Source organism: Bombyx mori, chromosome 1 (genome assembly GCF_030269925.1).
Source record: "Bombyx mori chromosome 1, ASM3026992v2".
NCBI classification, from domain to species: Eukaryota; Metazoa; Arthropoda; class Insecta; order Lepidoptera; family Bombycidae; genus Bombyx; species Bombyx mori.
The window spans coordinates 15,055,511-15,127,599 of record NC_085107.1 but is presented as its reverse complement, the minus strand read 5'-3'; the positions used below and the strand labels follow the sequence as shown (position 1 = coordinate 15,127,599).

At 38.0% G+C, this 72,089-nt stretch overlaps 1 protein-coding gene and 2 long non-coding RNA genes across 3 annotated transcripts; 2 read left to right on the top strand and 1 right to left on the bottom strand.

Moving 5' to 3' along the window:
- Window positions 1–2,371: 2,371 nt before the first annotated feature.
- Window positions 2,372–10,158, top strand: LOC101745113 (uncharacterized). Its single transcript, XR_210078.5, has 2 exons — window positions 2,372–2,636; window positions 10,014–10,158. It is a non-coding gene; the product is annotated as an uncharacterized LOC101745113 (long non-coding RNA).
- A 26,971-nt stretch (window positions 10,159–37,129) lies between these two features.
- LOC119629049 (uncharacterized) lies at window positions 37,130–46,809 on the bottom strand. The gene is made up of 5 exons (XM_062671241.1): window positions 46,804–46,809; window positions 45,336–46,755; window positions 43,569–45,075; window positions 42,901–43,037; window positions 37,130–37,269 (listed from the first exon to the last, which is right to left on the bottom strand). Exons 1-5 carry the CDS (start codon window positions 46,807–46,809, stop codon window positions 37,130–37,132), a joined length of 3,210 nt encoding a protein of 1,069 aa, XP_062527225.1.
- A 3,674-nt stretch (window positions 46,810–50,483) lies between these two features.
- On the top strand, window positions 50,484–71,116 carry LOC110386412 (uncharacterized). The gene is made up of 3 exons (XR_002431612.3): window positions 50,484–50,623; window positions 69,719–69,790; window positions 70,964–71,116. It is a non-coding gene; the product is annotated as an uncharacterized LOC110386412 (long non-coding RNA).
- Window positions 71,117–72,089: the final 973 nt, after the last annotated feature.

Sequence of the window (72,089 nt, the reverse complement as noted above, 5' to 3'; positions counted from 1 at the left end):
TACCGTTCATATGGCATTAGATTTATTTTAACAACATTTTAAAACACAATAAATAAATAAGGAAGCAGATTTTATTTAAGAAAAAATTTAATAACATTTCATTAAAGTCTTCGTTATGTAAGTTTTTCGAGATTAACATGGAACAAACGTGGTACGACTGCGGTTATTCCATTTATTTAGATTAGTTTACCAATGCAGTTTTATCAAGAATAAAATCATCAACAATATTATAAATAAGCGTAAACTGAATATTATGTAAGGCCCCCACCTGACGCTAATCCTATTAGAAACTCAGGTAGGGGAGCTTGAACCCCAATATGCAAATATGTGACCCAAATGCGTTTAGAGACACTTTAGAATTAAGTGCAGAGCATTAACAAACTAAACATCCATTTCACACCAAAACGTATTTTTATTTATAAAAATAATAACCAATTGATGATGTATTCATGATTATTCAGAGAGTGTATCGAAGAAAGCAGGCTATCAAGATCAACAAAACGAACAAAAATTTATTTGATTAATAGCTCTCGAAATTATTATTGATTCTATTTTGAAATATGTTTCCTTTTTTATTAATTATAGATTATTCAGAGAATAATTACGTAAGTAATTTATGTATTCAAGTCAATTATATCACTGTTCTAATTCTTTGTAAAGTAGAAAAATATATTTAAAAAAAAACAAGTATCTTATTATTTAAATAGGTTTTATTTTTATTAAATAAACTAGAATGAATTTAAGTCACTAATTTACGGTACGCCAATTCTGAATTCTTTTTTTTTAATTTAGGACATTTGGAGAATGTTGCTACTACATATAAACACGGATTACGATACGGATTTTGTATTTTTGATGTTGTACTAGTGTGCAGGAGACACAATAATTTGAAAAAAAAACACTGATCAACAAATTCAGTTGTAGTCCTAAAATTAATACTTAGTGCACTCACAATCTGAATGTTATTTGTTTAGTTCCAATTAAAATATAACGGTTAACCCTAATGTAAGAGATATAATAATAGGGGTTAAAGTATGAAAAATGCCTTTTTATTGTAATAGGTACTTCGAATTGACATAGAACCTTCGTGATTTTAGATCTTTGAGTCAAACTTTTTTCAATTGGTACCTATAACGTTCTTCTTTTAAAAAATGTGCAACATTCGATTATCGACTTTCAGTTGTTTTTTTTATTCAGCTCAGGCAAGAAAGATGGATACTTTGAAAATTCGAGTGATTTTTAAATACTAGTTCCTACGCGGAACTAACGCTGCAGAAACAGCTCGCAGTGTCAATGTTGCGTTTGGAGAGGGGACTGCTAATGAACGCACCGTGCGATTTTGGTTTAAACGCTTTCGTAATGGAAATTTTGATTTGAAGTACGAACTACGTGAAAGACGTTCAACAATAGCCCACACATGTGAATAACAATGAATTGAAAGAGATGGCGTAAGCCGACCCGAGCCAAACTACCCAGAAATTAGCGGAATGGTTTAATGTTATCTTACCAACAATATTGACCCAATTGCGTCAAATCAATAAAATAAAAAAATACGAAAAATGGGAGCCTCATGATTTGACTGATGCGCTGAAAAAAACGCGTGTTGGAACTTGTGTTGCATTGTTGAATCGATACAGAAATGAAGGAATATTGGATCGAATTGTGACATGTGATAAAAAGTGGATTCTTTATGATAACCGTGAGCGAAGAATGCAATGGGTCCAACGCGAGACCTCATACAGCACGAGAAACCGTTTTAACTCTACAGGAACTGCAATTAGAAACCGTTCGTCACCCTCCGTATTCGCCAAGCCTTGCTTCAACGAACTACCATTTTTTTTGTGATTTGAACAATTTTCTACGTGATAAAAAATTTCTTCCCAGGAGGCAGTACAAAAAGGTTTCACCCAGTTTGTAGAATCTAGATCACCAGATTTCTATGGCAAAGGCATAAATGACCTTCCTATTAGATGGCAGCATTTAATGGCAGCATTTTGATTAAATAAATATTATAAATGAAAATAAAAAAAAACATTTTTCATTACAAATCGGCAATTTCATACGTTAACCCTTAATATATAATATAATATCGAGTTTATTATCAATCAGTTAGTATTATTATCACAGGATGTTCGTGCACATTGAAATTACTTAATACTTATTATCAATTATATTTATTAGTTTTATTTATTACTAATTATTTTGATGATCACCTGCGGATCAACTTTATATTTTGTAGCACCGTACAAAATAAGAAACCTAGGTATCTGTTTTACTTTGTATCAGAATTATATCATTATTTAGTTTATCCATGTATTGAACTGGCAACATCGTTACCACCCGGAACGCGATATACAGTACTAATAAAATACACGCTGTCTACGAATGTAAGCCAGTTTCCAATAACGAGATGATCTTCATTAAATGAAAATGTTACTGTACTAGAATCTTGACGTTTTCAATTTCCTGCTTGCAAATTGAAATAAATGACTGGCAACATCGACTCTGAATTTACTGCACAGCCGGGTTTTCTTATTGGAATCTTTTTATTCGTTTACTACAGGCGACGGAACTCCTGGAAGTTGTCGTTAACATTATTATTGGATTTTTAATTAACAAACCGTGAACTTTGTACGGTGAGTTATTTATATATTTTATTGAGGCTTCCAAGTCGTGACTCAAGTAACATCGGGTGTGGCTAAGCTGATTGTCTACTGGAAAAATAAAGAATCTTGTCTCTGTCACAAATCTCACACTCGAGGGTTTTATTCTTGGCTCTCGCTTTAAGTCATTATTCATAACGTTCTTAAGATTTGTATGACACACACGAGTAAAACATAAGTTTCCCGCTTTTTAAGTGGGACGATCAATGTTCCTTTTTACTTCACATAACACATAACACATCAATGTATGTTCATTTATTATTGGGCGCAATAGAGAAATTAATGAATAAATAATAGTGATGGTGGTCTTTGTGTGTGCTTGGTTGATTGGTCAGCAGTAGCTCGACTGTGTGGGCGCAACAAAAACAGCCAGTGACGCGATTTTTTGTACATCGAATGGAGAAAAAAAAACAGTTTAGTAAACGCTTGGGACTTTGGTTTTTTATACGCAAACTTTAAGACAGGTTCTTTAAGTATTTTTAATTTTAACAGATTCTTTTGTACTTTAACAGTAAATAACCAAACACTTTCTTCAATATTTCAATACTTCTTCAATAACTTGAAATGTTTATTTGTTTTAATTTATTCGTATGATTTTTCTTCGCTAATTTGTAAACTCCGAGCCTTCGATGATAAAAATATAATACCAATATAAATAATCATCTTTGTTAATATCACTGTTGAGCTGTTGATAAAAAATTATCGTTATGATGATTATATGCCCGAAATCGGAAAATCTTTATAAAAAATCAAAAGCATTTTAGATATATGACATCACTACATAGTATAAAACAAAGTCGCTTTCTCTGTCTCTATATCCTTATGTATGCTTAAATCTTTAAAACTACGCAACGGATTTTGATGCGGTTTTTTTTAATAGATAGAGTGATCGAAGAGGAAGGTTTATATGTATAATAAAATTCATTAAATAGTGGAGAAATCAATAATTAATTGACGAAGCGAGGGCGGGTCGCGAGTATATTATAATTTTGTAAATAGTTTAGGTTTGTCTTCTCTTATCCGGGGGAGAATTCGACGCATCAGAACATTTCGCAATCAGCCTACCTATCTATTCTGAGTGGTATCGCAACTGCGGTCTAAATTCAAATTGGACGAACGAGCCCGTTTTCATCGTAACGACACGTAAATTCTGTACAGATGCGTGTCTCGTAGCTCGATGAAGATTTCGTTTTAATATTGAGAACAAATCGCACTGTGTTCATAGCTGGAAGCCGTGTCGCTGATTTTAGGAAAGTTCCCTAACATTTCATATTAATAAATTCCTCCTGGTAACCCGTAGCGCAATTGTGGATCGTATTCGTTCGTAATAAAGTTCGGATTAGTATAACATTTCGTACCTGTATTCTATCCTTTGCGGGACGTTGAACTTCGAGCTAGAATACAAAATGGATGCGATATATCTAGAAACTAGATTTGCTGATTGAAATGTATTATGCAAAATTTTGAATATAGGTTATTGCTGTGCTCATTTTCAGTGAGACCAACTGAATTTCTTCCCGAGTTGAAATAACCAAAGGAGTCCATATTAAAACCTCAACAACACATTGACACAAATCCCCCAAACTGAAATTCAAACAGACAATGTGAAAAGGGATTTTCGTATTTTCTGTACACTAAATAGATACGGACTTTTTGGCGGGAACGCGAGGAGTGAAGTTGTGTGATTTGTTTTATTTTGTTTATTTAGTATTTCTTCAGGCTTAAATGCGTAATAATGGTGGTTTATTAACTGTTTAGTATCTGTGAAAGTGCACAAATGTGGGAAAATAAAACAAAGCGGCTGGATGTAACTTCTCGGGATCCTACAAAAAGTCCACTGCACTTTACTGGTGGTAGGATCTCTTGTGAGTCCGTTCGGGTAGGTACCACCACCCCGCCTATTTCTGTCGTGAAGCAATAATGCGTTTCGGCTTGAAAGGTGGGGCAGCCGTTGTAACTATACTGGCGCATTTACGTTGTAGATGTCTATGAACTCCAGTAACCATTTAACACCATGTGGGCTGTGAGCTCGTCCACCTAACTAAGCAATAAAAAAAACTCAGCAAATGACCACCATTTCACTAAGATTATATTTCATCCCATATCATCTCATTTCATTTCATTTCATTTCATGCCATGTTTCATGTTAATCAACATCATTTCATGTTATCATTTTTTATATAAATATAGACGAGTGTATACAAAATATTAGGCAGCATGGTATGACATCTTTGCCTTTCCAGTTGGAAAAATACAACTACTACAACTACTACAACTCTACACTTGATCAGATATTTAGATCTGAGACCAAGGAGCTGCCTATCCTAAGTTTAAGACATAAGATCTCAATTGTATTGTATTAATTTTCTCACACCCTCCGAACCCGAAACATGATTACGTCCTAACTGAAATAATACATTAAACTGAAAGAAAATTATAGTTGTAAAATTATAAGCCCAAGAATTTTTACTCAGATAGACGTCGCTGATGTGCACAGACGTGGATATGTTAGCTAAAATGTTAGCAAAAATAATTGACGATTCACTGCTACATCACTGAATAAATAATCAATCAACAACCAGACTCACGCATATATTCTCGATAACAAAGAAATGAACGCGTTACTTTTAAAAATATGTTGTTGTTTTGAATTTATTGTAAAGACGGTTGGTCACGTTGTGAATTGGCTTTGTCGAAGACTAATAACTTCCCTCTATTTAAAGTTATTTTTCTAAAATAAAATATATTAGTAAATATAATATTGTCTGCCAGTTAAAGTATGTCCAAATTGGTCCAGCCGCTTCGAATATTAACCAGAATAAACAGGCACCCAGGTATAAACAGTATAAAACATTTTCATGTTAAAATATATATAATATAACTATACTTTAATACAAATATTGTAAAAACCCGTTATTTTGATTCTACAAGTAAACATTTTGCCTTTGTTTTTCGAGTAAATGGAATTATATTTACTTTGTGTCATTAAGTGGAAAAGTCCTTATTACGTTGAATATAGCTGTAGATAGATCTATAAAAGTAGGATATCCGTTTCCGTTCTACGAAACAATGTTTGAACTAAGAAAACAGGATGATAGTCTAAGTAATTATAACTGACTTATTTGCGACAATTATACTTGTACTGTGAAACTTTAAAGTAATCTACATTTACAGAGGATATTGTAGTCAGATTTTTTTATTGGTCGTGTATTATTTTAGAAAAATGTTTACTTAATCAATCGATGAAAGTACTATGTCTTAGTGAAACTTCTATCGTTTGATGAAACCCAGAATAAAGCGATATTCGTTAAAACTTCAAGATTTTAGAAGTCGACGTGGTCTGAAGGGTAAGTGCAATCGTAGCTAGCGATGCAAAGGTGATCGAATCACGCAGGCGGGTACCTATTTTTCTAATGAAATACGTCCTTAACAGATGTTCACGATTGACTGATTCTTATATGGTTGGACGAGCTCACAGCCCACCTGGTGTTAAGTGGTTATTGGAGGCCATAGACATCTACAACGTAAATGCGCGACCCACCTTTAGAAATGAGTTCTAAGGTCTCAGTATAGTTACAACGGCTGCCACACCCTTCAAACCGAAATGCATTATTGCTTCACGGCAGAAATAGGCAGGGCGGTGGTACCTACCCGTGTGGACTCACAAGAGGTCCTACCACCAGTAATTAAGCAAATTATAATTTTGGGGGTTTGATTTTTGTTACACGATGTTATTCCTTCACCGTGGAAGTCAATCGTGAACATTTGTTAAGTACGTATTTCATTAGAAAAATTGGTACTCGCCTGCGGGATTCGAACACCTTTGCATCGCTAGATACGAATGCACCGGATGTCTTATCCTTTAGGCCACGACGACTTGAACGTTTTCAACGACTTCGACATCTTGTAAGTCCACACGGGTAGGTACCACCATCACCCCGGTTATTTCAGCTATGAAGCAGTAATGCTTTTCGGTTTGAAGGGTGGGGCAGCCGTTGTACTGTAAAAACAGATTTTAGGACTCATGTCTGAAGGAGGGTGACGGCATTTACGCTATTGATATCTATGGACTCCAGTAACCACTTAATGCCAGGTGAGTTGCGAGCTCGTCCAAAAATTGAAGCAAAAAAAATTGGATTTATTTATTTATTTATTGGCACATTGGTTTTGCTTTTATTGCCATTAAAAAAATAACAATTTAAAAAAACACATCGACAATACTCAAGCTCATTATTAGTTACAAAAGAAAATCGGTAACAAATAGGTAATAGGTTTGTTTTTGCCTATCTTACCTCTATATAAAAACTATAAACTTATTGATATAATTTCAAATAAGACTTAAATATATTATTCTGTAAAAACAAAGTATTTTGTTTTATTTGTTTTTTGTTTCAATTACCATCTAAACTACTATTATTACTATTACTATATTAAACTGTAAAAACAAAGAAACAATATTTAAAGTATATTTTTATAGCAAATTAGTTCACAATACTAAATAGAAATGAATTTCATAACTTTTTTTTCATTTCTGTCACCGCTGTTTTATTGACACTTCACATTGATTCGAACTATTTTTCTAAAAGCGCAGGAGCGGAAATTTTCACGTTAAAGGAAGTCCACTTTCTTTACATCTCGCTCCTGAAAAAGAAAATTCTTACCGAATTTCTCACCATACATATCTTTATTAATTTATTTAATAAAATTAACTTAATAAATATTGAAAGTAAACATAAATATTGATTGTAATAACCACATCACTTTAAATATTTCGATAACTTCAAAGCAATACATTTCATTCATTATTTCATTTCAAATTTCATGGAGCCTTAATTCGAATCTCGGGAATAATCCAGCGGTCTACCAAGCGGTCCCACTCTATGTAGAATGAGCCTCTATATAGAGTCAGACCAACTAAACCGATACGATGATGACTTTAAGCTCTATCAAAGGGATCGGAGCTTGACCTTTTTCTAATTTTCCCGAATGTTAATGTGATCGCCGGATTTTCTCAGTGGGTCGCGTTTCCGATCCGGTGGTAGATTCTGCGAAGCACTGCTCTTGCTAGGGCTCGTGTTAGCAACGTCGTCAGGTTTGAGCCCCGTGAGCTCACCTACTAATTCGGCGAATCTAGAATCTACTTGAATAGGTAGGAAACAAAAGTCCTTCATGAGACAGGATATCAAAGTTCCAATTTCATTAAGACAACGGTTATTCCATATTACGCGGTTGAAATCGATAGAACCTCCGAAGGATATCGTTTCGCTTGACGGCCAGATTTTTTTTATTTTTATTGTTAGATGGTTGAACGAACTCACAGCCCACCTGGTTTTAAGTGGTTACTGGAGCCCAAAGACATCTGCAACGTAAATGCGCCACCCACCTTGAGATATAAGTTCTAAGGTCTCAAGTATAGTTACAACGGTTACCCCACCCTTCAAATCGAAACGCATTTCTGCTTCACGGCAGAAATAGGCAGGGCGGTGGGACCTACTCGCGCGGACTCACAAGTGGTCCTACCACCAGTAAAAGAAAATAGTTTAAGTACCGCTTGTCTAAGAGGGAAGCTGTTTATTTTTAAACCATAATACAGTTGGCTCGATTGGGCGCAAATACTTATTTGTCTGCGCATTTAATTGAGTCCTATTTTAATAGTTATCAATTAATAAAATTTAATCAACATCTATGACTTAGATATGTGAAGTCTTCAAATTCGGTTTTGTATTAAGGACGTATTTATACATAGTACCAAGCAGATTAGAAATGATTATATTTGTTTGTGTAGTGCAACTCGAGATCATTAGGTTATTAGTCTATTGTTAGCTACACAATAGTTGAGGTGTTGTAAGTGTTCAACGTTTTATTCCTTCCTTTGTATGATAACGATCTCGAATAAGGAAAATGGTAATGTTTTCTTGTGTTTATAAATTGAGTGAAGACTGAAATGTTTCTTTTAGGACAGATGACCACCGTCGCTATGTTTTTGAGTGGATGCCCGCACTGGAGTACGCAGTTTGAAGTCTTAGGAAGCCGATTTACCTCAGAGCTGGCCGTTGTGGCGAACTATTGTTATCTAGATTACAATTTTTATTTTTTTATTGCTTTTATGGGTGGACGAGCTCACAGCCCACCTGGTGTTAAGTGGTTACTGGAGCCCATAGACATCTACAACGTAAATGCGCCACCCACCTTGAGATATAAGTTCTAAGGTCTCAGTATAGTTACAACGGATATCCCACCCTTCAAACCGAAACGCATTACTGCTTCACGGCAGAAATGGCAGGGCGGTGGTACCTACCCGTGCGGACTCACAATAGGTCCTACCACCAGTACTACCTACTATTATACCTCCCACCGCCAGAGCAGGGTTCGTTCGTACTATCTGGAACCTATGCGTTCATCGACAGTGCGATTTCTGAGATCTGTTTAGCCACATACCATCCTTCACTGGAATGAAGTTATCCACGTTGTTACCCGAACGCTATGACATGTCCTTCTTCAAATGAGATTCAGCGTTAGATAGTGACTTGACTGTTCCCTGATATTGGTGACGTCCACTTACCGCCAGGTCAGTCGTATGCTCATGTGCTTATAATGGAAGCTAAAACAAAAAAATAGAAATAAATACAGGTGCCGTATTCCTCGTTATCATGGACCTGATAAATGCACTATCCAAGCTGGAACAGTATGTGCTGAAATAATATTTCGAAACTTTCATGCAATCACGAATATTGTTCCCGACGTCTCTTTGCTTGTGACATTCGAATAACATAACTCCTTTTCTCTCTGTAAAATACCGGGATTCTCAATAGAACTCACTACTATACCTACCAAGTATCAAGATTTTAAGTATTGTAGTTATGTTCCAGAAAACTCTTCGTTTCGATGGATCGTGTATTATCAGAGGTGTGCCACACTAAAGAGGCGTTAGGTGTGTGCTTGGCTCCTTGTGTGGTCTACAAATTTTATAGTTAACTAACGACTCGCCCTCGCTTCGCTTCGGAAACATTAAATTTTATTATTGATAGGCGAGTCCCGCCATGCTGCGCGCGGTACGACATTAACTGCGGGTGACGCCGCGGGGCGAAGCTAGTCTAAAAAGTAGCCTAAGTTACTCTGTTTATCATCAGCTACCGGTAATCGGTCCAGCCGTTCCAGAGATTCGCCGGAACAAACAGACAGACAGACAGACACAAAAATAGTAAAAAATGTTATTTTGGTGTATGTACCGTATATGTATTCATATGCATGTAATAAGAAGCAGTTATTTCAATATTACAAACGGACACTCCAATTTTATTTATATGTATAGATAATACTTAAAATGTATTCCATTGTGGCTGGTTTCAGTTTGAGGTGAATACACAACAAGAACGATGTCTTCTAAGATGTCTACAATAAGAACTATTCAAATGTCGACGAATGGAGACAAAAACTGTAAGCTATTCAAAATAATGGAATAATAAATTGATTAAAATAAAGGCGACAACAGTAAGAATTGTTTTATTACATTTGCGATTTGATAAAACAGATATATCTGGTATCCTAGTTTTTGGTTATATAGATATATTAAAAGATAACGGATTTATCTGAACATACGTTTTTCGGAAATTTTATTAGAAACTAAACAAAATTTTCTTCAATATTCGTCAGTTAATGTACTATTTATTTAATTACCTACTCTTAAATGTAACCACATATGCGATTAGCAAAATAAATTTTAAAAGTAGACTGTAATACTCGTATTCCTGAAGTATCGTTGAATACTAAACCGAAATTCGGTTCTGTTCTGATATTTTAACGGACGTGAATCGGAAAATTTGGGAAATAAATGAAATTCGGTATCGACGCGGCAACGTTGAAACGTTCTCCACGCTCGGGCCTTTGTAAGCGGATTTTCGTGTTCATATTTCAACAAATATTCTCATAATTAAAACGGGAGCTCCATTTGCATTGGTAAATTTAATGAAAGGTAGTTTTTATAGTTATACGTAGACCAAATAATTGAAATTTGTTATTCTAGGAATTCGTTCGCTTTAGTGTAATTTTTTTTTCTTTCTTTTAACTCGTTACAAAAAATTACGAAAATACTTTATTTTTAAAAACGAGTCAAAACAAAACAATGATTGGAGTCTCCTTTTAAGCGTGCAAGCCTGTACCAGGAGACTTGCTGTTAAGATGTCTACGTCAAAGCTATAACGTGACCGTAACAACAATATTGTTCTATATTATACGCCACTATTCCCGTAAATATTTTATTATTAATACAGATCCACGCTCGGTACTAAAACGTATCGAATAACTTCGAGATCGTAAAGTCGTAGCAGACCGACCGTGAAGGCAACATGGCGGACTACGAAATGTGCCCAGAGGTGAAATAAATAAATGAACATCACAACTGTAAAATAAAAAGTATGTATGAAAAAATAAAATTTGGCTTCATTGAATTATTTACTTTTAGATTTGTATTCACTAGCAAATGAATGTCCCGTTAAATGAACACGATAGTTTTAATTGTCATTTACTTTATGTAAACATCATCGAAACAAAGAAGTTATTAAAACCAAAGAAGCCATTCGATTTAATTAATCATATAGAAAAAGTATATCGCTATTTAAGATACTCGTAATTAAAGACCATCATTCGTACACACCATTTTAGCTATCTTTAATATTTTATGAAAAAAAAAACCCAAGTATTCCAGTGACGAATATCCACACGGCAATGAACCGAAAGGTGAATAAGTTAGAATTTGATAACGGAAGTTTTTTTTTTATTATGAGCAGAATCCGTAAACATAAAATACTGTATTAATGTTTAAAGCTGTTGTTACGTGTCAAAACCGAGGCAATTAAAATGTTTGTGATGGAAGAGTAGCATAAAATTCACTTCTTTTTCAGCAAATACGGTTTAGTAACTGGTAACTGTAGTAACTAGTAACTAATAGCAACTGGTTTACTTCTGATCTATGATGAAATTGAATTATTTTATCGTATAATTGTAACTCATTAAATATAATATAATTAATTTAATTATTCCAATATTTATTCAATGCATTGGGGGGGAGTCCTGCAGAGAACCGTGGTAATCGACATTGCCCGAACGAGATTAAAGTAGCAGTGGGTAGACCATGTTCCTTGTAGAACAGATGGCCGCTGGGACAAAAAAAGTCTCAGTTGGCAACGGTACACCGGAAGACGTAGCGTGGGTAGGCTTCCCACAACAAGGTCTGATGAAATTCGCCAAAACCCACTGGAGGCCCGCAGCGCGGGACTTGTCACTATGGCGAACATTGGGGGAAGCCCGTGTCTAGTACTAGATATATCTAGAACGATGACATCTACATTACAAGTTTTATTTAGTAATTAATTTTAACCAATGAAAAACCATATTTTTATGAAGTCGGTACACATACCTATCGATTTCTAACATTTCTATATTTTCGTTGTATTTTTAAATATCTATTGGTTTGTAGCCCGTAATTTACATTTATAATTGAAAGTGGCACTTAATATGTGACCGACAAATTTTTATCCCTTTTTTTGTGTGTTGGTAGTTGCTTTATTAGAACTAAATTTTAAAACTGAAAAGATACATTTTGCCAGATTCTTCATGTCGCTTTTCCTGCAGATTGAATTTTACGGTCGCTTGGTGGAAAACGCGATGATTAGCACCGGCTTGACCAGTAATCAACTCCGCTTTAAAACAATTCCACTTCAATAAAATAATAATATTATAGTATAGATCTTTTCTATTATTGCTGTTGGAAAAACAATCCTTAGGTACTTTAAACGCGATGCGGTTTTCGGCATTGACTTTACTTTCTGTATAGTAAATTTATTGAAAAAACGCATGTTATATTTTCATAGCTCTAGTGTTATAACAATGTAAACTTTATTTTGTCTCAAGACGTTAGGCAGAGAGAGAGTATTAACAAATTTATTGACCGTGCACTTGTCTTCAAAGTGCAGTCGGCTTCGTTTAATGGATAACAATTCTTACTTTATTGCTTAGTACGTTAGGATACAAAGACGAATGTACCGTACAAATTTTAATGCAACTACTACATTCTGCAGCATTTGCATCAGAGGGTTCCTCTGAGAATTCGTGTGTGTAAAACTTTTCTTGTACATACATATGAAATGAAGTAGTGCAAAATGCAATAAATTCTTGTTAATTTCTTATCGTCGCTTCTTCGGCTGTACGACCTTATCTTGTAGTCGTAGACATAATTCTAAATAGGCACTTAAATTTTTTTAGAAAGAATAACTGAGTTCGCAATCCTGCAGTATGTTAAGATGCTCTGGAAAGTAGTGTCATTCATTGATAAAAGATATATTAGATTTGAGAAAGTATTCTGGCTAAAGAAAATAACCTAATTCTGAAAACAGTCCGCGTCCTAATTATATTTAAAAAAAATATTCTTCCTAGATTTCCTAGCTTAAGACGAAACTCGAAGTCAAACAACATCAAAATACAGCTATTGCTTGCTGTGTGCGAAGTAATATTATATAAAAAAATTGATAAGTATTTTGTTTTTTATTTATTGAACATATTTTTTTTTTATTCATTGATTCTTATTCTATTGAGCCTGGTGTGCTAAATGCAAACAATTAAAATGCTAAAAATAATTCTATTAGTACGTTTTCACGTTCATTTATTTTTTATATCCAAATTTCCGTTTTTTCCTTATGTTCGACCAACCCAAAAAGTATTATTAATGATAAGTTATTTTCTTTCATTTGCGTATGTTGTTCTTTATGCATTTAGACCGTGTCATTAATTGTGCTTACCAACACTCCACTACACCGCTACAAAGTGATTTGGCACTAACATGGACCACTCAAGAGGGATGTCTGTCCAATATCCGGTCTAAGGCATCGGATGTCCACTTTCTACGAAGAACAGTGCAGTCTAAATTACTTTATTTATTTCGACCCAAGGCGATAATCTTACGCAATAAATTCCTGTGTAAATTTTTGTTTTATTTTGGAGTAACTTATATATTGTTATAGACTATAATCACTTTCAAATTAATTCAAAGAGTTTTCCTAATTTTATCACATAATATTAAGTGAATGTATTAAATATTCATCATGGCCATATGACAGCTTGCCCTTAGCTTTGGAATTGTACTATTTAGATTTTATTTAACAAACTAAGCATTCCGAATACAAAGCTATTAATATTGAATTTTACGTTTTGCATCTAAAACGGTAGTTGAAATTTTTTTATAAATAGGTACATTTAAGCGCATTTACAGAATTACGGCCGTCCGTAAAGTGAGTAAGTGAATTTCGCACGATGCTCAAAGACAATTTAGAATTTTCAGTAGCCTCATATAAAAATCAAATTTCCATTTAAAATTCGCTTTAAGTCTTGGTCATCATCATCATCATCAGCCTATAGCAGTCCACTGCTGGACATAGGCCTCTCCAATTGTTCGCCACTGATCACGATCCTCGACTTCCTTCATCCAGTTCCTGCCAGCCACCCTGCACAGATCATCATTCCACCGAGCCTGAGGGCGTCCTGCACCAGTCCAGGGCGTCCAGTTCTCGAACTGGAAAACGCAGTTCCAGCTCAAGAACGCGTTTACCCGTTTTTAATCTTGGTCCATAGTAAGTATAATATTTTAGATTTAGCAAATCCGACCACTCTTGGCTGGAGCTTCTGAACAATCCCTCCTTAAAATAAATATATACATAAAATACGAAACGACAAAAAAAATTATAATAATCTAAGTATTGATTTGATTCCATTTTGGCTTCGACAATCAGACAAGCGTATAAAAAATCATAAAATTTTAATAGCACAACAAGCACGGAATTTTCTCCATGAATAAATTGTAGATAAATATGTATTATAAATAAGCAATTAGATGAAATTCTGTTTCAAGCAAATGAACTATATTATGCTTGTATGCCGTTTTGCAAAAAAAAAAACACTTTTTCTAACGTTGAAACATAGTAAGTAAGCCAAAGCCAAGTGTCAGTCAACAGTTCAAAAATTCAGGACGTGCCTTTTTAAATAACTTTTGTGTGAAACATTTTTCATTTTTTTGTTCAGCATTATCATGCTACCAACCCATTTACAGGCCACTAGCAAAAAAGATTTCACTAGAAACATAAGTAATAAAATGCATTCACATCTTTTATATATATTTTTTTCTTACTTTGTCATGTGTTCAGGTGACAAAGCAACATTGGCTTTTTCAATGAAATCGTCTAACCTATGGTTTACTATAACTCTGCATTAGTCATAACATATTATGTTAGAGTTATTTGAGATTTTCGCAACTTGGACACATAAATAATTACCTTAATACGATTTGATCTGACATTTAAATTCAATAGTGTGATCGAATTTCAACCATAATAATTAAATACATACAGATTGTATACATTGAATTTTTTCCTTTATTCTATTATTGAAATTTAGAAAAGATACCATCTTTTTGCAATTCGAATGATGATTTTGTTCATTCACACTAAATCTTCTCAAAACCAACTAAACAAAAAAAAGGAAATCGGTTGATAAGCACAAAGGAAAATGGCCCTTGTATATACATACATAGTAGATTACGTTACTTTTTCAGATCACTTCCATGGAATGTCAAATTTTAAGACTAATTAATAATTACCTATAAAATACAATAAAGAAAAACAACAGTTAAATGTTGAAACGAACAGTACAGTTGTATCACTGGTGGTAGGACCTCTTGGGAGTCCGCAAGGGTAGGTACCACCACCCCGCCTATTTCCGCCGTCAAGCAGCAATGCGTTTCGGTTCGAAGGGTGGGGTAGCCGTTGTAACTATACTTGAGACCTTAGAACTTGTATTTCGCGGTGGGCGGCGCATTTACGTTGTAGATGTCTATGGGCTCCAGTAACCACTTAACACCAGGTGGGCTGTGAGCTCGGCCATCCATCAAAGTAATAAAAAAAAAAACGTTTCTGCCTCAATTTTAATAGTGCATAAAAAACAGCAGTCTATCCTATAGAGAGACTCGATGGTTGTGTAATAATATGTATACATATATAATCATTGCGAGGTGATTCTAAGCAGCTGATAAAAAGTGAGTGGTACTTTCTAATCTGTAAGTATTGTGATTTGAAAGTGAGTAACTAATAGACCTAATTCATCGAAGATTCTGTGATTTCTATAGGGTTGCCATATTTTTCGTTAAATTCATAGTTAATCAAAAATAAATCATTATTATATATATGTCTTAGCTGGAATTTAGTATATAGTCCAGTCGACAAGTTAAAAATGGTACAAAATAGAGAAACTGCTCTTAAAATTATGGGCGATAGCTCATTGGATCCGGAATGGCGCCTAGAAAAATGTGCCAAAAGCGTGTATTAGCACATAAAAAATTGCAAAAGTTATAAACAATTAAAGATGAAAAAAAAAATGGCAATTCATTTTTTGCCAATATTTCATAAACTATTAATATTTAAGAAATTTAAAAAAGATTCTAAAAGAGGAGGAAATTTCCAATAAAAAAACTCCTAACTCCCGGAACTCTATCTCCATTTTTTTATAATTTTAATTTAACGCTTGAAATAGGTCTGCGCGCGACATTTTTAGGTTGTGTGCGTGGCGTCAAAAGCGAGTACGGCACATTAATTAATTTATTTAAGGTATTGAATTTTCTTTTTAAATTTGAAAAAATTATGAACACATCATAAAAAATCACTATAAAAAAATAATTCCCGTTGGAAATTTTCTCGAATTTTTCTGTACTCGTAGAACAATAGTGCGTAATTAATTTCACATTTAATTACAAAGCAGGAATAATACCTAGGATACAAACACGAAATGGGCAGTCTCATCGCAAAAACGCATGTTTTAGACTGGTTGTCCCTTATTCACGAGTCTATCCCTTTGGTTCGAAAGTAATTAACTGGCTTTCCTAGTAGCGTTGTCCAGAGACCCCCCGAAACCGCATGCCGTCGACAGCATTCTAATTAACTGGAATATATACATAAATGTGTATATGTGTGAAAATATTCACATCCCACCGAGGTCCATTTTGTAATATTCGCTCTTTGAGTGAATCCTTTGATGCGTTTGTTCACGAAACTGGAATTTGCGGTTTTCTAATCTGCTCAACATGACTATAAAACTCGTGGTTTCGCTTGGATTCAAATATATTTATGAGAATTTCGTATATTATTTTGTTCGTATTTAGTAGTAGATTATCCGCTCAAATACCTATGGATAAAGCACCTTACCCTGACTTGAATGATTAGGTTATTCAATATGATTAGGAAATACGGATTAGTAGTCCCGGCTACTTCCTCTTGATGCTACCTTGAACTTATTCGTAGAAGAAGAATCCTCTCTTTATTTATTTGCTAAACCACATATTTATCTACCCTGGTCCTAACTTCCACCTTCAGGTTGGAGGTCCTATTACTATTTCCAATCAGTGTCGAGTCTTCCACTCCATGTCTAAGCGTATGCGACGGTATTCACTTTGTAATGTTTATTTTTAATTTTATTTAATGTTTATTTATGGACTACGGTAACTACCTCATACTAAGTTGATCTAGAAACTGTCAGCCGATAAGAAAAACTCACTGATTGCTTTGTTAGTACAATTACGCACAGAAAGGCAAACCTTTGAAAATTTACTTGGTCACGGAAATTTACCCTCGCCATGGGGTCACGAATTAATCGACTTTCATTACCATATCAACAAATACTGTCACAATACAATGTCTGTTGCAGACACAAATGAAGAGTTCCGTATCCATTAGAACATCGAGTTTTTGTGTTTTGTTTAAAACTGATCATTATTTTACGTAACCGTAACAGTAATACTACACGAACAAAGGGGACGAAAGATCAAAACTGACATTTTGTTCGATTCTCACGAAAAATATCTTTCGATTTAAAAATCTAGTAAATATAGTACAAAATAGTAGGTTCATGTTGTGTTTTTTTATTTCTATTTTGTCTTGAACAATTTCAGATATGGTAACAATGAAGACTGGCGGATTGACGTTATATTCAAAACATTTTTTACAAAAAGTGCGACCGACCATCTGGTATAATAATAAAAGAAAATCAGCGCATATAAAAAGAGCACTGTATACTTATTTTCATTACCGAATCTAGTAAATATTATAATGATTAGACAGAAGATTAGCATCTCATCCAGGGAGCTAAGCGTTGGAATGCCTTGCACGTCAATGCATTATTAATTGATGGCTATTGAGAGACCAGCATCTATATGCAGGTCGATACTATAGGTACATCTTATTCCCTTTGTGTGTGGAGGATCGAACTAGACGAGGATCTTTGTTTGGGCCTAGCACACAATCATCTCACCGCAACACTTTGACACTTTCACCATAGGTACACATTATTAAACTTCAGGGAACATAACTAGTACAAAAATAGATTTAGTCCATTAGATAGAATAAAAACATGTCTAAGGATGTATTACAAACTCAATTCACTAATTCCTTATAATAACGAGCATACAGCTATTTTCTCTAATCGAATTTTAATTAGCTTTCCGTATTTCGTACTTGTAAATACACGCAAAGTAAATTTATCTTTGGGCTCAATATCTTTTGACTTGTGAAAGCCACAGGCAAATAAATATTAAATTAATCAAAACAAAAGCAAATATTGCTAGAAGTTTGATTATCTTAATCCACGGTCATCTCTAGTTTCCTTCGGCAAGTGTGTTTGTAGTTTGACGTCTCCTAAACGGCTGGTTTCATTTTAAGTTTTTTTTAATTGTATCTGAATGGATTCCTGGATAGTTTTGATTTACAATTGAACCCGGTAGGTGACGATCCATGAGGATTCTATTTTTATCTAAGCTTTTTTAGGACAGGAAAACTCCTTGTACCCTTTAGTGTGTTTAATTATCTACTATTTTTAGTAGTCACATACACATCTTAATTACACAATGTTTCATCTATGTCGAAATCATACATTCATTGCCAAATAAGAAAAAAAAAAAAATTATCTTAAATAAATAAAAAAATATCAATATTACGTAATCACAATCACACAATGGCTTTATGAATCATTTAAAGATTTGTGAATTATTATTGATGGTGATTACAGAAGTGATTATTGAAGTCAATACAGAAAAGTCCACAAGTTGAACAATTTAAGGTGAAAGTCGACGGACATTTTGAATCGCGTGATTGAAGTACCAAGTAGAGTATTAAATTCTCTAGCCCGGAGTCGTGATGCAGACGACCGCAGGCTCGGCGTTTCGTGGGTGAAGGGTGGCGAGGAGGGATGCGCTTCGTGTGAAATGCGTCATCTCACCCCGCGCCTGTCTGGACTGAGTTCTGTCTCATGCAAGGCTTGGCAGCGTTTTATTCAACGACACTGGTCTTTGGTTGGTTCAATTCCGATATGTCCCACCAACCACTCTCGAAGTTTAGGTGGGAACGCCGCAATTTCCTAATGACCAAAAAAAATGTACATGTAATTTATTATCGTAACATGTAACCTCCGCTGCTACACTTGAAAATAATTGAGACGCTGCTTTGAAGTATTGTGTACTTATTGCCAAATACCACGTACTTTATACGTATGTGGACTCATCTATCATCAACGCGGTGTTAAGTAGTTTCCAGAACGAATCAATCCCGATGTAGACGCAACCGCCAATCTTGTTCTAAATAGCGGCTATCTGATTCTTTGGAAATGATCACATAAATGCATCTTAGTAGAAAATGGCACCAGGAATAGGCAGAAATAGGCACCTACCCGTTCGAAGTTACAATTCTCCTTACGTTGAATTTTATTTTAAACGGGTCTGATTGTCGTTATACGATTTTATTTATTCATCACAGAAGTCGACCATTTCAGGAAAACCTACATAATTTATTTTAAAATTATTGAATAATACACGAATAGTTCCACTTCATTACAAAATATCAAATATTTCTTAAATTATACCGGCTGTGATATCCTCGCTGCTTTTAGAAGTTTTTATTTTATTTGTCGATTTATTAAAAGTATTATTATTATTATTTAAACAATAAGTGAAAAAAGATAATATAAGTTTAATTAACTAAACCTAACCCTAGACTAGGAACCATGATTAGCCCAGTGGACCGCGGCAGACACCCTGTGACCGCCGATAAGTCGGATCTAGGGGACCGCGACGGACATCGCGTGTCTGCCATTTGACGTTTCTCAGAAAATAATGTGTAGTCACTGTTCCCGTAAATCGCTCATTATTTTTGAGTTATTTCTTGACAATGTTTGCGAAAAAACATCTCGACGATTGATTTTTGGAAGATTCTTGTTATACTGATGCGGCCCTAGGGGAAAGTATGCCGTGGACACGTGGTGTCCGTCATGGCGTTCAACGTGTTAATACTGTTTTAATAAAGATATTAATAATTCGTATGGACTCAAATTGGTTGTTGAGCCATTAAAATATCGATTAAATTTTGTATTTTCTTCACGAATTACAATAGTATGTCTACTTACTGTTTTATTGTTCTAAAATTTCAACCACAAACATCTATTCAAAGATGCATAATTTCAAATAGGTTTTCCTGGACTGTGTTTTATAAATAAAACGAAAAATATAATTATCAAAGTTAACAACTTAATTTTTTCAACATGACAATTTAATTTTCTAAAGGGGTAGAGCATTGATCCCTATTACTACATTAAATGTAAATTTTTCGTTATCTCGAGAACAATTATAAGTTTATATCACTTTCGAACGTTTGTATGTCGCCTGTTGATTATCATTTCAAATTTGAACTATAAATTCAATTATAAAGTCAATTAATGTATACAATCGTAGAGAAATTAAAGTGTTCATTAAGTCAAGATGTTAAATGCACATGTTTGATGTTGTTTAGTGTTATAAATTTTATGTCTTCTTTAAGTGTCTTACCGTGGAATAACGTATCAACATAAGTATTTCTACATTGTTTTGTGTAATTTAAAATAATTGTAAAAACGTTATATTTTCCTGTCGCTCACTGCTCTTTGCCACATATCGAAACACGCATACTTATACAGTTGTACAAACGCTCATATGATTCACCGTTATCAACGCCAAATGCTCAGAAAAAAAATAATTCACAAGAACGCCATCGAACGAACCTAATATGCCATGAACTTACCTTAGGCTATTCTCAAAAAAACAGACAGTTTCAGCTATTTTTAGAAACCAGTTTAACAAGTGCGGCCCTGTCTGGAACCATACAGAGGTGAGGCGAGACGAAATGAGACAACTAGAACATTCCCAACGGATGAAAAAGGATGGAATATTCGCGAAATTCTCTTTCGCAATGAGCGCGGCCCGGCCTGTGTCGGTATCCGTGTCCAAAATTTTGAATGCCGTTCACAGTTATAATAACGATTGATGTTACACTATTCGAAGTTAATTGGCGAGCGCGAACGTTGTTTCGTCTTATTACGTTTTTAAGTTTACTTGGCAATTTATTTATTCATAATTTAGGCAAAAAACGAGAACGTGTACTGTAGAAAATACCACCAATTATTTTTAATATGCTTTGCTAAATAATTGGTAATGGTTATTTGTATTTATAACAACAGTAACATCTTATGGGGTAGGTATATGATATGTTGTACGCTTTGATGGTATCTGTGAAGCCAGTATTCGTTTATATATTTTTGTTATAAGATAAGCTGGGAGCTTTGTGTTCCATAGTAAAGAAGATTAATAATAACTAGTGGTCCCGCAGTAGTCGAGATTCGACTATAATTAATTGGAATTGTAAGCTTGTACACTATTATGATTGTATTTTATACTTCTATAATCACAAATTTCGCCAAGACTACACTATAAAAAATATTAACAAACATATTTAATCTATTCTCAATTTGACAACAGACGCCAAGAACAAAAGTTTGACAATAAATAGTAAGCATGCGTGTGTGCGTCAAATACATGGTATGTAGTGTGTGTAATGTTTTCTTTATTGATTTAATGTATCATTTATGCATTATTTAAAAAAAAATTAGCATTGTGCACTTCTTCTCTATATTCTCTATAAGTGTGTAAAATTGCATTCTCCTCCGTCCGCGCAATTTTCATAAAAAGGGATACAAAGTTTTTGCTTCACGTATTAATATATAGATAAAATTTAATCTTTATTAGATCCGATCTATGTAATAGAACTATGCTCTATAATAAACCAGACATTATCTTACAAGATTATTAAATAGTAGAATTGTATGTAGTGAAATATAACTAATAAATATAAATAATACTATGTTTAATAATATAGAAAATAAAAGTAGGACATCATAGAACAGCCATTGTTCGGGTAGGCTAATTATGACCGTGTGAAATCCAATTCGGTACTGTTGCCAAGGCCCGTTAGAAGCATTTATTTTGGTAATGCGAAAAAAGGCCCGCTCTCCGTTCGCGATGACTTTCACTTTGAAAGAGACCAGTCAGAAAAATGTACCAACAACTAACCTTTCTATTGATATACATAAACTATCTTACAATTAGAAGAATTCAACTTAGACTGTATCAAAGTGAGTTGTAAACGTGTCTTATTAATCAGAATCGCACGTGGTTGTGTACAAGCGCGATATTTTTTGTTCTTTTTAAAAATAAATATATACGCAATTAGCAATGAATGCCTGTATGTTTGTTTCAATCAAATTATGATGACACTTGGTACAGTTGTTGTTAGCACTCTGTTAGTTTTGTCGTATACATAGATCATGTATAGTAAAACAAAACGTCTCATTTACTTTCATCGTATATCCTGCCCGGTCACCGCCCTCGTCGAACCCATCGCTTGCGACGAAGGGCTCGACGAGTAAATTAACCCACAGACACAGCCCCACTGAGTTTCCGAGATCCGGTGGTAGATTCTCGATTCGAAGCACGGCTCTTGCTAGGGTTCGTGTTAGCGACGTCGTCAGGTTTGAGCCCCGTGAGCTCACTTACTAGTTAAGGTGACGCTGATATGGTCTCTCTAGACCATCAGCTTAGGTGGGAAAAAAATGCTCGTTCAGCGAATCAAGTACGAGTATAACCCCTCGAAACTACTAGAATAAGAACGAAAAAAAAAGTTCATCATGTTCTCGTCAAATTCACACATGAGATTAGTCTCTTAATATTAAAACACGTCATGTTTACAATGATCCTTCAACTTTATTTGTGTGTTGAATATATATAATATAGTAGAGCACCGGTCAAATTATTCCGCGCGTCGATGACGTACCTATAACTAGACGTTTTCATTTTATCTTGTTACACTACAATATTTTGACTGCCGATCAAATAAAGTAAAGCGTGGATTCAATGTTTCTTTGGATTTAAAATTAATACACGTCTCGCGATAACAGATGAGATAACCCGAAATGTAAATTCTTAATGAGATTTTAATTAAGCGTCTGCAGGAACAATCATTTTCTGTCTCAATGCGTTGATAATTTCGTGTGATAAAGGTCATTAGCTTCGTAAATTATTTAGCGTTCAATGTCTAGGTTGGACGCAAATTTTTAATATTCATTCGACGTTTTAATAAGGATGATGATGAATCAGAAACAAATCGTTTCTTTTTTGTTTGTAATAGCCATAAACATAACATTAGCATTGGTGCTTTATATAATCTCCTAAGCTCGCTGGTTTAGCGACTGTTTTTTAGTTTGCTTTTAGTCCAAGCTACTTTCTCTAGTCTTTGTGCAAGTGTTGGTTAATCGATACTCTTCATGACACTATTTGCTTAGCTTGATTGATAAACGTAACATTTCTGTGGCAATTTAATGATTTCCAATACTGCCTTCTCGACGTCACGGGTTCCAGTAATGTATTTTAATTTTGTCTCTTAAATACCCGAGCATTAACTTTACCAATATACCTATGCGGTTATTAATCTTTATGACTTCCTCGTCCGTCCGTCGGTCCATAGTAGTGATTTGCCTATCTATACTAATATTATAAAGCTGAAAAGTTTGTTCTTTTGTTTGAACGCGCTAATCTCAGGAACTACTGGTCCGATTTACTGAGGAAGGCTACGTGCTATATAACATCACGCTAAAACCAATACAGGTGGAGCATCACGCTAAGATAAGAGCACCAATAAAGAATGTTTCAAAATCGGGTTGTTTTCCCTTTTGAGAGCTTCCACTGCGTGCGCTGCAGAAACGGTTAAAGTTTCGCTAAAATAATGTATGACAGTACTCCCCTTAGAAGATCCGCGGCAGCATATGTGTATATGTTAAGGTTGGCTCACTATAACGTTTTTTATGCTAACCAAATTTATTCTAAAATAAAGCATTATTTGTGAACTATTCCACGCGAACGAAGTCGCGGGCAAAAGCTAATCTAATTATAAGCTTAACACCAAAGTCCTCATCGTTCCTCATCTCCACAGTAACAAAAAATACTACACAATGCCTAAAAGTCCTTAAGTCATTCAATTTACGATTGGGAGGCATATTGGAATCGAATGTCAAAGACAAGCATTGAAATCTAATCATTATTTTGGCAGTCTTCAAATTGAACTTCCGTTTTGTTTGTCCTTCAAGGCGTTCTATATCGATTTATGTCGCGCGCTTCCCATAGACACAGCCCACTGAGTTTCTCGCCGGATCTTCTCAGTTGGTCGCGATTAAGATCTAAAGGGTAGATTCTGAGACGCACTGCTCTTGTTAGTGCTAATGTTTTTTTTTGTTTTTTTTTTAGATTGGTGGACGAGCTCACAGCCCACCTGGTGTTAAGTGGTTACTGGAGCCATCTACATCTACAACGTAAATGCGCCACCCACCTTGAGATGTAAGTTCTAAGGTATCAGTATAGTTAGAACGGCTGCCCTACCCTTCAAACCCAAACGCATTAATGTTAGCAAATTTTCTCAGGTTGAGCCCTTAAGCCTACCTACCCGTTCGGACGTTAGCCGGAATAGCCCCTTAGAACTACCAGGGAATAGGTAGAGGGGAAAAGTCGCGCGCTTGGTGCTGCGATCGAGCGGATATCTCTCGCAACGCTGCAACGTTGTTACACAAATCAGGTCCCGCGAGCAATAACAAACACATCTGTAAATACGCTTGAATCATCAGCGAAAACAACGCGAGATTTATCTATATATGTATACGTAAAAATGAATTGCTGTTCGTTAGTCTCACTAAAACTCGAGAACGGCCAGACGGCTTTGGCTAATTTTGGTCTTGAATTATTTGTGGAAGTCCAGAGAAGGTTTAAAAGATTTAGATAAATATGAAAATGCTCGGAATTAAATAAAAATAATAATTTTGTTCTCCCTTTGATGTGTCCCCCGTCGGACGGATTCCTCTTGTTTGTTTCAAGTTTATTTTATACAAAAGTTTGGGTTTTTTATTTATCGATTGAGGCACTACGAAGTCTGTCGGGTCAGCTAGTTCATTATAAAATACGCATTAATTTTTGCGCAACACTATTTACTGTTTAACGCTGTGTCGCAATTAAATTAAATTTAATCATCATCAAGTAAAATATTTGTAATAAACACAGTTTAAGGGTCAGAGATACAATATTATTGGAGGCTACGTGCGTCTTTGTAAGCATAAATCGTGATTGTGTCAAGTATGAGAATCTAAGACATTTGAATGTACAAGTGCAGTTTGAGTAATGAAAGTCTACGTAATAATCTATGCTGCGGGTATTGTGTCGCAAGCAAGCTGGTTTCTAATGGCGACGTCTGTGTAACGGTACTTAAGGTGCGCCTCACTAACAGGTACATTCGAATGAGGCGAGCACTTGGCTACTACTGCTAACTTATGTACTGCGTGCTGCACGCGATCACAAGGTACGAAGGTCAAACAACACGAAAAACGATTTGAGACCGTGCCGTTTAGATTGTTGTTTGCTATATACAAAGATCATTCGATCAGATTCGATCATTCAGAATCAGAGGAATTAGAATAATAAAAAAATTAACTTATTTTTGACAATTTACTGGTGGTAGGACCTCTTGTGAGTCCGCGCGGGTAGGTACCACCACCTTGCCTATCTCTACCGTGAAGCAGTAATGCGCTTCGGTTTGAAGGGTAGGGCAGCCGTTGTAACTATACTGAGACCTTAGAACTTATATCTCAAGGTGGGTGGCGCATTTACATTGTAGATGTCTATGGGCTCCAGTAACCACTTAACACCAGGTGGGCTGTGAGCTCGTCCACCCATCTAAGCAATAAAAAATAAATAAAAAACACGATCATTTGCAAGGCATTGTAAATTTAATACACTTCATAACATTCGAAAAGGAAATGTTTACATAAAAAAAAACTATTATTTTGTTAATATAATTATGTATTCAATAGTACGATCCCTATGTGTTGAATCTACGGTCCTATCTATTTACAAGACCTCTTCTGAGGTGTCAGTCTTAGTACGTCATTGAACAACTACTAATTGAATCGACTATTAAAACGCCAAGATTTTCCATATTCACCAGTCTAGTGCAATTGATATCTATTGTCAATGCTTAAATTGCCGTTAATTGTCATGTTCAAGTTCCAAATACATTTTTCCAATAGCATATTTCATCTTGAATATACTGTTAGACAAACAGCTTACTTGTTAACGGTGTGATGTCGGCCTAGGACAACATTATCCCATATCTTCCATTGCGTGTCGTAAAATACAAGGGGATTTATTTGGGATTGGACAGCAACGTTCTCTGAGAGCTGTACCGGTGGGGCGTAACGTGAGCTCAGCGAGTAGCGACATCCTGTCCATTTTTACAGCGGAACAATGATGCGGCAGAAACGGTGGATAGAACTGATAACACAACGTGAATACCGCCATCCACTTTGAGACATGTGGTCGAAATTTCAATAGTATTTCATATCGACTGGAATATTTCGAACGAGATGCGAATACAATATGCTCTACTACATACAAGTACCTAGATGTCGTTTGGCAATCGTACTGCCTTGCTACATATCATATATACGACATTGAGTCTCTTAAAAATCTTCGTAACAAGCGAATTCCCTTGGAAACAGTGCGTAAAACCATAGATTCGTGGCCAAACAGATAAAAGGCCTATATAAAAGCCAAAGGTGGAAATTTCGAATAGAATTTTTTTTTTTGCTGTGACTAATAAATATGTAGGTATAAATTTTAATAATATTCCATTATTTCATATAAAAAAAAAGTATTTTCATAAGTAGCAGAACTTATGACTGCACTAGGTATAATACTCAAAGAATGCTGGCTACTTATTGCATGATGAATCCCTGACTTCCACCCCCACCAGTTAGGACACGGTACTGTTGATCTAGAACATCAAACTACTAGACAGTCAGGCGGTCACTACTCACCCGAAATTGTATGTAGTACTATTGAAATTACTACCCTATGGGTTGTGGTGGATGGCGGCGTTTCTGTTATCCGGTACCCACTTAATGCCAGATGGAACATGAGCTCATCTACCAATATATAAAAACAAAAAAAAGCCCGCATGAGCTTCTTACTAACAATCTCATGAAATCATTAAAACGTTAAAAGCTGTTAACAAACTTTGTTTTCCACTTACAATTTATAAATCTAAGTGGTGACAGGTGCTCAAACTTGAACTTGAAATCCTTTGTGAGGCATATATGTTTATAAGTGTTAATTTAGAACCGCAGTCACAAAATAAATAATAGTTTAAAAAAAAACTAAAAAAATACGCTTTTACGCGGGGTGTTTCAGGATATTATCAAAATGACCCTTCTACCCATGTGTTCATAAAATATTTATAACTACTGATACCACGCACCCCACGCTTTTTTTTTACAATAAAATCATTTTTTCTTACACTATTTTTAATTCAAATTTAATAAAATTTATTTTCTATTTTTTAGTTGGATTTTCTATAAAACCGTATTTTGTTAGTTTTTTAAAACTATTTCAATTTCATTATTAAATTTTTTCAAAATATTTTTTTCATATTTTTTAATATTGGACTGTCATCGGTCCTTAATAAGTATACCAAATTTCGAGTTAATCCGACGTTTTCAAGGGGGTCATATTCAAAGATTCCGTTACAAACATACATACGTCTGAACCTAATAAAAGCGTATTAAAAATTGCAACTGTCTTTATTATTGTTTATGTTATGAAAGAAATATGTGTACTTTGCTATCGTATTTCTGTTGCCAAGAAAGAGTCTATTGAAGTGAAGTAAAATTAGCAAGAAGTAAACCTGCATGCGTTGTTAGCTCAGAGATAATGGACTGCTTCTTATAAAGGACTGTACTTACATGTTATTGGCATTATCAATTAAACTACAGAGAAGTGAGCGTAAATTCAAGAGATAATTTACACAATGTATTGTGTTACAATGTTAGACTTCAACGAACATTTTTAACTAATACCACTGTTAAACTCTAGTATACGACGCAACGTCAATGTCAATACACCCACGAAGTGTCAATTGTTTTGGTATGACGCATGCTTAGTTTGCAACATATTCTAACATCTATATTTATTTTATTAACATTTTATTTTATTTTATTGCTTAGATGGGTAGACCAGCTCACAGCCTACCAGATGTTACTGGAGCCCATAGACATCTACAACGTAAATGCGCCAACCACCTTGTGATATAAGTTCTAAGGTCTCAGTATAGTTACTGGGTATAAAACTGGGTATAAAAAGTTAGAGTAAGCAAAGGACGTGTTTAAACGAGGATTTTCTCTTTCCCTGCAATGTGCACGTGTGAAAAGGGCACTTCCGCTCTTTTGTATCTAAAAATTAATTACAGAAATAGAGTGTGAGTAGGAGCTGGTTTGAGGGTCCAACTAAACATAATTAGCGAACATTAGGGTTTTACGGAAACGCAATCTCGTTCGAATTTGGTAAACATGGTTAGATACACCGATGTGAGTAAATCCCAATTCGTAGGTAAAAATAAAATTTTAAAAGCTGTATTTTCTTTTACATTTTGAGGTCAGTGTCATGGCTAGGTTCCACAAAGGGTCCCTCCTAGGGTGGGAAATTATGGTCTATAATAAAATATATTATATTGGATGAGAGCGTTAGATTGTAAAATGATGGACGAATGACAGGAAATTAGTAACAATACCTTAAGAGAGTCTTCATGGTTTTTCTATTGTACTATATGGAACACGGAATTTGTATATATTTCTTGTTTTTTAAATAATATCAATGATGACATTGATTGATTGATTGAGATATTCATATTCATGACCCGGCTAATGTAAAGTTGTTGAATATATTTATACATATTTATTACACTCAGATATTTTTTTCTCGACAACTAAAAACGAGGTTGCCAACAGAACTCATCTAATTAACAATAATGGGAGAAGAAAACCAAATAAAAAAACTAATTCTGTTGCCAGCTCCGCAACCCTACAATTGCCTAATGCAAAAACAAATTAAGTATTCGGGTATATATGTATGTACTACATAGTTAACTGTACTATACCGTGTTATCGCTAGAAAACAGGCCGCGAGCTCGCGCCGAAATTCGTCGGTGTCATCGCTCTTGGTGGCCCACTTACAACGATATTTCGATAGTCGCATAGGCTGGGTTGCCAATGCCTAAACAGAAAATCTTCCAATTACTTAACAATAATGTATTTATTTATTTGTGTCAAAAAGTTTACGTTGCAACTTGTAGCAATACATAAAAGAAAAGAAATTATTTTACGTACCCATGATCTGTTAGTTGCTCGTGGATTCGCAAGTCGAAAGGTCATTGATGGTCAACAATGAATGATTGTCATTAGCTCTTCTGTCAAGTACCAAATAATTGTTAACGTTAATTCGTTCTGTAATGCAATCTTACTGTTTAATTTTTTTGTAAATGCGCTACGTTGATAGTTATGAGAAGTTAATTTATCAACTGTATGTAAAAATAGTCAATCACGTTCAGAAACTTTAATTCTGATACGTTAGATAATACTAACTTATGTACTTTGATGTACCTGCTCGTATTGTAACCAATAAAATGTCTCCGATGGTTTCGAACGATGTGTTTGTCGAAACATTTACGCGTTGTTGGAGTTGTAGAGTAATTTTGTTGCGAAACTTTCTTTGCTGTCTACATAACCGGAGGCTCAATGGATTTTGGAGGCGTTTACTTGGAAAAGGATTTTAAACTACATCGAAAACGGCTTAGACATTGAAAAGGGAGTTGTGTTTGTAAGAAAGCTTCATTCATGACGGTATGCTTTCTATCTCGATATGTGTAATAAAAGAGTCACCATTCTTTTCACCAATATCAATACTCGTAATACCCGACTTTGTAGAGCAGCTCTTGCAACCTTCAAACCCGAACGCATGACTGCTTTACAGCAGCAATAAGCGGCTTAACCATAGGCGATAATGAAAACCTGTCAATGCGCGCGTAAAATAAGTCCTATATTTTTCAGTTTGCGGAACCTTATTATTTCATTGTATTCATGAAATAATTCGTGAACGCCTACCTATGTCTTTGGCCACAACGACTATTTAACATATTCAACATTTAGGACGTTAATAATGAACGGGTGACAGGCTTCTAAATACGACCAAGAGTAACTGTATAAATGTGACAAAAAATGCTAAAAGAGGAAATGTACTTGTAATATCAATCAGCCTGTTCTGTTTTATTAAAATATCTTGTCGAAAAATATTCAGTGTCTTTAATCTTTTATAATAAATAGTTTTGTTTTTTCTGATTTACATATCTTAATTGTTAATTAACTCATTAGATTCATTCTTAGCGAACACACGTCTTATTACATTACACAACAGGTGGTGTAATAATAGATAAGATATTTTAATAAAAATCGGGAACGTATATTATGTTCAAAAAAGGTTTTTGAGAAAAAAAACGTGCTGTATAAAAATTAGCTTTCGTTAAAATAACGCTAATAAAGAGAGACTTTCAAAAAGTTACCCAAGTATTTTTATTATAAAAAGGGTAAATGTTTATAGTATACAAATCGTATTTCTCAGCACGCGAAATATTAGGCAATAATTATTTATACCTGACCACACCTGCCTCTAACGTATTGTACCGGGCGACCGCTTGCCGATTTCGGACGATTATATATTTTGTTCACGGCGTTTTTAACGAACGTCATCACCTGGCCTGGGTCACTACGTTTCCGTATGCGTTTCAAATATTAATGCGGGAACAGTTAAATAAAAATCGTTATTGTCATCACAACGAATACAAGAACTAGCTCAAACGTAGCGTGCAGAACGTTAGGTATGACGCGTCATTTGACTGATGACATCACGAGTTCTTCAGCTCTGAGATGTATTAGCTAATCGTTTTTATGATTCACAAAATCCGTTTCACCGTATGTATGATCAGAATAGTTAAAATATATTGATAGTTCTTTTTTTGACGAAATTGAAACTATGTTTTCCGTAACGATAAATATTAAAACAATTATTGTCGTAACTGGTTAGTTACCGTTACTGAGAAAATGACTGGCGCTCTTAAACTCACTACGGATTCTTGAATTATTGACTGTAATTAAATAAAAGTATTCGGTCATCCGTTGCGTATACCGTAGACGGAAACACGAATACTTTAATTCATTATAAATTAAGCAAACATCAAGGACCTTCGAGACCTGTCAGACATTGAAAATTGAGGTTCGGATGTGTTTGGAAAACGATTGAGGCCGAGAAATATGCACGAAGACTGGTAGTAGGACCTCTTGTGAGTCCGCACGGGTAGGTACCACCACCCTGCCTATTTCTGTCGTGAAGCAGTAATGCGTTTCGGTTTAAAGGGTGGGACAGCCGTTGTAACTATACTGAGACCTTAGAACTTATATCTCATGCGTTGTAGATGTGTATGGGCTCCAGTAACCACTTAACACCAGGTGGGCTGTGAGTCCGTCCACCCATCTAAGCAATAAAAAAAAGGCGACAGAAACTTATATGGTTTTCGTCTAAAATACCATTGACTATTTGCAATAATAATTAGGTAAACAAAGTTAGAAAAAAATGTTTGGTATTTCCTGAAGACAAATAGAACAATCATATCAATATAGTGTTCTCTTCACGAGTCGTAGATTAATTAAAACTATTAGTTTCAATAAATTTTATCAGTGTGTTTCGTTGATCTTATGGTTAGTTGTTCTGACTACTTCATACTTGGCTTATTGGCATAATCTGGCTTGCGATTCTACTCCCAGTCTGATCTGTGTATTTGCTGAAAGATATATACCTAGTATTAAGGCCTTAGGTGTACTTGTTATGTTTTTCTATGTGTTGCGTTACACACGACACAGGAAAATGCGCTAACGCAGTTTTGACGATTGTGAATAATATATTTTTATTAATTAAAAATATTTACTTGAAGTATAATTTAACTGTAATATGAAGTGTAGGTCAAATAATAAACTTATTGAGATTTATAAGTTTTTATTTACCTAAAATCATTGTCGAATCATATTTTGCTCAAAAGTTATTATCTATAGGCTCCGGTAACCACTTAACGCTAGGTGGACTGTGAGTTTATTTCACTTTAAGCAATTATAATAAAAACGACAATTCCTATGTTTAATGTACTTAATGACAAACAAATTGATACAAAGACATACTAGATCGGCTAGCCTATTTCTGACAAGTCGGATTTTGTTCCTAATATAAGTACCTACTTACATACAACACAAATAATTGGTAACAATATTAATCTACCCAACGGCTTCCTGGTATAATCGCAACAATGTATTACCATTGTACTACCGATGTGCGTATTACCAATGTGCATTCATATTAGCTGTTGTGTTTTCCGAGGACTTGTGTGATGTTTCGCGAACCTCGTCAGGGGTGTGCTGCTTTGTATTTCCATCGCAGCTTACCTGATCCCATACGACAACCTTGAGACATGAGATCGAAACGCTAAGTCACAGCTTTTTAATTAGAATCGTTTTGTTTTGTCTCCCAAACTAATTTGTTCAAAATGTAATCTATAAAACCGGTTCTACGTAATACAGTCCCTTGTGAATATCATTCGCTCAAATTGAATGCATTCACCGGGATCGTTTGGGGCTTGAATGGAAAAAGGGGATGTGCCGCGTCGATCCCACGTAGTGGGATAAGAGAAAGAAAAATAACGATCGGTTGGGGTTTTTGGGTGTACGGAGGGAGTCCGGTTTTCTTTTCGTTTATACATCGAATGTTCCATGGAGAATTCCCTAAAAATTTATTCAAAATGATCCCATTTATCACTTTTTGCCGTTGCATCTCTCGCCTCCGAAGCAGAATTCATCTATAGTACGTTTCTAGATACATTATTAACCACGTAACATACGACTCTGGATAGAACTTCCCTCCACGGATAGATCAATGAGCGACATTAACCACTAACCATGAGATGATTCGTCAGCTCGCCTGCTTACGAGGTCAATAAAACATATGTACATATGCGCATACGTCATACTTAAATTTGTTTTATTAAAACACCTGTACTATAGTTTTTAAAGACTGGTAAATGTATTTTCTAAATATTCATTAAATTATTAAAATACCTAAATGCGTGATTTAGCAAAAACTTTATTTCTTGTTATTTATTGATGATCTAAGTAAAATAAGCAGCCACAATGCAATAAACAACAATACTCATAGTAATAAAAAGAAAATTACTAATAAAAAGGTTTTTTTTTAGGATTGAGGGATTACTGGTAGCCCGGAGGCCTTTCCAGTTTCACCAGGACATGTAGGCGAGTTAAGGCTCAGCAGGAGTGGTGGGATTTGCTAACAGCTGCCCGAGCGCCTCCGAAGGAGACCTGACAACTCAAGAGCAGCTGCTTCGCGAATGAATCTACTACCGGATCGGAATCGCGACCCACTGAGTAGATCCAGCGGAAACTCAGCGAGCTGATTCATGGGATAGGTTGCACGTCGAACTCTTTGGTGAGTTCCACGAGTACGGCTACCGGGTTCATAACAAAATGTATTATGGTATAAAGAGTATGAACATGCATAGATGTGTATTTATATAGCATTTACATTTAAGCATCGTACAAAAAATAGTGGGGTGCTTTTCAGGATATTATCAAAATAACCCCTCTACTCGTATCTGTTTCATAAAATATTTATAACTACTGATACCACGCACCCCACGCATTTTTTTTTACAATAAAATCATTTTTTTCTTACACTATTTTTTAATTCAAATTTATTTAAATTTATTTTCTATTTTTTAGTTGAATTTTCTATAAAAGCGTATTTTGTTAGTTTTTTTAAACTATAATATTATTTATTTTTCATTTTTTAGTTAAATTTAAATTTTTTCAATTTTTTGTTTTTTCAATATTTTTTTTTATATTGAATTGTCATTGGTCCTTAATAAGTATACCAAATTTCGAGTTAATCCGACGTTTTGAAGGGGGTCAAAATCATGTTCAAAGATTCCGTTACAAACATACATACATACGTCTGAAGCTAATAAAAGCGTATTAAAAAGAAAATGAACGAAACATAGTAATGTAAATTTAATAATTGTAATATTCAGTAGAAAAGTGGCAGTTGTCGCGAACGTTAGCCGTTTGGCCATCGTCCAGCTTTATATTTAAACTGTACACAAGCAACTGACATTTTATGAAGGAGTTTTGTAACATTCTGTACGTGCACATTACGAGTTCGCAACGTTTTGCAAAACTAATTTCGAAGTGGACATTTTTTATGTAGCTGCTTTCGAAATTAGAGGGGTTTATAAGTCACTAAACATTCACGGGGTTCCATTAACGGTGCTTTTAGGCACCACAAGCACCGGTCACCGTCCTAGTCGAACCCGTCGCTTGCGACGAAGGGCTCGACGAGCGAATTAACCCATAGACACAGCCCACTGAGTTTCTCACCGGATCTTCTCAGTGGGTCGCGTTTCCGATCTGGTGGTAAATTCGGCGAAGCACTGCTCTTGCTAGGGTCAGTGTTAGCAACACTCCGGTTTGAGCCCCGTGAGCTCACCTACACACGTTAGGGCGAAGCTGAAATAGCCTCTCAAAGTTATCAGCATAGGTACGGAAAAAAAATTCACGGGGTCTTTCAGTTTTACTCATTGGTATTGATTGATGCAAAGAATCGTCTGTACGTTGAAGATATTTATTAAAAATATCAAGGAGCGATCGTATATATAGAAGAACGTCTGTATGTTTGTTAGTTTGAATGCTTTTTCGAACATCACGAAATAATGATCGGATTAATAATGCAACATTTTTCATGTGATTGGTGAAAATTCACATAGTTCAAATATAAATAGCTGAAGATATATCAATAGCTGATGTAAAGTGATATTCTATTTCAAATATATAGATTCTATATTATATAATTGATACATTTTGTAGGCAGCGGCTTGGCTCTACCTCTGGCATTGCTGAAGTCCATTGTGACGATAACCACTCACCATATATATATTATTATATTCCATAACCTGCTAGGAACTGTTTTGAAATTGACAGACGTGCTTGAGCGTGCTTAAACTTGATTTACATAATAAAAATTATTTGTAATTAATTTTCATGTAAAATCACTACATAATACTACTACTACTAACATAAACTCAATTTAATTTTAAATGTACATTAAAATAAAGCTCCGAAAGTAAATGTGCTTAATGTGTCATTTACGTTTAAATAAACTGCAACACGTGTGCACCTGCTCAACTGGGCCACAACTGTCTCCTTGTGAAACTAAATATATACTATACTGAATACTACATCGGTAACCATGACTGTCGTGTTAGACAATTATTTAAATTCACAATTATATTGCGTTGGAAAAGCAGTTTGTTATTACGATTAAAGAAAATAACAATCACGGGTTCATTATTTGTTTCGGTTGAGGCCCCGGAATTAATCTTAATGAGAGCAGCGTAGTGTCGGGTCATTGGCGCAAATCTTGGAGTAGGCCTATTTCTACTAATGACAATGATGAAGCAATAAGACCTTCTTGGCGTAAACGGTAAGACATCTCGTGTAATGTGTCGATATTCAAATCCCGCAGATAGGTATCTATTTTTTATATATACCCGCAATTAATAAAATTTGCGCAAATACTATACAATCAGACAAAGATCTCAAGTCTCAAGCTGGATCATTGAGGTTGTGAAGTCCATTTTCATCGAAAATCACTTCATATGAGGAAGGTTGTGAAATCACTCATGCGCCTATGGAATTTAAAAAAGCACACAAACAATGAAATAATGATTTATGCGTCTCATTTCAGAACTTTCTAGTATTTCAATGAAAATCGGAATGGTCTAGAAAATCAAGATAATTATGCAAGATACGTAGGTTACATATTTTAACTGCTTGCAGAAAACCATAGTGAGTAAATAGCTCGAATGAAAATTGCAGTTTCTTTATGTAACTTCGTCCATATTTCAATACGCGTACGCGTCTCGTTATTGTGTTTATAAACTCTTACATGTAACATGAACTAATACATAAATTTAATCAGTCTTCTTGACAGTGTGTTATTTTTGAAAAATATTGTGTAAAAAACAACAGTCGTCATTTTAGTAGGTACCTTTTGATAAACCAACACTAACAAATGGTAAGATTCTCGAAAATAGAGCGGTTATCTTTTAAACATCCAGAATAACCGGAAAGTACTAAACTGACTGCATTGAAACCAGCACGCATGCATAGCACGAGCAATGTACGAGTGAGTAACACAGTTATCATAGAATTGATGCGCCAAATGTACGGCCTAGAACAGTAGTTCCCAATCTTTTTTGGGTCATGCCCCAATGTATCATTTCTAAAATTTTTATGGCCCTATACATCACTATTAACATTAAAAAAATTATTTGTTCACTTAATAAACATAAATGATAGACAGGCTTTAGGAAGAAATCACTATGAAATTGTTATCAAAGTACAGTAGTTAAATAATATTTCAAAACATTATAAAACACATAATACATATAAAAAACTGTAATTCAAATTCAAAATATTTTTAATACAGATTTTCTGTATTAATTTAGTGGGGTTGTCCCCTATTTTATCAAATTGCCCACTTGTGGTGTGTGGGCCCCACGTTGGGAAGCATCGGCCTAGAAGGATCGCGGGGGATGTTGCAAGCTGACTTCGTGTTATTAAACATATAATATAATTAGGTATATACAACCAGTATATATGCTGCACGTAGTAAATGACATCTTTTTTCATTAATTATAGCAAGTAAATTATTTCCATTTCTATTTTTTGAAAAGGTATCTTTATACCCTGTACGCTGAATATTTAATGATCTAAGTACTTCGTAGTAATTTTATATTTCCTATTATACTATTAGATAACATTTTAAACCTAAAATGCTATTGTTAAGAGCTGTGATTTTGTTTTTGGTTAAAAACAATGAATTTTTCCCCTTCAAGCTATGTACAGTGTATATTAAAGAACTCACTAAGTATGAATACTACACACACAATGATTAGCAATAGTATTGTTTGCTACTACTCGGTTAACAATCGGTACTAACAATCAAGTGTCTCGGTTTGAAGGGTTGGAGCAGCCACTATATGTTACAATTCGATTGAGTCTTCTACCGCGTGGGTCAAGTTGGGAAGCAACTTGTGATTTCTATGGCTCCAGGAACCATTCATCACCAGGCGGGCAATGAGCACGTTCACCAATCTCTTCTTCAGCCCGTCTCCACCCAATGCTGAGTGTAGGTCTTTTCGAGTGCACCACATTCTCTTCGGTCTCTTGCCTTTCTCATTCAGTCTCTACCAATCACTTTGGCCAGGTCATCGGTCTACCTGGTTGGCTGTCTGCCCACGTTACGACTTCCAATACGAGGTCTCCACTCCAGTACTTTTGTGCCCCACCAATTGTCAGTGCGACGGCATATACCAATCTACGTAAATCAATAATATATCGACGCTTGAAAGGCAAACGTGACTAAGCGACAATAACTGCTTTGTACATAAATGATAGGCAATAACCATATTCGATGCGCAAAAAAAAAAATATTTCTAGGTCTATTAAAATCATTTCAATCCTACAGCTAGACTCGTTAAAAAAGAACTTTTTTCAGGTATTTCAACTTTAAATTAGTCTACTGTAAAGTTCACTCATTATCGCTTAGTCACGTTTGCCTTTCAAGCGTCGATATATAAATTTCATTACGGCTTTGAACAGTTTTAATTTCAATTCTCACCAAATTTTAAACTACATTCATTCCTCTAAATAAAAAGAAAAACAGTAAAATTTATAGCTATGCGAATTCCACTAGAATTTATAAATAAACTATAGGTTAATATTTTTGGCTCTTAAAGTGAAAGGGAAGTATAATTGATTAACACAAAAAAGCCTAGATTATCACACACGAATACATCGTGCGAAAGAATCTTGTTCGTACAATTGCAAAAAACAGGTATTAATCGAACGACAATCGACGAGCAAGCAAAACCTATTTTTTGAGTAATAAAACTCTTAATTGAAATAGGACATACGATTCTTAATCGCAATTAAGACGAGTACAGTATAAGCGCAGTCGAATCGCTAGGTCTATATGAGCTCCAACAGCTCCTGGCTAATGAACACTAATCCAAACCATTGTTTGAATCTAACCGATCTTCCATGTAATCAACATCAAAGAATCCAAACCTTGGTTTAATTAGAAAACGCCTATTCGTAGCAAACTAAATCTTCTTTGTTAATGAAAATCCGATATCCCTCAGCGAATTGAACGATTTTCACAAATTGATTCGTAATTGAGATTCGATTGTACGAATTAGAGTGAGTTTAGTTTGGGATGGAATTGGCGCAATAACCTGTCGCCGTTTGGCCCGTGCCTAGCCTATTTTTAGAGCATCCAATAGAGACAGACTTACTGGCGCTTAATTTATTGACACAATCTTTTTTACTATCGATACAAATTGTCGATAAGACTTTCTTTTTCGAAGCCTGATCTCATTTATAAAAACTTTACAGAGATTTAAAGTTCAAAACTGTAATTAATATTCATATGGCCTCAAATATTGGATCAGGTAGAGTGCAAAGGGAGGCACATCATGGAGAATAATGTCTTCGGGAATTAATAAAATCATGTATTTCAACGCTCGTATGCAAAGAAATATTTTTAACAGATGATTTTACCGTCCTCGCCGAACCCGTCACTTGCGATTATAGGCTCGAAGAGTGAATCAACCCATAGACACACACAGTCCTCTGTGTTTCTTGCCAGATCTTCTCAGTGGGTCGCGTTTCCGATCCGGTGGTAGATTCTCAAAATTGAGGATCATCGACGCAAGGAGGAGAGGAGATAATACTAGTAATCCTGCGTACTGGCCACAAACTTTAATATTTTTATTACTAAAAAACGTCCGAGACTTTTTTCTTTGTAGATTTTCAAGAATTTAATTTGTAGTTCATTTTCATTTGAATTTCATTACTTTTCGCCTTGATTGCCTTATTATGAATGAATTAATGCCGAAAATAAACGGAGAATGTCAGATTTGAACGCCATTACAGTTTGAGACTGTTTCGCTAACTAAAACTATACATACCTACAAACACGTAGCGTGTCTGAACAGTACACCAGTCTCACAGGACAGGAACATGGAGCGTAGAGAGGCGTAGTTGTCAAGCCTTCGAGACAATGAAACCAATGCGGTGACCAGCATGCTCGCCCGACTTAATCAAGTTACCTAATCAAGAAAACAACGATAACAAATCCTGCCCCATCTAAATATGTTACATTACACGCAGTGCCACAAACTTTACTTATTATTTTTCCATCGCAAGTTTTATGGTTACAACCTAAGTAATTGCCAACAAAACTAATTTTTATATCAGCTACACTTAGATCGGTTAAATACACAATATATTTGACAGTAGTTTATTTGTTAAATGCACAATCTGCATTGATGTATTTTCTTGACATTTCATGTATTAACTATACTTTTCAATTTCTCTGAAGTATTATAGTAAAATGATTATTTTTAGCGAGAATATTTGCAATGCATTTTTGTTTCGGTACAGCGCCTACGTACTTCAACTATTGAAATAAAGAATATGAGTTAACATATTTTAAGGCAAAAGTAGATGTCAATAAATTGAAAACAAACAGAGTCTATCTCGGTTAGAAAGGTGCGGGATTAATCATTAATACCTTCGAGTTAAGAAAGACTGATCAATACTTCGTCTTTCATATTATTCCAGCTCAGTACGTGACGGTATTTTAAGATGATATCAATAAACAACAGTACCTATATCTTTACATCACAGAAAAATATAGAGTTATTAAGTAAAAAAATAATATTAGCATCTGTAATTTGAATAATGTCTGTCACAATGAAGGGATACTACTGTTCCGTGAAATAAAACTGTCAATTGACAAGTAGTATTACAATAAAAGCTCTTTTTTCACAGGAGGTTCCGTAAATATGCCGTAAATACAGAAACCGTGAATATGAAACTGTCTTTTTACAAAGGATATTCGGTTCAATACCTACATATTGTAATTCTTTTTATCAATATCTACGTACCGCTGTACTAATTAGATCCATGAATAAATAAATCTTTACCTGCGAATATGGGAATTAGGTCGCATTTTTTTTATCTGCGAATAGTGAAAATGGGATTGAAGGAAGCGCGAATAAGGAACTTTTACTGTACATACTTTTATTATTAGTAGATACTTAATGCCATTATTGTCGACGATAACACCGAGCCCCGATTTTAAATATTTGCCCTTTACTTATTTTATTAATATTATTAATTTAATTGTTGTAAAGTTTCTAGGGAAAGAACAGATAAAGAAAAATTGGTAATTAATAGTTTTTGAACGTTTCCCGGTAATGATACTAGTAAAAGTATATCGTACTTGTCTCGTATGGACATTTGGAATTTAATTTATGTAAAATTAAACTCTGAATTTTTGATTAATTGTTTTATTGTGACGTGCGTGCGTGCCTTCGTGCAATCGCTTTTTTTTTTCCTACCTAAGCTGAGAGCCTTGAGAGGCTATTTCAGCGGAACCCTAACGTTTGTAGGTGAACTCACGGGGCTCAAACCTGATGACGTTGCTAACACGAACCCTAGCAAGAGCCGTGCTTCGCAGAATCTATCATAGGATCGGAAACGCAACCCACTGAGAAGATCCGGCGAGAAACTCAGTGGGCTGTGTCTGGGAGTTAATTTACTAACGGTGACCGGTGCTTGAAGTACCTAGAAGCACCGTTAGTGGATCGGGAGGATCCGAGATGACGTGTTTTGGGCGACGTCGACTGCTTTCCATTCTGTCCGCAGGATCGGGAGTGCAATCGCAAAGAGGTTTATATCGATGAAATATGTCTATTGAATATTAGTTTTTTGAAATACACAAACGTCGGCGCGAACAGTACTACATGTTAAATTAAATCAAGAGTATGTACCAATTTACATTTAAATGCGTTCACACGGTGTTACTTTAATTAAAAGTTACAAGACACCATATTATTATGTTCTCCATTTTTTTTTTCTTTTGTAATTACATCGAATTTTTTGTTGTTTCGCTATTTAAAAAATCATCTACCTAGAACGGTTAAAGTAATTTTGTTTGTACCAAAGCCTATTTTAGTGGTTGCTATGTATTTACTGTGTAGTATGACTACACTATGTAGTGTACATATGCACATGCACAGTGTGTATAGTAGCACCACCACATCTTTTCCAGTTTATGTAGTAATTTTTTTCCCTTCCTTTCCTGATAGCCTTGAGAGGCTATAAATTAGCGTTACCCTAGCGTGTACGTGAGCTCACGGAGCTCAAACCGGGAGTGTTGCTAACACTGGCCCTAGCAAGAGCAGTGATTCACAGAATCTACCACCGGATCGGAAACGCAACCCATTGAGAAGATCCGGCGAGAAACTCAGTGGGCTGTATCTATGGGATGTCGTAATAGGCGGCTAGACAATACACTGGTGAATGGGCAGCCGCGTCCTTAGGTATTATATTATTTTATTTATTGATTAGCTGGTTGGACGAGCTCATGGCCCATCTGGTGTTAAGTGGTTACCGGAGTCCATAGACATGTACAACGAAAATGCCGCCACCTACCCTTTTTTTTTTTTTTTTTAACGCTGGGGAATCCATTTACGGATACCCGGTCGAGGGGGGTAACGGACCGGGTTATGTCGGACTCCGGCGCCTCCTGAGAGGAAGAAGGGGAGAAGAGAAGAGCCGAGGTCCTTCACCTCCCCCAATTTCTCACAGGAGACTACGCCTTGAAAAAGGCGCGCGAAGCACTTGCCCCGCAGAACGACTACCGACTAAACCCCATCGAGCCCCACCACTCCGACTCCACGAAACCCACGGTACCGCACAGTGCGCGCCGAAGGCTCGCCGTCGCCGGTACCCATCCTGTTAATAGGACGGCACTCCATCCCCGGGAAAATCCCGCAGGACGTCGTCTCGGAGACACACCGTGAGCGGTGCACAGGAGCCACCTTGCGCCGCCTCACCACCGGACCAACAGCCGAGTACCGGGCACCCCCGCACCCGGCACCCGACAGCCCCTACGGGAGATGAACGGGAGCTTCGCGCCCGTGCCGCCCACTCCGCCTTCTTCGCTGTGAAGCCGAAGAGGGATCCCACTCCCTTTCGCGCTCCTCAGCCTCACGGAACGCCATGACCAGGTCGCAAAACCTGGTCATGGCCTCCCAAGAATTCTGGTCCTCTAGCATGCGGGCGATGACAGCCCGCAAGGAGAGGTCTCTCCCCAGCACCGCGATGAGGTCTCGCCGCGAGCGCTCCCAACGCGGGCACGCTTCGAGTGCATGCTGAGCGTCATCGTCCGGATGCCCGCACTGGTGGCAACCCGGATGTGGCTCTCTCCTGCAGACCTTCCACAGGTACCTCCCGAAGCAACCATGCCCCGAGAGGACCTGCGTTAAGTGGAAGGAGAGCACGCCGTGTCGTCTATCTGACCATGCCTCCAGCACGGGCACCAGGGCCTCGAGGGTGCGTCGGCGAGTGACTGAAGTTTGGCCAAGCTCCTCCAGCAACCGCTCCCTCCACTTGGCGTACGCCAGATGACGCGCAGCACGCCTCCACCGACCGACAGCCGACGGGCCGAGCGTCCGTCCCCGACTCAGGGACTGTGTTCTGCGCCGGTATACCGCAGCTGCTACCTCAGCCTCGAGATCCCAAGGAAGGGAACCGGCGAGGGCGCAGGCGACCTCCCGGGAGATCGTACGGTACCCCCTGATGACTCTCACCGCGAGCACCCGCTGCGCTCGTAGCAGCAAAGCTGCATTGCGCGCAGAGAGTGCGGGCGACCACACCGGAGCGCCGTACAAAGCCATACTGCGCACGACCCCCAGGTACAGACGCCGGACGCCGGCGCTGCAACCACCGACGTTGGGGAGAAGACGGGCTAGTGCGCCCGCCATCCCCAGCAGCTTCGGGACTAACTCACCAAAGTGGTGGTCGAAGCGCCATCGACTGTCCAGCACAAGGCCCAAATATTTGAGCTTCGGCTGGACAGCGATCGATACTCCGCCGACTATGAGATTCGCTCCCGGAGGAGGTCCCCTCCGGACTGGGTGAAAGCACACCGCTTCGGACTTGCGGAGGGCCACCTCAAGACCTAATCTCCGAATGCGACTAACGACGATGGAGACCGCCGCCGTCGCAAGGATCGCTGCGGCTCTGTAGTCGGCTCCGCGGGCCGTCACCAGCGTGTCGTCGGCATAGCACACTACGTCGACGCCACGCAGGCTAGCACCGCGCAGGACCCAGTCGAAACCGATGTCCCACAGGAGTGGTCCCAGTACCGACCCCTGCGGGACCCCGCACGACACCGCTTTCTGTCCCCACCCCCTCCTCTCGGGGAAGACTACATTTCGCCCTGAGAGGTAATCCTCTATCAGGGTCCGGAGACTAGGGGGGACGCGGTGAAACCGGAGCGATTCCACGATCGTGCTCCAAGGGATCGTGTTGAAGGCGTTGGCGATATCAATCGACACAGCCAACAACACGCCCCCCTCGGAGCACGCACGATCGGAGAGGTGGCGGACGCGCAAGACAGCGTCCATGGTGGAGCGACCTCTCCGGAAACCATATTGGTTAGGAGCCAGGTCAGGCCCAACGCTTTCGAGGTGCTGGACGAGGCGACTGGCGACGATGCGCTCGAGGAGCTTACCAGCCTCGTCCAGCACGACGATTGGGCGGTACCCGCTTGGCTCGTCACGTGGCCGGCCTTCCTTAGGAATAAGGACAAGCCGACCAGTCTTCCATGGCTCTGGGAACCTGCCCTCACGGAGGCACCTGCTGAATAGCCCTTGGAGGGCAGGCCCCAAGCCGTCACCTGTCAAGGCGAGCGCCCACGCTTGGGACGAGATCCCATCGGGACCGGGTGCCGTGCGCTTAGCCCGCATCCTCTGCACAGCCAAATCGAACTCCACCTGGGAGACGTCCTCAAGCTCTTCGCTATCAGCAATCCGCGCCATTGTCATCACAGGGGGGACGAAGGCCGTCCCGGATAAATCGGGAAACAGACCCCCGACTACCCGCTGCAATGTTTCCGGCGGCAGGGTGCTGGTTGCGGGAGGAGCCCAACGGCGAAGCGCATTACGCGCCAGCCTGTAGGGCCGCCCCCACGGGTCACGGTCCAGCGAGGCCAGTAGGTCGTTCCAGGCGGCCTCCTTCGCCTCCCCGATAGCCAAGCGCAGGGTTCTTATCGCCGTCCTGTACACTTCGTACAGGCGGTCCTCCTCGTTGGGGTCCCGGCGCGTTCTTCGTCGTCGATATCGCTGGTATGTGCGACGACTAATATCGCATAGCCGGCGCTGGCTGGCGATCTCCTCGGTCCACCAATGAACTTGGCGCTTAGGAGCGAGAGCTCTCACGCGAGGCATAGCAGCGTCACACACCCGTGACATTGCCTCGCGCAGACGCTCCACCCCCTCGCACACGTCTGCTGGCTCGCCAAGCGAGTCAAGACGCCACGCCTGCACTATGGCCGCCTCACGCAACCGCTCGATGTTGAGGCGCTTCTGGGCCCAACGAGGACCCCTAGCGCTGCCACTGATGGGCAAGGAAAAGCCCCGAACAGAACCGACCGGGGTCGCGGCGACACTGAATCGGATGTAACGGTGGTCGGAGAGGGTCTCCTCGCCAACCATCACCGCCCAACCGCGTACGCGATATGCGACGTCAGGCGTGGCGAATGTAACGTCCACCACGGATCCGCCCAAACGTCGCACGCATGTGAGTTCCGTACCGCGATTGAGGATGAGGAGACCGCTTCCGACCAGCCACTCCTCCACCGCTCTACCTCTGGGGCACGTCCTAGAGGAACCCCAAGACAATGACTTGGCATTTAGGTCACCTAGAACGAGAATCCGTCGGAAGTGCGACCTTCCAACGACGCGGCTGAGCTCGCTGAGGAAAACCTCAAACTCGGCGAGCGTCCTGTTTGGGGAAAAGTACACTCCCAACACGAATATCTCGGCCCAGAGGACGGCAACGAAGCCGCGACCTCTTTCAACAACGGCAAACGTAGGCGGAGCACCCACACAACAACGCCGGATGATTGCCACTCGGCCCTCCAAATCGGCCGCCCAATCGGGGCTCGAAGGGACCCGATACGGCTCGGCGACCACCGCAAGATGGGTCAACCCCTCCGCCATGCTCTGGAACAAAAGGTCCTGAGCTCTGGCGCAATGGTTGAGATTCCCCTGCAGGAATCGAAGGACACCTGTCATAGCAGGACGCCATTCGATGTCTCCATAGCCGTACCGGGCTGCCTCCGTGCATTTTCAAGTGCAGCGGAAGTTCCTCTTCTAAGTCTCGGTCTCGGGGACTTGGCACAAGCCTTGCTCCCGGAGACATGGTCCGCCGGTCTGCCGGCAGCGGTACATACAGCGCAGTGTGGTGCAAGAGAGCAGCCGGCCGCTACGTGGCCGGTCTGGCCACACCGATAACAATCCCGGCTGCGGTCGACCGACGAAGGACATCGGGCGCTCACGTGCCCTAGCTCATGGCATCGGAAGCACTGTAGCTTCTTAGCCTCTAACAAACAAGCGCGGAGCACGCTCCAACCAACCCTCAGTTTTGGAACGGCGAGAACCTTCATCGTGGCAACGACGGGCAACCGGACCAATACTTGACCCATCCCGCCTGGGCCATACTTGATGTCTCCGATCTTCACCGCATCAGGAGCGCATTCGCCAATCCGGGCAAGCTCCGCGGTAAGTTCCTCCGGCATCAGGGAGTCGTCCAGTCCGCTGATGCGGATGGCTGCAGTCGTTACTGGCCTGGTCACTATGACCCCTTCTGCGGGCAGAACCTCACGAAGCTTTTGGGCCAGGAGATCGGCCTTGGCGCTCTGGTCTGCACCTTCCACTACCAGCACCTTAGACCCAGTCACTGCAGACCGGATGCGCTGGATGGGTATTCCAAGTGCCCCAGGATCAACCTTGGCCCTCGCTTCGGCGAGTACAGTGCGGTACGTGAGTCCTCTTTCCACGGCCTCTGGTTGCAGCTTGAGGACAACGGCCTGAGTGCGTGGAGGGCGCAGCTTCTTCTCTTTCCTCTTTACAGAAGACCGGTCTTTCCTTTCCGCTTCAGCGATAGCTGCCGCTGGAACCGTCCTCACTGCTTCCTCCCTCGGTCGAGCACCCCTACGGGTGACCGTTGACCAGCTCTCGATCATGGAAGCTGGAGCCGGGAGGAAGGTGTGCGTTTCGGATGAAGCCGCTTGCGCGGTGACACTTCTCTTGGGGCCACGCATCCTCTTTTTCGCCAATGTCATCGGTGGCACTGATGACGGTGCCGCATCCGGTGCAGCGTCAACGACGACAGGGGGATTAGACGATTCTTCCCGGCTCCTCTGCTTGTCCGCCGCTAGCGGTGGTCGCATTCGGGGCTCCGGTAGAAGCCGTGCCTCCAGCCCTTCAAAGCGAGCGTCGAGCATAGTGCCGACAGCTCGCATAATGCGCTGTAGGCGCAACTCCTCCTCTTCCTCCTTGGTGTTCGGGGCCGGGGTCGCAGTCGATGTGGGCAACGCTAGCACCTGCGAAACCCTCGCCAACTCCCTTCTAACTTCATCGAGCTCCTTACGCAGTTGCAGGATCTCCTGCTCCTGCTTGACGTTGACCGCTCGCAGTCTCTTAGCCTCTTCGGCTGCGGTGTAGCCCACAAGGTCCTCCGTGGCCTCCTTGACAGTGCGATATGAGTTCTAAGATCTCAGTTTTTTACAGTATACCAGCATATTGTGATTTCCAATCGGCACTTAATGGAGATAGGACGTAGGGTGTCATACTATACGGCTTAACGGGTGGGGCAGCTATTATACAGTATAATCGAGACTATGAACGCATAAAAAAATAATATTAATATTTTTGTGTTAATTATTTAATTTTAGACTATGCGACGCCACAAACGTTTAATTATTTAAATGTGGAGACATTTAAGTGGTGTTTAGTTGTAAGGTTAGTTTTTATATAGCTTAAGTACAGTGTTTGTCTTCCAAATAAAATAAAATAAAATGTCTCGATGTGGATGGCAGCGTTCACGTTATTGTATATATCTATAGTCTCCATAGACACAGCCCACTGAGTTTCTCGCCGGATCTTCTCAGTGGGTCGCGTTTCCGATCCAGTGTCATAGTACATAGAATCAGAAAAATCATTTTTAAAACCACGTGAATGTGGCAAGACATTCTTATGAATAGTTTACGAATCGCTCTTTATTTTTCAAATAGCAACTCACTACTCGGAGACGTGGGTCAGTGCAAAGACATTTTTAACAAATATCATCGATAGCTGATGACCTAAGAACTAGAGCCGATAAAAGAGCTGTTTACTTATACTAGAGGTCCCGCAGCAGTCGAAATTCGACTATAATTAATTGGAATTGTAGTAGTTTCTACACTATTATGATTGTATTTTATACTTCTATAATTACAAATTTCTCCAAGACTACACTATAAAAAATATTAACAAAGACAAACCATATTCTATACTCAATTTGGCAACAGACGTCAGGAACAAAAGTTTGACAATAAATAGTATGCATGCGTGTGTGCGTCAAATACACGGTAATTAGTGTGTGTAATGTTTTCTTTATTGATTTAATGTATCTTTTATGGATTATTTTAAAAAAATATTAGCATTGTGCACTTCTTCTTTATATTCTCTATAAGTGTGGAAAATTTCATACTCCTCCGTCCACGCAATTTTCTTAAAAAGGGATACAAAGTTTTTGCTTCACGTATTAATATATAGATGATGTTCTAAGTAACTTCAGAAGTCTGAATAACACATTTTTTTAGGATAAGCTTTAGAGAAACATAATATAATCTTAATGCCAATAATTTTTCGCCGTGTGACAGCAGTGAGACTAAAATCTAATATGGAATGTATTCTTCTTCAAACAGAGTTTATCATATATCACGTCAAGATCTATAGTCGTATACTTGAGTTTTTTTTTCTATTTGGATTCATAACACTTCTCATCACTTGCCATTTAAAATTTAACCAAAATCTTTTTATACAAAGACATTTTTATTATTAATAAGCCTCAGCGTGCCTCGATCATAGTTTCAAAGAGCATCTAGCAAAATTTTAATTCTTTTAAAAAATTTGGCAATTTTTTTTTTTTGCAGAAACCTCTGACCGTTTAAATCCTCGCATTTATAATATAATAAAAAAATATACACTTTTTTCTTATATTCTAAATATCATTAAACGTTAAGGATTCAACATAATGTTTTTGACACTTTAATGGTTTCTCGAAGAAAAAGCTAATACTACAGTTTTTTTACCTACAAACATTTCAGACATAAAACTAGGCCTTGACCAAGTTTTTACATCTCTACGAACTGCCAACCTTGAGCAACTAACTACTTGGCTCGTACAAATTCAATTTATTTCTCAGGAAGATACCTTCTGCTGTTACAATAAAGTTCAAAATAGAAGTAGCCCCTTGTTGTTGAAATATTTGCAAGCTGTGTCCACGAATCGAGTCCGCCAGTAACATTTCATTAGGTACGTTTAGCAGTCGAAATGAAGGCAAAAAAGTGCTATATTAAATAGAAACTATGTATTTTATATCTTTGAACTCTTCGACGAGTGAACTAATCCATAGACAAAGCCCACTAAGTTTCTTTCTCCATGGATCGTGATTCAGCTCCGGTGGAGAATCTGCGAAGGCCTACTCTTGTTAGGGCCAGTATTAACAAATTCGCCCAGGTTGAGCTCGTGAGCAGCCTCTTAAGGCTATCAGTGAATACGTACTAAAAAAAACAAAAGAAAAGGATCCGGAGTATCAAATCCTTCTCTTCGATTTATTTTTCAATTCATTCATGCCGCCTGTCCCTAATTTGCCTCTAATGAATATACCATCCTACCTATTTCTTCCGAAAACCATGTGGGTAATCGTGTATCACTCGTATCTTAGGGTGAGTGTGGGCATTCAATTCGTGATATCTATGAAGTCCGGTACTCATTCAACACTATTTGGACTGTGAGCTCGCTTTTTAGTAGAACATAAAAAGTTTGCTTAGTCTAATTATTGACTCTGTTTGTAGACAACTGTTGTAAGTGTCTACAGCCTGAGAACCTAGTTGATGTTCGTTTTGTATGCGACCGAGGACCTATCTAATCTTATCTAACACAAATAATGAAAACAAATTTCTAGTTTCCTAGATTGACACAGCGCAATATACATAGTACTGAACATTAATTTCCTTCATAACATTTTCCTATTAAATCATAAGTAACTCGTCTCAAACATTAATTAACTGTTAGTTAATATTGTACGTAAGTATGTTGTATCATAAAACCTTGTATCAAATAATAGAAGCCGATAACAGCCCTACCCAACTGATAGAGCCAAATTTTTATGTAGAACTTTATCAATTCTTATCGCGCAACCCAGTTAAATGTCGCTCGCAAACCTATAGAAAAATAAGATAAATTCCCAGAATAATGAAAAGTTAAAACCTAAACTATTATACATTATAATAATATTATATATCAGTGTTGATATAACTGTACAAGTTGCTACTTATTTTGTATTTTGTATTTACTTGCATATTTTTAGTATTTATTTGTATTTAATCGTATGTAAGTCTATCGTATATTGTATTTATTTTTCACATGTGTATATAAGTATATATTTTTATGTAAGTTTATTAAGATATAGCACCGTCCAGTTCGCTTATTCCTCTCCCTGCAAGGTTGCCTGGAAGAGATCGCTTTCAGCGATAAGGCTGCCAATTTATGTCACCGACTATTATTTGTTTTTATATGCTTACTTTGTACATATGGTGTAAATAAAGTGTTATATTATTATTATTATTATTATTATTGATTATTTGTTTTATTTTAATTGCAAATACATCGCGACGGAAGTTTGAAATCTATGCGGGAAATCCAACCTAGAATTTACAACTAAGTCAAACGTTAAATTAAAACACAGGATTAAATCTCGTATTTATTATGTTTTGTACATATTTCCTGACGTTTCGATTACTTGACAGTTCTGGTTGTATAAAACGTAATCGTCATATTGCAAATGTAAAAACATTAAAGAAAATATCAATTCTAAAATCAATGATGATAAAATTTCAATGCCAATTTCAATTTTACGTATGAAAATGCTATTGACGAATAATATTTTAGTTATTTGGGTAACTAAAAAATATTATATTACATTAAAATGCGGAATGCCATCTGAGTGCTAAATTCTATTTATAGTAACGCAGCATTCGAAAAAGAAATCGCCTTGAAATTTGTCGATAAGTATAGGAGCTAAAACCTACGCGAAAACGATGATTCGGCGTCAAAATTAAAAATAATGTAACAAAATATCAATTTTCGAAATGCATTTTTTATCAGATTTTGTAAAATTGAGCTTAAATAGTTGATTAACATCATACAGATACAAGCAGAAATCCATTGCTGGAATATTCGAGCATATTTGTTCCGAATGCTCCCTCCCACAACGTTAGTATGAGAGCATTTATTAACATTCAAGGTGAAAGAACAAGGAAGTGTGTGCGTGCTAGCTTATTATTGTAGGTAAGTGATGTATAACAAAGAAACTATACTCTTATTGATTATCTCCTTGACACAATAGTAATTCAATACAATTATCGTTTGTTTTGCACCTAAATACCTTCTTTAATATTAATTACAATAATTGAGTCGTCTATTATCAAAGGTGGCAATCTGTGCATTTGGATAAAAAATGTTATTGATATGTCAATACAGATTGATTTGAATATAATCGTCTCCTTCAAAGAATACGGTTCAAAACCTGCATTAAATAAAGGTTAATACTTAACCTGTTATTTATCTAAGATGTCGTTCAGAAGAGTTTTGTGACTGCCAATGGAATACAAAGTCAATAATTCGTTTTTTCTGATTTACCAATAATTGTCGACTCAATTGTAAGATACTGTGTGATACAATTTCAAATCGTCTGTTTATCAATAGTATAAAAAAGTATTTTTTAATTAACAACAATCTTGTCCTTTATATCGCTTAATATACGTGTTAAGAACAATAACACACGACGTATTAGGATTGATTAGTCATAAGTAGCGAAGCTGATAGTAGATTCGGGAGACTTTTTAACACTAGCGTTAGCCTGGATCGGAATAAGTTTAAGGGAAACGCAGGTACTCCAAATAAGAGGTTTCTTCTGTTTTAACTAGGGATAATAACATCAGAGTACATATCTTGTAATATGCGTTACCTTTTCCATTTATAATAAATTTATACCCCCCTTTACTATCTTATATTTTAATAAAAAAAACATATTCTTGGAGAAATTATGAGCTCTGTATGAAAATTCACAAGCTATATTTTCCCTACGATTTATACTAGTCGAAATGTGATAATTTACAAGTACATGGTGTAAATTACGAATGATATAGAATCCATTCATCTTTATTTTGTTTATTGGGGGCCACCAAAGGGCCACAGCGTAACATGTAAAACACAAGATTTAGAATGATATAAAAATTAAGATGAAGTCGTAGGTATAAATATAATATAAACTTAGGTGTGTAGGTATTAAATTCAACGCGAGGATTTTTCATTCTAGTTTAAACTTACTAATAATTAATTCAGATCAATCTAGACTTTCTGCAAGCCGGCCTAAATCTAGCAATACACAAACAATATTTTTGCGAACACATCCAAAGTTCAATTTTAATTTCCGCCCCTTTATGCATACCTAAGTACTGTAAGGCGTGTTTCATAAATGCTATATCAACAATGTTACTTATGTTCCCAGTAATATGAGATCGTTAAGCGGAGACGGCCATTCGACGTGGTAACAGACGCTTCGTAAGCTTTCTAAGACTGCATACTAAAATATTAAATTACTCCCGACAGTTAAATAGAAATATCCCATATCAAAATATAATTTGATCGACTAACTACAAAGGCAGAATTCATTTAGACCACCTATTGTGATTGTTTTTTTCTTGTTAATGTCTCGTAGATGTGATGTAGAACTCATATCTCAAGGTGGGTGGCGCATTTACGTTGTAGATGTCTATGGGCTCCAGTAACTACTTAACAACAGGTGGGCTGTGAGCTCGTCCACACATCTAAGCAATAAAAAGAAAAAAAATGCCCCTTCATCCACAGTGCGCTTCCAGATCTTTTTTGCCACGTACAATCCGGCTTTGGAATAAGCTCCCCTCCACGGTGTTCCTTGAGTGCATGTCCTGCATCAAACGAGGCTTTTTTTTTTATTGCCTTTGTAGGCAGACGGGCATACGGCCCACCTGATGGTGAGTGGTTACCGTCGCCCATGGACTTCAGCAATGCCAGGGGCAGAGCTAAGCCGCTGCCTACCGCTTAATACTCTCCACAAGCCTCGTTTGAAGAAGGACGTGTCATAGCGCTCGGGAAACACCGTGGAGGGGAGCTCATTCCATAGCCGGATGGTACGTGGCAAAAAAGATCTCTGGAAACGCACTGTGGATGACCGCAGTGGCTCCAGGTAGTATGGATGAACTCTACTCCGGTGGCGGGCGGTGCGATGGTAAAAACGAGATGCTGGTATCATGTCGAACAATTCCTCAGAGCACTCCCCATGGAACATACGGTACAAAATACAGAGGGAACCGAAGTCCCTCCGCAGACCCAGAGGTTCCAAACGATCCGAGAGAATGGGATTATCGACAATCCGAACGGCCCTCCTCTGTATGGAGTCAAATGGAAGAAGCTGGTATTTGGGAGCCCCGGCCCAGAGATGGGAGCAGTACTCCATGCGAGGCCGGACTTGTGCTTTATAAAGCAAAAGTCTTTGTCCAGGCGTGAAGTACCGCTTCGCTCTGTTGAGGACTCCCAGCATTTCGGACGCCAACTTGGCTTTGCCTTCCAAATGACTCCGAAACTGAACATCGCTCGAAATGTCGACCCCAAGTATCCCGATACCCTCGGAAGGTTGCAGGGATACTCCTTGGAATTGCGGCGCCATGACAAAGGGGTCCTTCATCGCAGTGAACGCGCAAACTTGTGTCTTTATCGTCTTTACCCCATTCGGAGACTCGCCCCAGAGAGTTTTCCACTTCAGACACAAGTTTTGATCGTCTCTCTTGCACCACGCTCCGAGAGAGAGTCTGATGGCCGATATATCGCGCATCCGCCGTGCTGTCATCCGCATAGCAATGCATGCCATCAATAGACAGCATGTCATTGATATACAGGATGAAAAGCATGGGGGAGAGCACCGAACCTTGTGGAACGTCAGCGTTAATGGTCATGGTATCAGAACAGTCACAATCTACAACGACCGTGATGCTCCGCCCATCCAAAAAGCTAGCGACTCACTTGCAGAGACCCTCGGGGATTCCGTAAGATAGTAACTTCGATAGAAGTGCCCTATGCCAGACCCTGTCGAAGGCCTTCGCGATATCAAGGCTCACAGCAAGAGCCTCGCCCTTGCTCTCCAAGGCTTCAGCCCACCTGTGAGTAAGGTATACAAGAAGATCACCAGCTGAGCGACCATGACGGAAACCGTACTGTCGGTCACTAATCAGCTGGCGATCTTCAAGATACTTCAGGAGTTGTATATTTATTATTCGCTCCATTACCTTGGAAAGCAAGGAAGTTATCGCGATAGGCCTGTAGCTCGATGGGTCCGACCGGTCACCCTTCTTGGGGATAGGGTGGACGTGGGCGGTCTTCCATGAAGACGGAACCCTGTTAGTGCAATAAGAGAAGCGATACAAACGCGTTAGCGCAGGTGTACTTGCAGGCTTGAGAAGAGTATTTAACGGTAAACAGCAGGTTAGATCTGACGCTGGCTCTCTGATGTCCATGGTGACCACTCACCATCAGGTGGGCCGTATGGTCTCGTCTGCCTACAATGTCAATTTTTTTTTTTATAATAGATAGTATTTGTATATATATCTCAAGGTGGGTGGTGCATTTACGTTATAAATGTCTATGAGCTCCAGTAACCACTTAACATCAGGTGGGCTATGACCTCGTCCACCCATCCAAGCAATGAAAAAAAAAGTATTTTCATTGAACTTTGACTTTGCAATTATGATCTCGAGAGTAATATCCTAAGCTAAGCCTTGACGTTTCATTTATAAATTGGAAATTAGCATTAATTAATGCTTACACGATTCGCGTTCCCGTTTGGATCACTATTTCAATATAATATTTATTATAATTCCTATAGTTTTTGAATACGTATCGTTTGCTTTTAGCATTACGCAGTGCAGCAAATCCACGGTCAAACATAGATCGCTTATACAATATAACATTCCGATAAGATAAGTTCTGCGGACGTACGTATGGTCACACCATTAACTCGTGCAAACTATGCCGCACTTTATGATTTACACATATTTTTGATTACCCAAGATAGCCAACAAACAAGTAAATGTTTCGCTTTGACAACGGACCGCCAATTGTTACCATACATGAGAGCATTTTCATCGAAGTAACGATTTTTTTTCTTTTTTTTTATTATTTAGATGGGTGGACGAGCTCACAGCCCACCCGATGTTAAGTGGTTACAGGAGCCCATAGACATCTACAACGTAAATGCGCCACCGATCATCAGATATAAGTTCTAAGATCTCAGTATAGTTACAACGGCTGCCCTAACCTTCAGACCGAAACGCATTACTGCTTGACGGCAGAAATAGGCAGGGTGGTGGTACCTACCCGCGCGGACTCACAAGAGGTCCTACTACCAGATTACATCGGATTAACGAAGCCGAATATTATTTTTAATCAAATACAGTATATACTTTCGTATTTTAAGCATACATTGTGTATTGTATCTCTTTGTGGTAACACTGTAAACAAGTTAAAGGAAAATTAAATAATATTGTTTTAGGAAGAGATGGGGAGGGGAACATGGCCGGCGGCACGTGTAAGCTGTTATGAAAGGCTTAAAGACGTGTTGCCATGTAAAATTTTTCAAATGAAATTCATAAATTTCATGAATAATAAAATGAAAAGAAAAAGCGGAGCGAATATGTAGGTAAAGCTTAAAAGTTCATATCAGTTTATAGGATTCCAATATTATCTAATAAAATGGGGCGATGGGGACAAAATTAAAACAGTTCTCGTTCAATACAGAAACTATTACTTACAGTAGAAATCTCTAATTTAAGCATGGACCTAAAAGCCTAATCAATATAAAACGCAGACTATTTATAAACGTCGTCAATTAAAATTTTTAATATATTACAAAACGAGAAAAGAACGTGGTCACTGGAAAAAATGTTCCGAATTCATTCAACTGAAAACAAAAATTGTTAAAAAATAAGAATTGCTCAAGGAATACCTCGAATTTCTCTTGGGTGCTGCGACGCTTAATAGGCAAAAATTTAGAATATTAAACTCTCGGGTTAATAACATTTTGATAATCTATTTCAAACACTTCAAATTAACATCTATTAAAAAAAAGTTGAGAACAAAAACACCTAGCAACAGCTGTGGCGTTTTCATCGCTTGCCATTACTTGATCCAAAACAGGTTATTTAACTGTATCTTTTAGCAATAAAGTTCAATGTCAACTGTTGTAACGGAAAACGTAATGTTGTTTTACTGTTTAGTTTGCCCATTTAATCAAGAGCCTTTCCCCTTCTCTCGCCATTCGAGAATACTCGATGATTTCGCATAACTGTTAAATTTTAAAGTTCAAGCGAATATGGACAGAATAGGAATACGAACGATGCGCAAAATTTTTCTGAAGCATAAATTAAAGAAATTAATTCGAAAATATATTATATTTTGATTAAATACATGTAGCAGTAGTGTAATACGAAGTACAAGATAGTTGTAGGAGACGTTCTCCTTTAGCACATGTTCCAGTGACATTTTAATATCGGGAAGGAGTAGCGTGATCCTGCATGTCATCCTAACAAATTCTGCTGCGAAACTATCTATATCTATCTATCTAAGCTAATTATGCTATCCAGTATGAAAAATGAAATTGTCGTATAATAAAATAGATACTTTAACCTTATTTTTCCCCTCTAAATTGTTGGACGAACTTACAGCTGACTAGGTGTTAAGTGACTACAGGAGCTCATAGACAATATACGCGAAACACTTACTACGACGCCGTTGCTATCTTATTTACACTTATTGTGTTAGTCGCTTGTAAATCTTTACTTATTCCAGTTTCACATTTTATCTGGGTATTTGTATTATGCCATTTTCATCTTATGTTCTAGTTCTTTTCAATCTAATCTTCATTCGAATCTACAGTGTTTTTAGATTTATACTGCTCTTGGCGCTGGAGAAGAATGCTGCAAATATCGTGAGCGGAGTTCAGAAAGAATCAGTAAATTCTACAGGAACTTGGCATCAAGCAGCGACTAGCCTCCATCGTTCAGGGTCGCATTCACACTTTCTTCGGGGATGTGTCGCGGCGGGGACACGTCATTTCGGATCCCCTCGATCCACTTACGGTGCTTATAGGTATCTCAAGCACCGGTCATCGTCCTCGTCGAACCCATCGCTTGCGACGAAGGGCTCGACGAGTAAATTAACCCACAGACGCAGCCGGATCTCGCCGGATCTTCTCAGTAGGTCGCGTTTCCGATCCGGTGGTAGATTCTGCAAAGCATGGCTCTTGCTTGGGTTCGTGTTAGCAACGTTGTCAGGTTTGAGCTCCGTGGCTCACTTACTAGTTAAGGTTACGCTGAAATAGCCTCTCAAGGCTATCAGCTTAGGTAGGGACAAAAAAAAACAAAAAAGAAAAAAAGCGACGTGGTGACGACTCAGTTGAGCGCCTCCTGGTGCAGGGCTTGATAGAGGGTACAAGACCGCGCGGCAGATCACCGTTACGATGGACCCAAATAAAGGCTCTCATTAGCTCTAAACGGTCCCGTTAACGAGTGCATAAGAAGGGCCGCGGTACGCGAGGAATGGCGACGTCTGGTGAAGTGCACCACCACCAGAAGTGATGACCACGACCACTCTGCCAAGAGTACATACGACTGAGAAGAAAACAGCACTTATTTATATACTATTACTGTTGTCAGTGTGCAAATTCCGCAGACAGGTACCATTTCTTCGATTGAAATACGTTCAGCCATACCATCGGGAAGTATGAGTTTCACATACCAGTTATGAAATGCTTCATAGACTACAACAAATCCTTCAACTGTACAAGTATACATAGACACTTATGGAAGACAAGCGGAGAACGTGGTCACGCTCAGATAGGCTTACTGCCTCCTTGAAGTAATAAACAAGATATCGACCGCATATTTTAGAGAGTTCTTGACCTTTCTGTTTCAAGAAAGATACGACCGATCAGACGGGGTTGTTTACTTTTTTTTTATTTATTGCCTTTGTAGGCAGACGAGCATACGGCCCACCTGATGGTGAGTGGTTACCGTCGCCCATGGACTTCAGCAATGCCAAGGGCAGAGCCAAGCCGCTGCCTACCGTAAACTAATGCTAATAATTGCTAATGCTCTTTAACTTTTATTCTGTATATAATGAAACAAATCTGTGAAGTTTGGAAGGAGGAGTAGTAACACTTGACGCTGTTCTAATCATCAAATTGTGATACGCTAATGATACTAGCTTTTCGGCTACATGAAAATGTTGTCATTACTAGAGCTATCAAGTCTGTTAATAAACCAAACACCGCACTTAGGGTAATTTATCACTATGGCAGACCCGGCCCCAATTGTACTCAGATACAACATTTCTTATTAACAAAAATATATTTGCAACACATAGATTGGCCCCGTTCGAAATTATCGTTCTAAACAGAACTATATAGCTTCGTATTTCCGACAAGAGTACTTCAAACAATGACTATTGTTCAGTTCACGATAGAAAAGTTTTGTTTTCATTGTTTATTCTATGTCGTATTCGTATCGACGAACTTGGCACTGAAACGTTGTTCTATAATAAGGTTGTCATTCATGACATACAATATCATATCACATGCTGTTGTTACACGAATTTTGTAATAGAGAATTCATTATCTTTTATTGCTCAGATGGATGGACGAGCTCACAGGCCACCTGGTGTTAAGTGGTTACTGGAGCCCATAGACATCTACAACGTAAATGCGCCACCCACCTCGAGATATAAGTTCTAAGATCTCAGTATAGTTACAACGGCTACCCCACCCTTCGAACCGAAACGCATCACTGCTTCACGGCGGAAATAGGCGGGGTGGTGGTATCCACCCGCGCGGACTCCCAACAGGTCCTACCACCAGTGAAGTGTATCTTGGAAACAAATTTATTTTTTACATATTTATATCATTTTGAATCAGACCGTACGTGGCCTTTTCAATAAGATCGTAATGAAAACTGACGGAATCGTGTCGAAAGACGTAATTAAACCTATATTCAAATCTTCTGGCAAGCTCTAATTTTTTTAAATAAATACGTAACTAATAAAGAGTCACGAATATTTTCATGATTAAAAAAATAGCAAACATCCCGTAACAAAAATTAAACTCATAAAATTTGCATAATTACTTCATGCGTTGTGAGAAAGGTGTGGGGGCTTCTGAAGTTAATACTTCAATCGTACATACATATAAGCAGTGTAAGTTGTGTTGATGATTTGATGATCTAGTGAGCTCTTAACATCAAATAAGCTGTGATTTCGTTCGCCCACTAAGAAAAGAAAACCAAGATAAAAAATACACTCATACTAATCTATTCATATTATAATTTGAGTGATGTTTTAATCATAGATACATAAACAGTATTTTGTATAGGTACTATAGTTATTTATGCTATATTCATTATTATCTTAATAATTATACAACATTAAGAAAAAATTAAAAACACAAAAAAATCACTACATAAAAATAATTACCGCTGCTTGCGGCGTTTACAACACAAACCACCAGTGGAGTCCAGAGTAGGAAACCTCCTCACAATACGCACTGTGTCAAGGTTAGCTGCTTTCTGTACCAGGCCCCTAACCCAGCCGAATAACGAAGGTTTCTTGAGGTTTAGGTCAAAACTATTCGCTAAAAAGCCGTGCACCGACACAACTATTGTTATTAGTGTTATTATCTTCAAAAATATATAATTCGCACCTGGCATAAATTCCGTAAGAATCTAATAGCGTTGATCCCATTCAAAATCTCGAGACGTCTATATAATCCTACATAAAATATCCTTTGAATGTTTTTATAGCACCCGTATTTTCCCTTGGGGTTAACCTTAATACCATTCGTTTCATGACCAAGACAACCTCTACGGTATTATTCAGTACAATTTTATGTACATGTTACGTAACGGTGTACTTGAATGTTAAGAATCGGTGGTTAACGGTGAGAAGCAGTATTTTTAGACAATAAGTAGACAATAATTAGTTCAAACGCTCCTTAACCGCGTATAAGAAGAAAAAAATAACAAATTGATAATGACCAAATTTTTTAATTAAGTCAATGTAGCCAAGGTTGTCTCATTTAATAATTCTAAACGCGTTCTTCTAATCCGACATTATTAATTTAGTGTTCGTGCTCTCTTTACACATGTGTGAAAATCAATGGTTATTAGATGACGTCTTTTAACGAATGATAACGAATCGGGACTTGATGGTTACAATTAGAGGGAAGAAACGAGGAAATCCACTTTATGAAAAGAAAAAAATTGTGACCGCGGCAGATCAGTAGTATCCCGTTTTCAGAATGCGCTGTCGATGTCCATGGGCGACGTTGGCCTACAGCCCGTGATCTTATCGTCGAAGGAGATAAATCAGCTAAAAATAAACGAAAAAAGGAAAGCAAACTCGAATTGAACGTGTATTTCAGCAAACAAGAACTCCAACAGACATGGGCTTCCTCATTACAAAATTATCGTTAGATTTTTAACGCGCTCGAACATTAACTGCAGTTTGTAGGTGAAACGAGGCCAAGGCCGTCCAACGATAAGCGGCCCCTTTATCATGTACCTCCGCTGTAGCGACCTTCGTGCGCCTAAACATATTTCAAAACTAATTTTGACATTTGATTTGACTTGACATTTCGTGCAGCTAAAGCGCCATGTTTGGTATGTATTATGCATGATTGCATACTCGACGGTAATAGCTATGTGTACCTTCACCTAACTAACCTTCGATAAAATTATACAGTGTACTTATTTGACATTGGCAGTGGAATTTAGAAAACCTTTGAAATGAAACAAACAGTTTATTTATCGCGTCCAATCAGAGTACCTTCATAGATACGATTTTATATTTAATCTTGTATCAATTCTAATTGACTTAATCTTCAATGTACCGAGACAGTTTTGTTTATTCAGCTGTCTCTTTGCTCGTTATCCTAATCCTTAGGTTATAGTTATTTTAACAAGGTTTTACGCTAAAATGTTTCTTCTAATTTATTTAACAAAGTTAAAATCTAAAACTTTTTTAACGAAATGTTTTGTAACTTTTAGATTTCATCGCTTCAATTCTCAAAGAACAAAACTAAGCACTAACGAAGCAACGGAAAAGAACATGTGCATGTACTACGAGTAACATGAAAAAATTCATTGACATTCAATGAACAAACAATTTTTAACTTTGTGACGACGTAATAAAGTTCTTATTGTTCCGTTCTGAACGTGAAGTACACGTCAACTACTTGTATAGTAGTACATCTCAAGGTACAATGTACAGCAGGAAGTTGTGACGTCACAAAGGCCTTCACAGATCTAGCTCAGCGCGTACCTCATAATTTTAAGTGCGATAGTCCGGGCTATTCATGAGTTAATTCAATAAATAGGGAATTCTGACTTTATTTTTTGTGTTTTTCCGGGCTGTCTTTGAATAATAATTCCACGACATAAGAAAACATATATGCTTAGAATCATCAGACTACGCTCAAATTTCGTGTCACAATAAAAATATAACAAATCTATATACGTGAAGCAAAAACTTTGTATCCCTTTTTACGAAAATTGTGCGGACGGAGGAGTATCAAATTTTCTACACTTATAGAGAATATAGAGAAGAAGTGCACAATGCTAATATTTTTTAAAATAATGCATAAAAGATATCTTAAATCAATAAAGAAAACATTACACACACTACATACCATGTATTGGACGCACACACGCATGCATACTATTTATTGTCAAACTTTTGTTCTTGACGTCTGTGGTCAAATTGAGAATAGATTTAATATTGTTTGTCTTTGTTAATATTTTTTTATAGTGTAGCCTTGGCAAAATTTGTGATTATAGAAGTATAAAATACAATCATAATAGTGTACAAACTTACAATTCCAATTAATTATAGTCGAATTTCGACTACTGCGGGACCTCTAGTATACCTAAATCAACACTTGTATTTAATTTATTTAAATTCTTCATTTAAATTTTAGCTAGAAAATTTTGAATCGTACCATTTCACGCTACACAGCACGACTGTTTGATATTGATCTGCCCCGACTTCGAAATGCCAGACAAGTCGTTTCGCTACCTTACATTAAGCCCGTAACCCTGCGCCCTCGAATCAATAACTGTCTTATAGAGAAATAGTTTCGCTGAAGAAGAGCCCGTCTCTGAGATTTAATTTGAGAATATTAATGACAAACGCTATTTGCAGCCACATACCTTGAAGAGGTCATAAATCTTAGGATTTTCAATATTGACAGTTTTAATCTGATATTTATTTATTTAATATATTTTGTACACACACCTGTTAGAAAAAACACGACAATAAGGATACTACTTATTTCATGTTGAAATCTCTTCCAGTAGGCCCGCAGAAGGAAAGAAGAATTAGGAACACAACCCTAGTGCATATAGTCAGCATAGTTTTTTATCATATATTAACTTAGCTCGTATATTTGATCCCTCACGGTTGTATCAAGCGGTTTTTTACTGGTGATAGAACCTCTTGTGAGTCCGCGCGGGTGGGTACCACCACCCTGCCTATTTCTGCCGTGAAGCAGTAATTTGTTTCGGTTTGAAGGGTGGGGCAGCCGTTGTAACTATACTTGAGACCTTAGAACTTATATCTCAAGGTGGGTGGCGCATTTACGTTGTGGATGTCTATGGGCTCCAGTAACCACTTCACACCAGGTGGGCTGTGAGCTCGTCTACCCATATAAGCAATAAAAAAAAAAATTGTATGTATTACATTATAAGACAAATTGAGACGCTTATTGATTTTGATGATTTTCTGATTGCGGAATCCAAGAAAAAAATAGTTTTCCCTCGCGCACCCTGAGCCTCATCGTGGAGTTGGTAGTAGTTACAGTAATGAGAGTAACTTGCGGACAAATATACCCGATAGCACTGATATCTAAACTGATATTCCATTCAAAGCTAAAACATAATTGAAGACTTGAATAGATATATAATAGAATAGAAAGGGTTAAGTACAATTTATAAGATTTTTGAGCTTTTACATTGTATGAAGGTGTTATATAAATGCCTATAAACCATATTAGACCTTAAAACTCCACATTTAAAGGCTATTTTTTTTAAATTGCATGTGTCGAAGGAGTTGTGTCCGAAGAAAAAGTACAAGTAACAAAAGTTTGTTGCCCGTTTTCTCAAAATTAACAAATTGTATCATATCCCCTTCATCCAATCATGTCTTCAATTACTTTGAGTGACTCGATGATGCAGTGGTTGGCGCCTCTGACTATTGCTCTGAGGATTGTTCTATTCCCACATCGAGCAAACATTGTGTGATAATGATGAACAGGTATGCTTTTTGTCTGTGCATTTATTATCTACTAGCTGACCCGACAGACTTCGTAGTGCCTCAATCGATAAATAAAAGACCTAAACTTTTATATAAAATAAACTTAAAACAAACAAAAGAAATCAGTCCGATGGGGGACACATCAAAGGAAAAACAAAATTGTTATTTTTATCTAATTCCGAGCATTTTCATATTTATCTACCTTTTAAACCTTCTCTGGACTTCCACAAATAATTCAAGACCAAAATTAGCCAAATCAGTCCAGCCGTTCTCGAGTTTTAGCGGGACTAGCGAACAGCAATTAATTTTTATATATATAGATTGTGTATATATTTAAACGTATATAAATGTTATTTTGTCATTCTCTGGTACCCATAACACAGGAAATCCTAAATTAGGACCGGATGACCATGCCTGACATGTTCCGAACAATTATTATCATTAAAATTACAATACTAAAATATGTAATATTAAATTACGAGTATTGGCGTCTTCTTTTCCTCCCCCTTATCCCACTAGGTGGAGTCGGCACAGCTAATTTTTCTCTTCCATTCTCTTCTATCAGCCGTCATCTCAACACTAAGTTCTCTCTCACTCATATAGTCATTCACACACTCCATCCATGTCTTCTTTGGTCGACCTCTTCACCCTCTACCTTGCACTACCATTTTCATGCATCTCCTCTCTCTTTATATTGATAAAATTGTCTTTTTTTTTTATTGCCCTTGTAGGCTACCGTGGTGTGTTACCATCACCCATGAATTTCAGCAATGCCAAGCCGCTGTCTACCGCAAACTCGACTGGTGCGACTGGCTAGCGTACTCGACACATTACAGAGTTTCAAGTAGTTGGCCGACTTATCTCGTTATGAATATCCAGCTGTAGCTAATGTTTAATTATAGTAGCTCTATGAACATGTGCGCGGCGTTCAGCTACGGTGACGTAATACGGGTGATGTCATACAGAAGGCCGAGCCCGCGCATTCTAGACGTTGGTTTCTGTGCCAATAGAAATTACGAAAATATTCAACCACCCTAATTAATATTTATACGAGTAAATTGATTCAAATATAAGCTTTAACTTGTTTTTTTGTTTTTAACGATTTTGAACAGCTAAATATAGCAATTACCGTCTCGAAAGTGATGTCAATGCAATAGATGTGAGATAGAGCTTAGTTCAGTATGACATAAGACTCATTTATAAGCGTCAACAGCTAATCTATTCGAATTTAAGTAGTGGTAGGACCTCTTGTGAGTCCGCACGGGTAGGTACCACCACCTCGCCTATTTCTGCCGTGAAACAGTAATGCGTTTCGGTTTGAGGGGTTGTAACTTTACTGAGATCTGAGAACTTATATCTCAATGTGGGTGGCAGCATTTACGTTGTAGATGTATATGGGTTTCAGTAACCACTTAGCACCAGGTGGGCTGTGAGCTCGTCCACCCATCAAAGCAATAAATAAAAACAAATTATTACCAATACCAAAAATGAAAATCAAATATTTTTGATGTACAGAGTAAGCGACAAAAAAATGTACGACTAAACAAACGGAGTAAGTATGCAATATTTACGAAATCGGCTAAAACACGTCACAGAGACATGGAATGGCTGCCGAATTAAAATAACCACTGTGAAGATGTAGGTATTCAGTCGGCGGAAATCCACTCATCATTATACTCACGCATGTTATAAGAAAAAGTAACAAGAATTTTTCGGTAGAAATTTCTTTACCTATATCAAAATGTTTTACTATAGAGACCGACTCATTATTAAGGCAAAGTACTAAGCACGGGTCCTTTAAAAACGATTAGATTTACAGTATAAGATATATAGCCCTTCTTATTCCGCCATAAATCAAATTTTTTTATTAAAATAATTCACAGTTCACACTAGAACAAGGATATTTTTGTTACATCATACACAATTTAAAATCTCGTTATTTATTTAATTAATTTAATGATATTGGTACTAGTCAAATATTTATTACCATAGTGGGCAATCTCTTTTAACAGTCTCTTATAATTTTTCTTCTCAGTCGTGTTACTCTTGACATAGTGGTCGTGATCGTCATGTAGTGTTGGAAGGGGCAGACTTGATGCGTCTCACGATGTCGCGCCATCTCTCCCTGCTCGAGGCCATTCTACTGCACTCATTTAGGGGACCTCCCACTCTCTTAAAATATAATATATATAATATTATGTACTGTCGTCGTCTGTGACTACGGCTGCGAACTGAAAACACGATATTAATAAACGGTAAAAGTAGTATTAAAAACGAAGTGAGGACAAATTCAGTCAGACGAGGACGGTAGTAGTTGTTAAATCATTTCTGAAATCTGTCATTAAATTTAATGTCAGACTTGGAAAATCTATGTTCATAATATTTGAATGAGCGTTCAGCGTATTGGAACAAATCAATTCACTGAGCCGTCCTGTCCAATCGTTCTCATCCTGTTTGCTTCGAGTTCCTCCACTCGATTGGTCGTGCTGCTCACTGCTCGTTAAAATACCATTTTAAGATTTAACTTTCATAATTTTCATTTATTTAAGAAAGCTTCGATGAGTATAGGTAAATTCATAGCATTCATTCATTTTTTACCTAGGACCTCTTGTGAGTTACTGGTGGGAGGACCTCTTGTGAGTTACTGGTGGTAGGACCTCTTGTGAGTCCGTATGGGTGGGTACCACCACCCTGCCTATTTCTGCCGTGAAGCAGTAATGCGTTTCGGTTTGAAGGGTGGGGCAGCCGTTGTAACTATACTTGAGACCTTAGAACTTATATCTCAAGGTGGGTGGCGCATTTACGTTGTGGATGTCTATGGGCTCCAGTAACCACTTAACACCAGGTGGGCTGTGAGTTCGTCCACCCATCTAAGCAACAAAAAAAAAGTACTCGTATTATTTAGGTTTTTTCTGATTTAGTAAATAATAATTCCTATATGCGCAGAAATTTTCTCGGTCTACCTGTAACCAGAGCCCATACACGTCACTGAGTGAATAACGCCGTCCACCTTAAGACTTGGAGTTGAAGTGTCTATCTATGATGAGGTTGACACGAAGGCATCTCGCTTGGTCGACACCATCAGGGGACCTAGCAACGACCCTAGTAACCAGTAACAGGTCCAGAACTGTCGCCCAGTGCACCTCAAGACGTTGATATGTCAAGATCGTCGATGGCAGAGGAGGGCTCTGAAGAGGATCTGGGTGCTATCAAGATATTCCAAGACCAAGCGCGAGCTCAATACCCTCGAGGGTAAGCTGATAACATAAGTGCGGTCTTTCCGGGGTGACACTTGGGAGGAAATGCTGATGGAGACATCTAATCACTCCACAATAGCGGAGTGTTTGTCGTCAGCGTTGGCGCCCCCGCTGTCTCTTAGTGAATTATGGGCGAGGCAGGAAGTTTTTTAAAGCAAAGGTTCGCGCCGAAGTCTTGGAATGACTCGCTGGAATGACAGTTTACACCGAATTCCAGGTTCCAGGGAGTGTAATCTAAATCCTGAAGCCAAAATCTTCCGGAGCTTCGTTGGGTAATAACGAAGCCGTCACCTCTACTGAACTGTGCCTTCTCATCAAATTGATGAAGAGGCGCAAAGCCCAGGTGACAGCAGTATCCCGCCCCTGGCCTTTCTAAGCCTTTTTTCCACAACCGTGTCAGTCATGAAACGTTTATTCAATTCCATTGTCTGGATAGGACACTGCGCTGAAACCTGCAAGTTGGACAAGACAACTCTCCATCCCAAGCCCGATAAGAATAGGCGAAATCCCTCTAGTTACTGACCTGTTACCCTGCTGTCGCACGTGGGCAAGTTGTTCAAGCGGCTGTTCTTAAGGAGATTATCGCCGCACGTTCTCTTCAGGCTAGAGAAATTCGACTTCAGGAGTGGCCATTCGGCAGCCTTGCATTTGGTCTGTGCCCTGCATCACTTGATCGACCGGCGCAACTCGGATCAGTGTCGGGTCACTGCACACGGTCGCAGTCCTTCTCGATATCGAAAAGGTATTAGACCGCGTGTAGCACAAGGGACTGGTCAACAAACTGTGGGACGTGGGCTTGCCGCTTTCTTGCGTGCGGCTGCTCGATCGTACTTAAGTGCTCATTCGCCGAGGTGTGAATCTCGAGTTTAGGACTGGAGTCTCCAGTATCTTGAGTATGATTTTAACCACTCGCTGGGCATGGTCGCGAAGGTGAAATCGGGTAATCGGTCTGACGCACATGGCTAGGTTCATGCTATGACCGGTCTTTGTCTCCAGGCTCCCTACCTGGACTACGCTCGCCATCTACAAGCCATGTGTCCGCTCACGCCTTTAATACGCTACTGTTGCCTGGTACCACCTCCTGTTGCCGTCCTAGTGATCAACGACCTCTCCGTACTTTAGTCGGGGTCGGGTGATAGGTCAAAACTTACTTCATCGTCTGGGACTTGGGAGTGGACTCGTTAGGGGCGTTCGCGACTAGATTCGTTCGTTATATGTACGAATGAGCCAAAAGCGGACCCCACGAGTACCATAATGTTGCCTCGCTGCAAGCTAGACCACCAGATGGTAAGGAGGCTTTGACGCAGGAGCTCATGAGCTCCTCAATTATCATAGGAAGTTAAATGACCCTCGACGGCTGTGGGTCTAGCCATGTCGTATGACTGCTTCTCCCGGGGCTGAGTTTCACCCAGCTTACTCGATTGGCATTGTGGGGATCATCCCTACACCCGAGTGCTGTTGCCAATCCACGAGGCACAGTCCTCTTAGTCCTCCATTAGCTTAGGGGATAGGTAGTGATATTGCAAGCGGGTTCATACCCGCTGCCTCTGCCTGTCTGTCCTCCCCCAACACGTATATGATAGGGGAGAGGAGGACAGGACAACAGCGCAAAAGAGCGGCTCGACTTGGTATCGGTCGGTTGCTATCGGTATATCGAGGTGTTGAAGTACTTGTATAATGACGCCACCATGTCAGCCCGAATACAGAAGCATTGCGCGAAGGGAATCACGTTAAAGAGAGGAGTAAGACATGGAAATGTCATATTTCAGAAACTTTTTACGACTGTTTATCAAAACGAGATAGGTGTGATTCCATTGCAACTTCCTGTTTGTTTCTTAAAATTTACGTTGTGGTATCTGTATATTTCAGTTGCTGGCTCCTTAAGTTCTGAGAATGTGAATAAATTAATATAAAAATTTTAGAGGGTCCAAACATATTGTTAACATACCCATTATGTATGGTTTATCTTAAAGGGGCTTGTGCGACATTTAACATAATAACACAATCGTCTTGACCTACATCTGAAGCATGACCATTTATGATAAGCTATTGATAACCTACCTGCTCGTACATAAGTAAATAATCGGATAAACTAAAACAACGAACTATCCGAGGGCTATTTTCAGCCCGAAGTGAAAAGTCAGTAGTTTTACTTAGAAGTAGGAAATGCGTTAAAAGGTGTCTTTCCTGTAATCATAAACGCCGCGCTACATCATCTGAATTAACTCTGTCCTGAGTGTTTTTCGAGCATTGACAAGTCTCCATTCAAGCGAGGTTCATAAGGAGATTTTGGCGGTAGCCACAGAGGTTTGAAAGAGGCGATCCATGTCGTTGCTGATGTCTGTTAGCCAAGATGTTGAACCATAATATTCGCTGCTTCTTCTTTCTCTTCCATAAATTATAGGTAACTAGCGACCCGCCCTCACTTCGCTTCGGAAACTGTAATTTATTATTGATTTCTCCACTATTTAATGGATGTTGTTATACATATAAACTTTCCTCTTCAATCACTCTATCTATTAAAAAAAATGCGTTTCGGTTTGAAGCATGGAGCAGCCGTTGTAACTATACTCAGACCTTAGAACTGACATCTAAAGGTGGGTGGTGGCATTTACGTTGTAGATGTCTATGGGCTCCGATAATCACTCAACACCAGGTGGGCTATGAGCTCGTCCACCAATCTACACAATAAAAAAAAGTAGTCTTGCATATCACCATGGTTTTTTGCTTTAATATTATGTAACTATATATTTTGTCGGTGTAGCTGCGAAAACTGGCTATTTGTATTGATTTATCCATTGCCTTTGTGTATTAAAGCTGAAATAGGAACCGGCAACAGTTTCCTGTGGCTCCAATAGACCGTTCTAGGTATCAATTTGTCGTAATGAAGTACATATGTTGAAATCTGGAACATATCAATCAGGTCCAATTTAGATTCTGGTGCTCAGCTGAAGAATAGCAAGCTAAAAGCTATGACATCGGAATATGTACCTTATGACTATGAAATAAGTATACGCGATCAGTAACTAATTAATTGTTTCGGGGGTCACAAAAATGTGCGGCGTTCTGAAGAGAATGCTTTTGATTATGTGACATTAACGGCGGATACAAGGACATTATAATACGTACATTTTATTTTACAATTAAAAGATCTAGAACGAAAGCAGATGAAAATAATTCGACGAATAATCGTATTTTTACGCCGAAATTCAAACCAAATCAAATCAAATCAAAAAAAAATTATTCAACATAAATGAAAGTACATACTTGTTGAACGTCAAAAGAACTACCGCCAATTCTTCACAAGAACTACCCTCCGTCCTGAGAAGAATTGGCAAGAAACTCAGCGGGCATGTATTTTTTTTTAAATATTAGATTATTTTTTAATATTTCATTTCTTTTAAATATTCATTTTTACAATGATTATTATAACGTAACAATTATTACAATATTGAAATGCCCGGAGCGAGCAACTCATTCCCACTTTGTGCAATCTTCTAGATAATCATTGACTTTATAATAAGCTTTATTGCACAGATGTTCTTTAATAGTTTTCTTAAGCCTATGTATATGTAGGTTCTAAGCATCTTGTGGGATTTTGTTGTACAGGTGCACAGATCAAAACATTGTTAGTTCAATACTTTTGCAAAAGAACATAGGTTAAGGTACCCACCAAATTTCAGTGACAACTTGCAGAAGAATACTTATAATACGTTCATTTAAACTTCAATTACAGGTGATCTCTCCGCGTAATAGCGATTACTATCTGCCATGTTAATAAGCTCAAGGATTCTAGTTCAATCATTAGGTACGTACTTCATTCAATTACATATTTAAGTAGTGGCTTATCTATACTGTATCCGTTTTTTTTTTGTTGAGAAAGCAATGTTAAACTTAAATTTTGGTAAGCAGTCCAAACCGATGCTGAACCAAATTTTCTAATACTTTATGCTACGAATAAATAATATGACTTTATGCTTCAAAGTAAATATCACTATTGACGTTGTAATACAAATTGTCATCTATCATTTTGAATATTTGAATTTAAAAGCATACCATTAAATAATTTGTGTATAGCTAGCTAATGTAACGGATGTAAATATAATTAAATACCACTCACGCACATAGTGATGTATTACGAATCCATATTTATACTGCCAAGTGGGCAACATTTCATTTAACTATTTTATGTATGAATTATTTATTTATGTGCAAACAAACAAGAAAGTTCAAGTTACAATTAATATTTTTTTAACCACAACATGAATTCTTGAATTGGGCACACAATGTTATTTTTCTGATTGTCTTTGCTCAAAAGATTTTGTCAGGCATAACGTAAGCTAAAAAATAAAATAAAAAGTCCACTTGTGTTCGTAGTTGTAAAAGCTCTTAAACTGCAGTTGTAGAATTAATCTAAATCTAATAATTCATCTATACTAATATTATAAAGCTAAAGAGTTTGTTTGTTTGAACGGGCTAATCTCAGGAACTACTGGTCCGATTAGAAAAATTCTTTCAGTGTTAGATAGCACATTTATTGAGGAAGGCTATTATATGCTATATAATATCACGCTAAGGCCAATACAAGCGGAGCACCAATAAAGAATGTTTCCAAATCGGGTTTTTTCCCTTTTGAGAACTTCCGCTGCGTGCGCTGTAGAAACGGTTAAAGTTTCGCTAAAATAACGTATGACAGAATTGTTCCCCTTTAAAAGATCTAAAAAAAGTCCACGACAGTATATGTCTATATGTTAAGGTTGGCTCTCTGTAACGTTTTTTATGGTAACCAAATTTGTTTTAAAATAAAGCCTTATTTGTGAACTATTCGACGCGGACGAAGTCGCGGGCAAAAGCTAGTCATTTGTATAAGTTCGGGGATCAACCACAGACTGCAGCTACAGGCAGCCAGCGATACTTGTTCTGTATGAAATAGCATAAACAATCACAGGCGACCGTGACGGCGAGCTTTAATTATTTTCAGATTGTTTCAGACCGACCAGAAGTGCCACTTGTGTTGTGGTCCGCCACAGAGTCCGCTATCGAAATGGAATGGTGCCCAAAGTCACAGAGAAGCATAAGCGGCCTCAATTAGACCATAAATTATTTTAATAAACCTACAAAACACCATAAAAAAGTATTCATATTTCATAATAAAAAAATCCTAACTATGGAAAATTGTAATTGTGCATTGTGCTGTATAAAAAAGAAAAGCTATATTAGTTAAAACGCGAAAACAACGAACCCCATCAATTCTAAGTTTAAAAGCACGTTCATCCAAAGAATTAAAAAGACATGTGTAAAGTTCAGACGCGGTACAAGAGAAACCTTCAGAAATATTTTATATCAGCACGCAGCGGTGTTGACATTGTGTTGGACGCGGCCATTAATCGTTTTGGAGATTTGGGCTTGAAAGGATTAAATCATTTGTGTTTAATTAACGAATTTAACGAATGCATTTATTATCAAATCTCGCTCAACCACCAGCACCATGGCTAGGGGCAGGGTGATAGGAGAGATGTGCTCCGCACTAAACGCTTCACTCTCCTCCCTTTGCCTTTTCATGAGTTCTATCTCTTGCGAAGTTCAGACGTGGGTTGTTGTGCGACAGGAGGTTTTAGTCAGTTCGACTCTTACATGCCCCACCCTTCTGTGGAGGGCGAAAGTATGGCGATTTCCTCCTGACCAAAAAAAAAAAGCACAATGGCTGATGAATGGAAGGGACCCGTTGCTAAAACCAAGGCTTGATCGATGACCCAAATTCCAAATCCTAGTCGCCCGAATACATTTGTACGATACGACTCGGTTTGATCAATACCATAATATCAGAATGAAATGGTTTCACTGAAACAATCCGTTTCGTAGCAAACAACATTCATCTTTAACCCCTAAAGTTGGGGGTTTAAAGTTGATTGATTGAAAATTCTTTATTGCGCAAATACATTTTACAAAGGCGAACTTAACGCCATGCACGCATTCTCTTCCAGTTAAACCTCGTTGATGAAATGAAAGATTCAAGCAGTGCGTAGCTGTGATAAAGTTAATACATGACGATAATTTAAAGAATTATAGTAGACATGAGTGAAAATAAACACTAGATTATAATTACA

Excerpts from the sequence above, each read along its gene's own strand:
- LOC119629049 (XM_062671241.1), bottom strand. Across the intron at positions 45,076-45,335 it reads AAATGCACGGAGGCAGCCCG|GTCGCGGCTTCGTTGCCGTC; the intron begins GTACGGCTATGG and ends TTGTTGAAAGAG. Across the intron at positions 43,038-43,568 it reads TGCTCCGAGGGGGGCGTGTT|TCGATGGCGCTTCGACCACC; the intron begins GTTGGCTGTGTC and ends TGTGCTGGACAG.